Here is a 72,089-nt window from a genome sequence, read left to right as displayed (position 1 = left end):
TTATCATTTTTGTTATACATACAGGATTCTCTCTAAATTCTGGCATTATATATTTATAACTCCCAATGAAAATTCAGAGGAAGAAGGGTAAGTGTAAATGGTAATTTTGTTAATGATCTTTATCTCACAAAATTATGTAACTTAGATTACCAATACTACAGTCCTAAAAATGGGACACAACAGTATCTAAAGAAGAACAGTTCCTGGAAGATATCATAGAGACTTTTATGTCTAAGACCCTGACATTCTAGTTCCAATCCATGCCACCACCATAAGTCAAAGCAAAGTTGAGCAGTGCACTAGTAAAAAATAAATAAGTAAGGGGCCAGGTAGTGGTGCACTGTGTTAAGTGCACATAGTATAAAGCACAAGGACCTGTGCAGGCATCCCAGTTCGAGCCTTGGCTCCCCACCTGCAGGGGGGTGGCTTCACAGGCAGTGAAGCAGGTGTGCAGGTGTCTGTCTTTCTCTCCTCCTCTCTGTCTTCCCCTCCTCTATTATTGCTTTCTGTCTTATCCAATAAAAAAAATTGTTTTTAATGGCAATCAGAAGCAGTGGATTCGTGGAGAAGGCACTGAGCCCCAATGATGACCTGTATGCAATAAAATAAAATAAGTAAATAAATAAATACAATTCTTTGTAATATAAAAATAGTTTTCAAACATTAGGGGATATGATTCCTCAAAATTACTTATGAATGAGTTCTTTCTTCAAAGATTTTTAAAGCCTTTCTTAACTTTATTTTGATAGAGGAGAGAGAGAAACTGAGAGGGAAGGGGATAGAGTAGTAAATAAAGACAGAGACACCTACAGCACTGCTTAGTCAACCTTGAGGCTTTCTCCCTTCATGTGGGGACCAGGGACTTGAACCTTGCACATAGCAATACATTCCCTTAGCCAGGTCTAGCACTGGCCTGCCTTCTTTGAAGACTTTTAACATATTTTAGACAATTTATAAAATCAAGATTTTGCTGACCTGATTTACTACATGCATATTCACAAACCCAAGGGCAATGAAATCTATAGAAAGCAGTCCTTCATTAGCCAGGGAAGTAACCTAGCTAGTAGACTGAAGAATTTGCTTGCCTAAGGCTCCTGTTTCTATCCTTACTGCCATACATACAGCAGTGGTGTTTCATCTCCATTGTCAGATATAAGAATCAACCATCTAAACCGTCTGGCTGAAGAATCCAGATACAATCTCCTAATCAAAGGCATGTGGAGACTCCCCTAAGTCAAAATCTTAGATTCTCACTTTGGAAAGGTTTCCTTGGTTCCTTTTAAAATGTTAAAAGTATTTACTAGAGGGAAAACAAAAAATTCAGCAAATACGTTTTATATATTTACTGTTGACCTCTTGATAATAATATCAGTCATATACACAACTGTCTATCCTGAAAGTAAAAAGCTGCTTGACACAATGGAGAAGTTTAATGGATATATTACAATGAACTTCTTGTCTTGTATAACAGATCTGAGGAAACTTCTGAGGAAATAGTATTCTGAGTCAATAAAAACTACTTGGGATGGAAATGGGAAAAGAAATAAAAGTTGTTTCAGATTGTAGGAAATATGCAGGTAGGGCTCAGCAGCTATTAAAAGACAGTAAAGGTTTGTCTAAAGAGGGGAAGAAATGAATATGTGGGAAAGAACTGTAAATAAAGGAATAAGGAAGTCCTCAAAAAATATTAAACCCATCTACCTTTCTGTATTTCCTACAGCCAACTTGAGCATGGGTCTAGAGTATAGAATCAACTTGTTCAAGATCACTCAAACTCCTTGCTCTCTGTCTTGGGTAAACTGCAACAATGGGCACAAATCATCCATATATTCACATGGAAATTTATTAAAGTATTTGGCCAGTGTAGAGGGCAAAAAATTAGACTTTCTTACAGTCTATAGCAGATCAATTTGCCTAAAAAGAAAGGAAGCATGTTTTCTATACTACACATTGGTTTGAAACATGAAGTAACATGAAAGATTGCACACAATGGAATAGTAACTTGATTCATTATTTTATTGCTATTTTATTTTATGTTATTCTAAGAAATTAGGCATAAAGGACTTCATGTGTGCATAAATGTATCAACAGTCTAGATAAGTAGATAATAGAAAATATTAAAATGAATTATCATCATCAAAAAAGTTCATACTCCTAGTAGTCTACAATTCTTAGTAAAGTAAAAGTTTGTATTCTAGTCATGTTTTCACTCTGTTCTACTATTGCAGCATTAAAATACTGCATGTTCTATGGCTTTAGTCTTGAATATCATAGTCTTGTTGCTTATGCAAGCCTATTTACTACTTTCTGGAGCAGAAAATAAAGGAGTTCGATGTTTTCAGGAAGAAATAGCATACTCCACAAATGGGCAATTATCAGTGTCATCTTCATGTCTTCCAGGCAAATGAATGCATCTAACAGAGAAACCACCACCACTGTTACTCACTTTATTCTCCTGGGATTTCCCTCCAGTCCAGAAATGCAGCTCCTATACTTTGGGCTCTTCTCAACAACATACACCCTGACCCTGACAGGCAATGGGCTCATTGTCTTTTCTGTGTTGTTGGACAGGCACCTTCACACCCCCATGTACATCCTCCTGGGAAATTTCTCTCTCCTGGAAATGTGCTATGTCACCACAACTGTTCCAAACATGTTGGCCAACCTCCTGTCCACAAACAAGTCCATCTCCTTCCTAAGTTGTTTTGCACAGTTCTATTTCTTCTTCTCTTTTGGGTATGATGAAGGCTTCTTCCTTTGTGCCATGGCCTTTGACAGGTACTTGGCCATCTGCCGTCCTCTGCATTACCCATGCATCATGACTAAGCAGCTCTACATTAGTCTTGTCATTTTGGGATGGTTATTTGGATTCACGCTCTACCTAGCTCCAGTTGTCCTCATTTCAAGGTTGCCATTTTGTGGCCCAAATATGATCAACCACTTTGTGTGTGATCCTGTCCCTTTGATGATGCTGTCGTGTTCTGAAGACATAATCACTCAGCTCCTTTACTTGACTTTCAATGCTTTTTTCATAATTGGTACTTTGATCTTTATCCTTTGTACCTATTTTCTGGTGATTCGAGCTATACTACAGATGCCCTCCACAGCAAGTAAACACAAGGCTTTCTCCACTTGTGCTTCTCATTTGGCAGTTGTGACACTGTTTTATGGTCCTATAATCATGATGTATGTTAGTCCTAGGTCAGGACACCCAGAGAAAATGCAAAAAATCATTACTCTGTTTTATTCTGTGATAACACCTCTCTGCAATCCTCTAATATATAGCCTCCGAAACAAGGAGATGAAGGCTGCCCTGCGGAAAATCTTCAGGACTGAACAAAGTGTTCATAAAATGTAAATGAGAGTCAATCCCACCTCTCAAATTCAACTCAACTTAATGAGACACGAGTGTTATTTTTTTTCTCTTTTTCCCCTTTCTTTTTGTTTTTATTGCCACCAGCATTGTTGCTGGGGCTCAGTGCCTGCACAACAAATCCACCACTCTGGGTGTTTTTTTTTTTTTTTTAATATAGGACAGAGATAAATTGAGGAGGAGAGAGAAAGAAAAGTAGATACCTACAGACCTGCTTTACCACTTGTAAAACCTGCCCCTTGTAGTAGGGAACTGGTGCTCTAACCTGAGTCCTTGATGTTGGTAATGAGTATGCTTAGCCAGATATGCCACCACCCACTCCAAAGTTGTTTTGTTTTTATGTTTTTTCTTTTGTTTTGTTTTTCTGCCAAAGCCTATGGCAACCTCTAGCTTCTGGCAGGACTGCAGTTTGAACCTGGAACTCTTGGTGCCTCAGACATGAAGGTCTTTCTACTTAGACACTTTACTATGTAACTAATCTAATATCTTCTTCTATCAATTCTTTATCTCAGTAAGAAACTGCTATAACAAGGACTCTTAGCACTGTAAACATACTAATTGACAGAACATTAATTTTAACTTTGGAGAAGTCATTTGACCCACAAAGTTGGTGCACTGGTAATTGATTTCCCTTTAAAAATAAATAAATAAACTATCTGAGAATGTTGCCAAACTTGAAAGAAACAGCCTTCTGAGTTCTAAAAAGAAAATGGTTGCCTTTTTTACTTGACATTGTTTAGTATCTGAATAATTGACTGAAGACATCCTATACTGGAGAAATTTTGAATAGGTTAAAATGTTATACAAACCCAATTCAGTATAAGTTTAAAGTGCTGATGGTCTTAATACTGACTTTCATCTGTGAGTATAAGCACATTTATTTTATAATACCCATAGAAACAAGGTGCCGGGGAGTCAGGCGGTAGCACAGCGGGTTAAGCGCAGGTGAAGCAAAGCACAAGGACCCTGAGTAAGGACCCGGGTTCGAGGCCCTGGATCCCCACCTGCAGGGGTGTCGCTCCACAGGCGGTGAAGTAGGTCTGTAGGTGTCTTTCTCTCCCTCTCTGTCTTCCCCTCCTCTCTCCATTTCTCTCTGTCCTATACAACAACGACTACAACAATAAAACGACAAGGGCAAAAAAAGGGAATAAATAAAATATTTTAAAAAGAAACAAGGTGCTTTAGGGAACTGGGTGGTGGTGCACCCAGTTAAGAGCACATAGGCTCCACACAAGGATCAGAGCTCGAGCTCCCCTGGCTCCCGACCTGCAGGGGGGGTCTCTTCACAAGTGGTGAAGCAGGTCTGCAGGTGTGTATCTTTCTCTCTCCTCTATCCCCTGCTCCCCTCTCAATTTCTCTCTGTCCTATCCAATAAAATGGAAAAGTTGGCTGCCAGGAGCAATGGATTCATAGTGCCAGTATCAAACCCCAGCAATAACCCTGGAGGCACAAAAAATTGCTTTGCATTTTAAAGAACTGCAAAGCTATTAAGCCTGAAATTATAATAAAGAAAGATGAATATATATTCATTTGTATAAAAATTAAAAGATTTCTATCAGCACTTAAATGTTTAAAGAAACAACTCCTCATTGAGGAGAATACTAATTGGATGCCTAAACCTTAAGAAGATAGTTATTCAGGACTAGTGAAATAGCTCACTTGGATAGTATACTGCTTTGACATGTGTGTGAACCAAGTTAAAAATTCATATATTTGGGGTTGACAGCTGGTTCACTCAGGAGAGCACACATGTTATAGGCAGAAAGCATAAGTCCTAGCTTTCAGGCCCTTACCCCCACCTGCAGGGGGAGAGATCCACAAGTGGTGGGAGCAGCACTACAGGTGTCTCCCCTTCTCTCAGTTTCTCTCCCTCTTTCTCTCTCTCACACATTTAAGGGAGGGAAAGCATGTATTTATTCTTCATTCAGGTGAAGATTTTATTCTACAAAAAGTGAAAAATGCATGACATAATATGATACAATACTATATTATACTATAATATAGTATTATCATATTATATTATTGTTATATTATGTATTTGGGGTTGTTTTCTTTTGTTTTGTTTTCGTTTGGCTTTGTGCCAGAGCAAACATGCCAACAACGCCTGGCTTCTGGTAGGACTGGGTTGTGAACCTAGAACTTTTGGTACCGCAGACATGAAGGTCTTTCTGCTTAGCCATTTTATTGTGTAACCAGTCTAATATATTTTTCTATCAATTCTTTGTCTCACTAAGAAACTACTATAACGAAGACTCATAACTGTAAATATTACTCATTTCTATTAGTAAAATATGATGACTAAATATGACATTCTGAATTTAAAAACTTACAGGAGTCGGGAAGATAGCTCACCTGCAGAGGGCACACAGCTATGCATAGGGACCTGAGTTCAAGCCCTCAGGCCAACATGTAGGAACAGTATGCAAATAAGAAACTTCACAAGAGGTGAATCAGTTCAATCCTCTGTCTCTCACAGCTACCTTATTTTAAAAAAGGAGGGGTCGGGTGGTAGCGCAGTGGGTTAAGCGCATGTGGAGCAAAGCACAAGGACCAGCATAAGGATCCCGGTTCCCCACCTGCAGAGGAGTTGCTTTACAGGCGGTGAAGCAGGTCTGCAGATGTCTATCTTTCTCTCCCCCTCTCTGTCTTTCTTTTCCTCCTCTCTCCACTTCTCTCTGTCCTATCCAACAATGAACAACATCATCAACAACAATAATAACCATAACAAGGTTACAACAAAGGCAACAAAAGGGGGTCGGGGAATGGCCTCCAGGAGCAGTGGATTCATGGTGCCTGCACCAAGCCCCAGCAATAACCCTGGAGGCAAAAAAAAAAAAAAAAAAAACAGGAAGAAAGAAAGAAAAGAAAAAGAAAAGAACAACAACAAAAAAAAAAGTCTGCCAGATAAGGTGCAAAAAGCCCTGGGAAGCTCCGAGGGAAAAAAAATGTTTTACCAGGTTGGAGGTATGGATTGACCTGCCAACGCCCACAGCCAGCAGAGAAGCAATTACAGAAGCCAGAATTCCCACCTTCTGCTCCTCCAAAAACAACCTTGATCCATACTCCCATTGAGGGATAAGAGATAGGAAAAAGAAAATAAGAGGACTCTGAACTCCAGCTGCATCAGCTCCCAGAGAGAGAAGGAAAAGGAGAGGGACATGGAGGTAGTAATGTCATGGAGGGCTTGGCAGGGAAGAGAGTATTAGATCAGGAAGAAAAATGGGACAATTATGCATAAATGTAGACAGATAGTTGTAGAGATGATGGCTCGCCCATCTGGTGGCTTGCAGTGGAGCAACTAAAGATTGAGAACCCTGGTGGTGGAAATAGAGTGGATTTATACCCCTTTTGACATGTAATTTTTAAATCAATATTAAATCACTAATAAAATTTTAAAAAATATTTTACAATATCATGTTAAGATAAATACTATTTTGCCATTAAAATATGGAACTATATATTAATAACATAGAAATAATAACATAGAAAAGTTCATATCACTCTTACATTTAAAATCAAGATAAAAAGCTATCATGATTTATTTCATTTTGTGGAATATATGTTAATAATTAGAAAATCTAGTTATGCAAAATGGTGTAGGTTTTTAATCTGTAAATATTATCAATGATTATGCACAATAGAATTACTGATAAATGATATTTTATAACTTTCTGTGATGCATATTTTATAATAATCATTTGCTTTCATACATAATTATACCATAAATGTATAATAGTCTATATATAAATATTTTAATGAGTATTTTAAAATAAATAAATATTTTTATTTTCATTTCCCTAATAATAAATGATGATGTGCTTTTATTCATTTTATTTATTCAGAACTTTGGTGGTGGGAATGTTCACCATTTGTATTTCTGTTTTGGAGAAGTGTCTGCACAGATCTTCAGCCCAGACCTAATTCTTTTGTTGTTCCTGGGGTTTCACAGCTCCTGACAGACTTGAAGACTGGATAGATACATGATAGATGACAGATAGTAGATGGTAGATGATAGATAGATGATAAATAGATACATGATAGATAAGATAGGTAATAAATGGATGGAGTTGACAGGTAGCTAATAGATAGATTATAGATGATAGATAGATAGGTAGGTAGATAGATAGATAGATAGATAGATAGATAGATGATAGATAGATAGGAAAAAAGAAAGAGATACCAAGGCACTGAAGCTTTCTCCAGGTTCAAACCTCAGTCACCCACAAAACTATATAACACATTAGCCTGGTGAAACAATTGGCCAGGCCAGACCCAATTTATGAATGGTTTATAGTTGAAAGTAAATACAGTAGTTAGTAGTTGTGTGAAATTTCTCAGTTTTCTGAATAACACTTTAACCCCCTAGCCTAACTCCTGCTCCAGGTCATGAAATTCACCCACCCAGAGCCTTTAACTTTGGTGCAATACATCAATCCCAGTCCAAGTTCTTCTTTGTGTTTTCCTTTCTGTTCTTACTTCTCAAAAACTTTTTATGAGTGAGATCATCCCATATTCATCCTTCTCTTTCACCAGAGATAAACCATTTTCTCACTTAGCATGGTTCCTTCAAGCTCCATCCAAGATGAGGTGAAGAAGGTAAATTCACTATTTTTAATAGCTGAGTAGTATTCCGTTGTGTATATACCACAACTTACTCAGCCACTCATCTATTATTGGACACCTGGGTTGATGCTAAGTTTCAGCTATTATAAATTGGTCTGCTATGAACATAAGTATACACATATCTTTTTGGATGACTGTGTTTGATTCCTTAGGATATATATCCCCAGGAGGGTCACTTCTAGCCTTCTGAGAGTTCTCCTGATGTCTCTCCACAGAGGTTGAACTAATTTACATTCCTACCAGCAGTGCAGGAAGGTCCATTTGCCCACCCACAACCTCTTCACCATTTGTTATCCTTTCTAATGAATGACATTCTCACAGGGGTGAAATGCTATCTCATTGTTATATGTATTTGCATTTCCCTGACAACCATTGACTTGGAGCCTTTTTTTCCTGTGTTTGTTGGCCTTTTGGATCTCTTCTTGGATGAGTATTCTGTTCATATCCTCTCCCCATATTTGGATGGAGTCATTTTAATAAACAATTTTTTGAAGAGCATACGAATATTTAACACATGGCATTCATCCTTTGATACAATGTATTATCTAAGTTGCTGAACAATTCTCAGTATAGTGGAATTATAGATTCCATGATCTTAACTATATATTTGTATTAACAAGATAACAGAAGAGATGCAGGAATCATGAGACAGTTAACACATACTGAATTTCTAGTCAAATAAAATTCTCATATGTTTTTCAAATACACATTTAGCAAACCAGATTTACCCCACCCTATGTTTCTGGAAAATAGTGTCTTAATATAAACAGACAATATTATGTATTTCCCTTCCATACTAAAAATAAATACATATATGTTTTGCAATTTGAACATTCATCTGTTAATGCTCATACAACATTGTTCTTTTAGCCATTGCTTTTTCACTATCATGTTATTCACAAGTTTTCTTAGTATGCCTTATATTTTGTCATAATGTGATAGTTATTATTTAAATTAAATTATTTAAGATACTTGGAAAAGAAAATCTCACAATTCATCTTATTTCTTATGCAGTAGGAAAATAATAGCTATCTTAAAACTATTGATTATTAATCTTCTACATGACTTTGGTTACAATGTAAATTTTGTCACTTAACAAGGATTGCTTTCAAGGTCTGAAAATATTCAGAGTAATCAAAAATAGTACTACTGCAGAGTCTTTTGTCTATTTTCAATATTAAACACTTGTAATATATAAACAATGTGTATCTTTTTTTAATTTTTAAATTATCTTTATTTATTTATTGGACAGAGACAGCCAGAAATGGAGAGGATGGGGGATATAAAGAGACAGAGACCTGCAGCACTGTTTTACCACATGTGAAACTTCTTAAACTTGAGTCCTTGTGAATTGTAACACATGTGCTTAACCAGGCGTACCACCACCTGGCCCCCAATATGTATCTTTTAAAGTGTAAGCACACTATATTGTTTTCAAAATAAAGATTATTCTAAAATGTAATAGAATAAAGAAAATTAAGTCTAATATATTCAATGAGGACATATAAACAGCAAATTATTCAAACACAAATGTATGTTTACACTTTCTGTGTTTGTTTTTAGTATATTTATTTATTTATTTATAAAATGAAAATAGTGACAAGACCACGTTTGTTTCTTTACTTTGCTTCTTAAAGCCAGAGATAATTGAGGCTTGAATCAATATAAGATTTCTAATTTTGAGCTACATTTTATACATAATTATATAAAAATATACAATTTTTTCTTTGTTTGCCATAAATTCATATGCCAAAAAGTTGGGAACTCTTTAGTGATTCAATTCTATTTTTTACCTTTTTATTGTATTTTAATTCTTTTTTTATTAGAAAGAACAGAGATAATTGAGAGGAGAAGTGGAGCTACAGAGGGGGAAAGACAGACTCCTGCAGATCTGCTTTACCACTTGTGAAGCAACCCCCCTTCAGGGGGGTGCCGGGGGCTTGAACCAAGGTCTTTGAGCAGCGCTTTGTGTTTCATACTTCGTGTGCATAACCCAGTGTGCCACTTCCCAGCCCTGGTGACTCAATTCTAATAGCAAAGAAAGCAATAGCAAAAATAAGCAAGTGAGATTACATGAAACTAAAAAGTTTCCACACATCAAATAAAATCATTAATAAAATTATAAGAAAACCTACTGAATATGTGAAAAATATTCATGTACTTGATACCTGACAAGGTGCTAATAACCAAGATATACACAGGATTTGTAAAACTCAGGGAAAACAATCACATTTAAAAAATATGAGAATCTCTGAAATGATAATTCACCAAAGAATATATACAGGGACTAGCAGAACTATGAAAAAAAGTTCTCAACATTATTTATTATTAGGAACTCAATTCAAGACAACTATAATATACCACCTCAAAACTGGGAGAAAAGTCTACATCAGCAACTATAGGAAAAACAAAAGCCATATGAAGAAAAAGAAATCCTTTCAAACTGTTGGTGGGGAATGTATTGGATCAGACCTCAATCCAAATCTGGAGGCTCCTCATGACAGATGAGTGGCTAATAAAGCTTTGGTATATATATATATATACCATATATATATGACTCAGCTGTTAAAAATGATGAAGTCATCTCCTTGGAAGGAATAATGTTAAGAGAGATAAACCAAAAAGAGAAAGATGACTACCAAGTGATCTCACTCATAAACAGAGCTTAAGAAATAAGAACAATGGGGAAAAAACACAAAGTAAAACTCCGGCTGGGTTTGGTATATTGCACCCAAAACAAAGGACTCTGGGAAGAAGGGCAGAGAGAGGACTCATGAGAGGATGGGGATCTTGATGCATGAAGGTGGAAAGGATCTAAATTGGGTATGAGAATGTTTTGTAGATGCTGTTCCCTGTTCAGGTGCCAGATGCCGGGCAGGCTTCACAGGCAGGAGAGAGACGACCAGGGACTCATGGCTGAGCTGGGATGCAATGCAATGCAATGCTGGCTTTATTCATCTGCATTTATACTCTCCAGGAAGGAAGTGGTAGGGTGTAAAAACAGGGTGTGACTAGGAGAGGGGGCGGAGCAAAAAGAGAGTTTGAACCAGTGGGATTAAACCAGTGCTCTGTAGGCAGGGAAGTTCTCAGGTAAAGCAGTGATTATGTAAATAGACCACAGCATTAAGCAATGCAACAGAAAGGGTCTTAGAAGCAGACCAACATGTAGATATGTATCACAAGGAGATGAGTAATTGTACCCATGTGCTGCAACCATTGCTTCCCCCAATAAGATTATCTTAAAAAAAAATTCAACTAGCTGTATCTGTCTTAAGAACACAAAAATATATAGCACACATATGTTCTTTGCTGCACTACTGATGATAGCCATGGTATATGAACAACCCAAGCACAGAGAAACATGGGAGTCATGTAGGAAAGTATGCCATGTGTACACAATGAAACACTACTCAGTTAGGAAATATGAAATATAATTTCTTGCTGAAATATGGGTAAAACTGGTGTAAATCATGATCAACAACATAACTCAGAATGAGAAAAACAAATACCAAATGAACCCACTTATCTGAAGAATATAAAGAAAAAAAAAGTAAGGGAACATAGAAAATCAAGTGCAAACAAACCTTTAGATTCTGATCAAAGAACTTATGTCACCAAAATGTTGTGAGGGATTGATTTTTTTATTATAAAATGGAAACATTGACAAGACCAGAGGATAAGAGGGGTACATTTCCACACATTTCCCACCCTCAGAACTCCATATCCAATGCCCTCCCTTGATAGCTTCCCTATTCTTTATCCCTCTGGGAGTATGGACCCAGGATTATTGTAGAGTGCAGAAGGGGGAAGATCTGGCTTCTATAACTGCTTCTCTGCTGAACACAGGTATTGGCAGATTGGTCCATACTCTTAGCCTGTCTCTCTCTTTCCCTAGTGGGACAGGGATCTGGAAAGGCAGGGCTCCAGGACACATTGGTGGGGTCTTCTGCCCAGGGAAATCAGGTTGGCATAATGGTATCATCTGGAACCTGGTGGCTGAAAAAGAGTTAAGATATAATGCAGAACAAATTGTTGACTAATCATGAACCTAAAGGCATGAATATTGCAGATAAAGATTCTCCATTCTGGAAAAAGCTAGTAGGTCTGTTTTAGGTATATTCCAGAGGGCCCATGACTTTACTAGTTTCTGCCTGGACCTGACATATGCAATATGTAATATGCAGGTGGACCCAGGTTATTGTCTGGGTAGATGGTGTCATAGTTGGAAAAAGGACTAGAAGGACTTTTGGAGGTGGGGCAGCAGCAGCTGTGTTTCTCTCTTCTCCTTTCCTCTTCTCTCTTCTCCTCACCTCTGCCTAGTCAATTAGGAATATCAAAGGAGACCAACCACCTGGGACCACAACAAGACAGAACGACTTTAGGAACAACTTTGGGAACCCACCAAATCACCTATGAGTGCAAAACTATGTGGCTCATGGACAGAGAGGAGCCTAAGGAGAGATTCCTGGGGCTAAAGCCTGTATATACTCCCAAGAAGCTGGTAACAGTCTGGCAGTTTACTGGTTGAGGCACCACCTTCAGTCTGTTTTACCAACAAAAAGACTGCTGAAAGGAGGAACGGACTTCCCTAAGGCTCACCAGATGCAACTGTAAGTCTCAATTGCTACTGCCCCTCAGAAGCTAGAGCAGAAGCCAGGAGGCCCCATGCTGGCATTGGGGGACAGATAACTGATCGGGAAACTCAGTAGAAGATCTATACCATGGTGGGCTAGAGGTGGGGCTTATAGTGAGAATCTTTCCACGTTGTTCTCCTGATGAATTAGGAAAACATGGTGAATAACTACCACAGCAACAGAGTATAAACAAGACTTGTTTGGAAATTCACAGGGCTAAGTACTTCCAGCTTGACTCTGGCTGCTGGAAGAGCAGCTGAATTGAGCCCAGTGCTTTGTATCCTCAGACTGTGGAAGTTTCATAGCCACTGTGTTATCTCTTCCTCACCCTGATTTATCTCTTGATCAGAAGTGAGTGATTAAGTTAAGAAGCCTACTTATAATTAAAAATCCCTCAGGCTTCCATAGACTACAAGGAAGAAAAAGAACAAAAGTGGCTTTAATAGCCACTGTGCTTCAGTTCAGTGACTGAGATAATATTGAAACAATTATTAATTTCCACAGCTGTGATCTCTTTAAATACCTTACTTAGACACAAGTCAATCTAGGTAACAGTAATCAGTAATTTGAAAAGTACTGAGAGACAGATCTTATAACATGCTATACAGAATGGGTAAACCAGGAAGAAATATTGGATAAATTAATCAGGACAAAAGTCCAGCTAAAAGCCCCTAAAAGTTGAAACACAAAACAATGAGGTTAACATTCAAATGCTAGTTAAGGAATTAATAACAGGAGTGAGGAAAGAATTTTGAGGTCAACAAGGGCAACAAAAGGGAATAAATAAATAAATATTTAAAAAAAAGAATTTTGAGGTATATTTATCAGAAATGGGGAAACAACAAACGAGACTCTAGAAGAGAATACTAGTTATCTGAAGATAGAGAACTGAAAACTGAAATAGCTGAGCTAAGACCACAACTAACTGAACAAGCTAAAACATTATCAGAACAGGGTAACAAAATAGATGAACTACAGAAAAAAAAGCATGGGGGAAATAAAATACAATAAATGAGTCAGAAAACAAAATTAGCAAGACGGATAACAAATTACAGAAAACTACATAAGAAGTAAGAGATTTCTATCAGGAGAAGGGAGGGGATAAAGAGTTCTGGTGGTGGGAATTGTGTGAAGTTATACCCCTCTTATCCTATGGTTTAGTCAATGCTTCCTACTTAAAAATAAAAAATTAAATAAAAAAGAAGAGATCTCAAAAAGAGATTAAGAGATACTGAAAACAACAACAGAGACAGATGGGATGACTTCAAAAGAAACAATCTATACATTACAGGCCTACCAGAGGAAGAAAGAGAGGGAGGGGAAGAAAGCATTCTACAGGACAAAATAGATGAGAACTTCCCTAGTCTAGACAACATAAAAGACATAAAGGTTTAAGAAGGCCAGAAGCACAGCTATATACAAATAAGGTCAAAGGACATATATTATGGTGACATTGTGTATAATACAGCAAATCCTAACAAAGGGGTTTTCAAATGTAACCCAACTGCCAAATAATTTGATTACAACAATAACTATCTATTGCCTTCTTAAACCCTAAGACAGCAGGAACCTCCCACTTCCTCTATAGAGCCTATATTTCCCCCAGTCCTGGAACCTCTAGGGTGGGGCTCACTTTCCTGCATGTTTTTCTCAATTCATACCAAATGATATTGCATCCACTGATCCCAACCTAATCAATGCAACCAGTACTACCTTAGCATGCTTCACTTCAGACTGTCCAGAGACGTCAGGTGTGGAATGTCAGGATAAATTGTTTAATAAACAAGAAACAAAGTCCTAGTTTTAATCCCAAACACCACCATAGTAAGAGCTGAGCAGTGCTCTGGTTTAAATAATAGTAACAACATTAATATGGAGACTGTGTTCTTTCACAGAAGATCCTGATACTCAAATGGGGGCAGGGATGGTTAGGGATCTAGTGTCCTGTGGTGGAGAAAGATAAAGGATTGGTGGAGGGTGAGGTGCTGACATTCATCTTGGGGAGATGTGGAACTGTACCTCTCTGACAAAAGCAGCCCTATATAGTCAGTGTTTCATCAAAAATGATTTTTATTATCAGATAAAATGATCAAAAAGGAAATAGCTTTGGAAAATAAGTGATAACAAGAAAGGCCAGAAGAGATACTGATGTATTACATAGTGTTCTATTTCTTTAATTCAAGTTATAGTTAAATGGATATCCATATTTCATATCTTACTAAACTGGGTAGTTATAATATGTATACTTGTGTGTTCAACATTTGGAATTTTTTTTTATCCTTAAATCAGATTACTTTATTTCACCATTTTAAATACCTTCCCTTGAAGCTATTTTAGGATGAAAAATTAAAGTTTTTGAGAGACCCAGAATGATGTGCCTTCACATTATTTTTTTTATATATATAAAGGAAACATTGACAAAACCATAGGATAAGTGGGGTACAACTCCACACAATTCCCACCACCAGATCTCCGTATCCCATCCCCTCCCATGATATCTTTCCTATTCTTTATCCCTCTGGGAGTATGGACCCAGGGACATTATGGGTTGCAATGGAAGGTCTGGCTTCTGTAATTGCTTCCCCACTGAACATGGGCGTTGACTGGTTGATCCATACTCCCAGCCTATCTCTCTCTTTCCCTAGTGGGGCAGGGCTCTGGGAAAGTGGAGCTCCAGGACACATTGGTGGGGTCCTCTGTCCAGGGAAGTCTTGTCAGCATCAACAGGTTTGCAGTTGTCTGTCTTTCTCTCTTTCTGTCTGTCTATCTATGTATCTCTATCGCCTCTATCTCTGTTTCTATCTCCCCTCCCCTTTGAATTTCTGTCTGTCCTATCAGATAAAATAGAAAGAAAAAAAAAAAGGAAAAAATAGCTGCTGTGAGCAGTATATTCTTAGTAAAGACACCATGCCCCAGCAATAACCCTGGTGGCAATTAAAAAAAAAAAGCATAATCACCCATTTTTATGTAGGCTGCCCACTCCATACTTCCTTTCTCTAAGTTACTGTCTAATATACTGCATGATCATCTTTATGTTTTTATTTCACCTTCTATCAGTGGAATGTAGGTACTCTGAGGACAGGAAAATTCTTAGTTGTTTACTATAACATCATAAGAATCTGGAGTAGTGATTGCCATTTAGTAGAAATTCAATTAACATTTATGAAATAACAATGTCAATCAAACAAATTGATTTTTTGAGCTTCCAATTCTTTTCTCCAGAGTTACTGAGATATAATTGACATATAACACTGAACAAGATTATCATATCATGATTTTACACAGATATGCATAGTGAAATTATCAACACAGATTAGTTAACACCTTTATCATCTCACCTATTTGTTTTCTCTTCCTCCCCACTTTACTCTCAATTTTTCTCTATCTCTATCCAATAAATAAATATCTTAAAAAATAAAATCTACTGCTAGAGCTTCCCAGTATAGATACGACAACACGTTCTAATATCTAATTATTCCATTGCAACCTTCAATACTATATGAACACTAAGGAAAAAGAAAATACTAGAATTCACTTTTATGTCTTCACTATTACTTGAGGAATATGAAAACATAGGATCTAACTATAAGTAAATGCAATTTAAACATCATCTCTCTTTCTGAATAAGTATGATCAAATACTCTAGAGAGAAGGACCCATATCCCAAAAGGTTGTGATGTAAGACAATAAGCATATTTAATCTGGACATTTGACCAGAAAGCGTCTGCTTCAAGTTGGGAGAAAGTATCTTTTGTAACTCATTGCAATCAACGAGAGAGTAAAACTGGGTCATCCAGTATCTTGGAAGTGCAACACATGTCTTCAGCTCTATAGAAAAATAGTTTCTTTTCCACCTCTGATTTTCTCAGTATTCATCCAAGGAGTAAGTAGAAAGTGTATGACATATGTTCTCCTGTTTTTGCAAACAATAATTTTAAATGAAGCACATTCCTCTTATCTTTCAGAATAATTAAAATATTTTATTAAACACGGCAAAAATAAATAAATACGCCTGAAAATAAGGCCTAATTTCTTGTTTCCCAAAATTCTAGGGAATATTTTTTTTACTTAGTTTATGTATTCCTCTGAAAGATAAATAAGAGTTATGTACAAAGCATATTATGAATTCAAGTGGGAATGTATATTAACAGATAAATTTCTGAGGAAGTTATTTGGTTTGATGTGATTTGTTGCTCAGTAGCTAGACAAAAATGGCATATTTCACCTTCCAGATACATTTTCATGTATATTGTTTTTCAGTCCCACTAGCATAATGAGTACTATTTTAATGTGAATTGAATGTTTAGCAACAAAATGTTCATCATATGTCACTTTTGTTACTATGTTTTCTGTACATACAAGATTTGCTCTAAACACTGGCATTGTATGATTACTACTCTCAAGAAAAATTCAAAGTAAGAAGGGAAAGTCTCAGTAGTGATTTGAAACAGATTCTTTATTAATAGCCTTTCTCTAAGCAACAATTAATTGATTGTAATGACTGAGACCTAAGTCCTACATAAACGGGGCATAATAATATCTAAAGAACAAAAGACAATCTTTGTAATATAAAAATAGCTTCCAAAGAAGATATGATGTGATGAGATTCCTCAAAATCCTATGTAAATGAATTCTTTCTTCAGAGACTTGTAATGCAAAGGTTTAGAAAATCCACAAAGGGGAGCCAGGCAGGTGGCACAAACCGCAAAGACCGGAGTAAGGATCCAGGTTCGAGCCCCCTGCTCCCCACCTGCAGGGGGTCCCTTCACAGGCGGTGAAGCAGATCTGCAGGTGTCTACCTTTCTCTCCCCCTCTCTGTCTTCCCCTCCTCTCTCCATTTCTCTCTGTCCTACCCAAAAATAACAACAACAACAATAACAGCAATGATAAATAACAAGAGCAACAAAAGGGGGTAATTACATAATAAAAATAAATAAAAAAAATTTTTAAAAAAAGAAAATCCACAAAGGCCAGGGTTTAACTTGCCTGAGTTACTATATGCATATTTATACAAAAGTAGGGACAATGAAAATCTAGAAAGCAGTCCTTCAGTAGCCAATGAAATAGCCTAGCTAATAGAATGCAGAATTGCTTGCCTGAAGCTCCTGTTTCCATTCTCACAGTCATTTGTACAGGACTGGTGCTTCATTTCCATTGTCATAATAAGGAGCAGTCAGATAGAGACAGGCTGGGAATATGGATAGACCTGCCAACGCCCATATCCAGCAGAGAAGAAATTAAACGAGGCCTTCTACCTTCTGCACCCCAGAATGATCCTGGGTCCATACTCCCAGAGGGATAAAGAATAGGAAAACTTTCAAGAATTGGATGGGATACAGAACTCTGGTGGTGGGAATTGTGTGGAGTTGTACCCCTCATCCTGTGGTCTTGTCGATTATTATTAATCAATATAAATAAATAAATAAATAAATAAATAAGCCAGTTATCTACACTGTTCAGTCCAGAGATCCAGATAAAATCTCTTGTACCAGGGGCCTGGTGGTGGCACACCTGGTTGAGCTCATATATTACAGTGCTCAAGGACCTGGGTTTGAGCTCCCGGTCCCCACCTGCAGAGGGAAAGCTTTGCGAGTGGTGAAGCAGGGCTACAGGTGTCTCTCTGTCTCTCTCCCTCTCTATCATGTCCTTCCCTCTCAATTTCTGGCTGTCTCTATCCAATAAATAAATAAAGATAATAAAAACATTTTAAAAATCTCTTGTATCTAAGTATGTCAAGACCCTCTCTAACTCAAAAATCTTAGATACCCACCTTGAAAATATTTAATCAACTAATTATCTTTTGTACAGTGGAGTAATACTTCTAGGGGTGGAAAATGAAGATTCAGCAAAAAATTATTAAATATTATTATTCCCTTCCTAACAATAAGTTTCATGAACACAAATTGTCATAGCCACAACAATTTATACAGCACCTCAAAAAACAATAGACACAATGAAGAATTTTAATTGATTTTTCCAATGATTTTTTTGTCTAATATACAATGTCAGAGGAAATTTCAGAAGAAATGGCAGAGCTGAGTTTTAAGTCAATAACAAAAACTAAGAATGTAAATAGCAAGCAAAGTCAAAGTTCCTCAGTTCAGATTTGACCACATAGAAAATACTCAGATAGGGCTTAGTGAACTTATTAAAAGACATCAAAGGTTTGTCTAAAAGTCAGGGAAAGAATATATGGGAAAGGATTAGGGAAAGATAAAGATGGGCTAGGGCTATGGATAGACCTCTCAATGACCATACCCAGCAGAAAAGCAATTACAGAAGACAGAACTCCTATCTTCTGGGCCACAAAAAGAATTTTGGTCCATAGTCCCAGGGAGATAAACAATTGGGAAGTTTCCAATTGAGGGTGATGGGAACTGTATGGAATTAAAACCCTATTATAAGTATATCCCTTACAATCTTGTAAATCAATATTAAATCACTTATAAAAATATATTTTAAAAATAATATATGGGAAAGGAACATAAACAATGGAAAAGTAAAAATATTAAAAATATAATATGTGGGTGTCGGGCGGTAGCGCAGTGGGTTAAGCGCACGTGGAGCAAAGCGCAAGGACCGGATCCCGGCTCAACACACCCCCCCACCACCTGCAGGGGAGTCACTTCACAGGCTGTAAAGCAGGTCTGCGGGTGTCTATCTTTCTCTCCCCCTCTCTGTCTTCCCCTCCTCTCTTCATTTTTCTCTGTCCTATCCAACAATGAACAACATCAACAATGGTAATAATAATAACCACAACGAGGTTACAACAAAAAGGGCAACAAAAGGGGGGAAAATGGCCTCCAGAAGCTGTGGATTCATGTTGCAGGCACCGAGCCCAGCAATAACCCTGGAGGGAAATAAAATTAAATTAAATTTTAAAAAATACTATATATATATATATATATATATATATATATATATAATGTACTTTCCCATTTTTCTTATTCACTACTTGAGCATGACTAAAAGACACACCGAATTTAGTCAAGGACACTTAGACCAGCTACTGTCTCTTAGGTAAGTTGCCACAAATGAGCACAACTAGTTCATAAATATACATGAAAGTTCCACAAACTATTTAATAAAAATATAGAAGTCCAAGTATGGGACTTTTTCACCAAGTAGAAGAACCAGTTGTCCAAAAAAAGCATATTTTATTTTAAAAATATAAAATAAAACATTTATATGAAAACATGAAGTAGCAAAAAAATACTATAATAATAGAAGCATATTTTACTTTGTGATGGCATAGCCTAAAGTGAGAGTGAATATTAATGTCCTGACCTCATACTATATAGAAACACAGCTTATGATTCATAAAAATAAATTACATCTGTAAAAGCTTCAACTATTAGCAAAAAATAAATCACTGCAGAATTGTGATCTCTGTAACATAGTAGCTAACTATTATTGGACAGAAACATAAATTAGGGTATTTTGCATTTTTGCATACCCACCTATCAGGTGATAATTGATAATGAAAGAATTAAATTGTTCACTAAATACAGAATTCAGCATCTAAAAACCACAGAAAACAATTCTTGATAATTGAAATGTAATGCATTGACTGTTTAGCAATACAAAGTTATTCTTTTTTTTTTAACTAAAACAAATGTGGACAGCTGAATATGGCTAAGTGTTATATTTCTCTTTAGAATTATCAAAAAATTAGCACTTAACTATTAAAATTCTTTCCATCCATGCAGGTGAATTAAATATATTACTATAGATGTATTTATGTTCACATACGTACATGTATGACATTATATATAAGCATGTTTATGTAAATGGATGTGTTATGTGTCTACTGATAGCTGTATAAAATATATAGTGGCATGTTTTAAATTTTTTGGGATATCAAATCCATTTTCCCCCTCTCATATTGATTAAATAGTGATTTATAATACTTTAAGTTAATAGGTGTATATATTAACACCATTCCCAATACCCAGATCTGGTTCCTTACCCACACCCTCCTACAGTGGAGCTGAGAATCTACCCTTCCCCACCCCCACCTCCAGAGTTTTCTACTTTGGTGCAATACTCCAAACTAAGTCAAATTCTGCTTTGCATTTCCATTTCTGTTCTTCTTTCTCAGCTTCTGTTTATGAATACACTCATCCCATCCTCCTCTTTCTTTTACTGGCTTACCTCACTTAACATAATTCCTTCTAGCTCCATCCAAGCTAGGTCAAAGAAGGTAGATTCATTATTCTTCATAGCTGCACACATTTCCTTTAATTTATTAATGAGATCAGGTGAGAAAGAATGAACCAAAGCATCACTCTAGCAAATGTCATGCCAGAATCAAATTCACTATGCCACCTCCATGGCTATTAAAGCATATCTTAAGTTAACATATGTCACCATTATGTTAGTCCCTCTTATATTGAGGCCTCAGGTTCTCCTATGCCATTTTTAAAATCATAATATACTGATAGATATAGGTTCAAAAATTCATAGTGCAATTAAAAGATATTCGGGTGCACAAAATTATATGAAATGTGCATTTAACATATAGAAAAACAGATAGAGTGGCGCAAAGCGCAGGGACCGGCGTAAGGATCCCGGTTCAAGCCCCCGGCTCCCCACCTGCAGGGGAGTCGCTTCACGAGTGGTGAAGCAGGTCTGCAGGTGTCTATCTTTCTCTCCCCCTCTGTCTCTCTGTCTTCCCCTCCTCTCTCCATTTCTCTCTGTCCTATCCAACAACAAAGCAACTCAATAATGGCAATAATAACCACAATGAGACGGCAACAAAAAAGGTGGAAAAATGGCCTCCAGGAGCGTGGATTCATGGTGCAGACACCAAGCCCTGCAATAACCGTGGAGGAAAAAAAAAAAAAAAAAGAAAAACAGATAGAATTATTTCTCAGAATAACATTGTTTACACTCGGGATAGCTAGTATAGCATTCTTATAAAGTTGACATTAAAATAATATGTTTAGGGGAATAGTCATGAAAGTTATGGTCTTATTACTTATGCAATCTTGTTTACTAATTTCTGGAGCAGAAGATAAAGAAATGTAGTGTTTTCAAGAAGAAACAGCATTCTCCAATAAGGTGCAATAATCAGGGTCATCTCCAATCTTCCAGGTAAATGAATGCATATGGCAGAGAAAACACTACCACCGTTACTCATTTTATCCTCTTGGGCTTTCCCTCCAGTCCAAAAATGCAGCTCCTCTACTTTGGGTTTTTCTCAGTAGCATACATCCTGACTGTAACAGGCAATGTACTCATTGCCTGTGCTGTGCTGTTGGACAGGCGCCTTCACACCCCCATGTACATCCTCTTGGGTAATTTCTCTCTCCTGGAAATATGTTATGTCAGCACAACCGTTCCAAACATGTTGGCCAATCTCCTGTCCACAAGCAAGTCCATCTCCTTTCTAAGTTGTTTCGCACAGTTCTATTTCTTCTTCTCTTTTGGATATGATGAGTGCTTCTTCCTTTGCACTATGGCCTTTGACAGGTACTTGGCCATCTGCCGACCTCTGCATTACCCACGCATCATGACTAAACAGCTCTACACTGGTCTTGTCATCTCTGGATGGTCATTTGGATTCTTCCTCTATATAGCCCCAGTTTTACGCATTTCAAGGCTGCCATACTGTGGTCCAAATATCATCGACCACTTTGTGTGTGATCCAGTCCCTTTGATGATGCTGTCCTGTTCTGAAGACCCTGCCACTCAGCTCCTTTACTCAACTTTAAACATTATTTTCATCAATGGAACCTTCCTCTTTGTTCTTTGTTCCTACGCTCTGGTGATCCTAGCTGTGCTAAAGATGCCTTCAACAGCAAGTAAGCACAAGGCTTTCTCCACTTGTGCTTCTCATTTGACAGTTGTAATGCTGTTTTATGGTCCTGTTATTATGATGTATGTTAGTCCTGGGTCAGGACATCCAGAGAAAATGCAAAAACTAATTACCTTGTTTTATTCTGTGGTAACACCCCTCTTCAATCCTCTGATATATAGCCTCAGAAACAAGGAGATGAAAGCTGCCCTGAGGAAAATCTTCATTGCTGAACAAAGTGTTCATAAGATATAAACAAATGTCATACCCCACCCCTGAAATGTAGATTACCTGAATAAAGAGTGATATCTCTTAGTTTTGCTCTTCTTAAAAATTCAGTTTTAAAAAACTGCTTCATGAGAACTCTTGCCATACTAAACTCTACTCACAACAGTAATAATTTACAGAATTTTCATTTTAACCTTGTAGATGTCATTCAGCCCTCAAAAGTGGTGCAATGGTGACAGAGTTTGCTTCCATATAAGTACCGTGTGCTAATCGATTGCACCACTGGAGCTCTGGCTAGGGTTTCCTTCCATTAAAAAGCTTGGTTAAGAGTATTTTCTGAACTTGAAAGAAAGTACTTTCAAATTCTGAAAAAAAGTGATCGCCTTCATTGTATTTCACATAAGCAACAAATTAAGGTAGTCCAACAACTGCCTGAGAACTTTTTTATATTGGAAGAAATTTTAATAGGTTAAAACTTTACCCAATTAAGTTCAATGGTAAGTCTAAAGGGTTAATTTTTTTATTATTATCTTTATTGGCTAGAGACAGAGAAGGTAAGGGAGGGAGAAAAGGAAAGAGAAACACTGAAACACTGCTTCACCACTCATGAAGCTTTACCCCTGTAAGTGGGCACTGGGGACTCAAATCCTGGTCCTTTCACATTGTTACATGTGTGCTCAACTGGGTGTGCCCACCACCCAATCCCTAATAAATTTATAACTTTAACACTTATTTTTTTTTCATGTGTAGGACCCAGAAATCACCTACACTAGTTTGTTTTAGTTTTCTCATTAGCCCTGTAGCCAGTATTTGCTAATGTTATGGAGGGAAAGAGACGGTGAGTTGTAGTATGAAAAATGTCCGTGGGGAAAGTCGGACGGTAGCTCAAGGGGTTAAGTGCACGTGGTTCGAAGTGCAAGGACCGGCCTAAGGTTCCCGGTTGGAGCCACTGGCTCCCCCATCTGCAAGGGAGTCTCTTCACAGGTGGTGAAGCAGGTCTGCAGGTGTCTGTCTTTCTCTCCCTCTTTCTTTCTTCCCCTCCTCTCTCCATTTCTCTCTGTCCTATCCAAAAATGACATCAACAACAATAATAATTACAGCAATAAAATAACAAGGGCAACAAAAGAGAATAAATAAATAAGAAAATAAATAAGAAAATGTCCATGGCAACTCCATTTATTTTGTGATTTATATAAATAAGAAAATGGAATTGAGAATAGAGATGCGACTTACTTATTTCTAACAACTATGTAAGTATAGACACAATCATTTGAGGAGCACAGAGAACAATGCCATCTTCTAAATACAGTGCAGCTGAAAACGTTTCAGAGAGAGGAGCATATGCTTTGCTGTCTGACACCCAGGTTCTATCCTCATTTGTTTTTTCCTTCTCTGTAAACAATCTTGAAAAGAACATATATAGACAATCCAATGGCAGGACCTTCTATTGTCGCTATTATAACAATCATTAATAACTTTCCCTTAACATAGATACAAAATCCTCAACAAAATACTACCAGAAAAAATCTAGAATTATAAAATTAATATATAAAAATACATTACTATTGAGCTGAGGTGCCAGTATAACGGTGATACAAAAGGACTTTAATGCCTCAACTCTAAGGGCCCAGGTTCAATCCCAGCACCATCAGATGACTGACCTGAGCAGTGCTCTGGTTAAAATAGTAATAATAATAATAATGATAATAATAATCACCATCAAGTGGATTTATACCAAAAATCAAAGTTAATTCAAAACTCAGCTGATATGATTCACCATATCAAAAGCTGAAAAAGAAAAATAATTTTTATCTTCCAATACTTGCAGGGAAAATTATTGAAAAATCACAGTAGATTTCCATTATAAATAACTCCTGGAAAGCCAGATGCTTTAAATTTTAAAGATCTGGGGACTGGGTAATATGTGCCTGGTTAAGAACACACATCACAGTGCACAGGGACACAGTTTCAAACCCCAGTCTCCACCTGCAGGGGAAAGCAATGAAATGATGCTGCAGGTGTCTCTCTGCTTCTGTTCTTCTCTAACTTCCCCTTCCCTCTCAATTTCTCTCTGTCTCTAGCCAATAAATGAATGAATAAATAAATAAAATTTTTAAAGACTATACTTTTTTTATTTAAGAAAGGATTAATTAACAAAATCATAGGGTAGGAGGGGTACAACTCCACACAATTCCCACCACCCAATCTCCATATCCCACCCCCTCCCCTGATAGCTTTCCCATTCTCTATCCCTCTGGGAGCATGGACCCAGGGTCATTGTGGGTTGCAGAAGGTAGAAGGTCTGGCTTCTGTAATTGCTTCCCCGCTGAACATGGTCCATACTCCCAGTCTGCCTCTCTCTTTCCCTAGTAGGGTGGGACTCTGGGGAAGCGGAGCTCCAGGACACATTGGTGGGGTCTTCAGTCTAGAGAAGCCTGGCTGGCATCCTGATGACATCTGGAATCTGGTGACTGAAAAGAGAGTTAACATACGAAGCCAAACAAATTGTTGAGCAATCATGGACCCAAAGCTTGGAATAGTGGAGAGGAAGTGTTAGGGGGGTACTCACTGCAAACTCTAGTGTACTTCTGCTTTCAGGTATATATTTTGCAATAGTTTATCGATACGTGTGAACATATGCTCTCTCTCACAGAAACTGGTGTATATCTAGGTTTTGGGACTTTGTTAGAAAGTGAACCACCTGAGATGGAATTAGAGTATACTATGAAAGGAAAGGTCTCACCTGAGTAATGAAGCTGAAAGGTTGTCATTTGACACGTGAAGTCTCTGGACACAGTCTGAAGTGAAGCATGTTGAGGTGGCAATCGTTGTGTTGGTTAGGTTGTGATTGGCAGATGCAATATTATTTGATATGGATTGGGAGAGGCATATGGGAAAGTGGGCCCTATCCAATGGTTCCAGGACTGGGGGAAGTAGGGACTCTATAGTGGAGATGTGAGGTTCCTGCTGTCATAGGGTTCAAAAAGACAATCGATAGTTAATGTTATCATCACATTATTTGGTAATTGGGTTAACTTTGAAAAGTCCTTTTGTTAGGGTTTGCTGTACAGTACCCAGTATCTTGTATATAGCTGTGCTATTGGTTGCTTCTGGTCTACTTGGTCTAGGCTTTTGAGAGAGTCTGCATATCAATTACACAGCCTATATAAAGACTATACTTAAAAAAAAAAAAAAAAAAAGATCTGTACTGCCCTGTTTCTAACTTTTGTGAGAAATATAGTGATTGTCCTTGAAGGAGTAAGAAAGGATAGAACACTCCATCCCTATTTTCCTCACCTTCTCAATTTCTCTCTGCCACTATCCAATAAATAAATAAATAAATAAATAAATAAATAACATTTTACAGGGAAGCTGGACAGTAGCACAGTGAGATAAGCGCACATGGTGCAAAGTGCAAGGGCCAGAGTAAGGATCCTGGTTCGAGCTCCCAGCTTCCCACCTGCATGGGGGTCGCTTCACAAGCGGTGAAGCAGGTCTGCAGGTGTCTGTCTTTCTCTCCCCTCTCTGTCTTCCCCTCCTCTCTCAATTTCTCTCTAAAAAAATTAATAAAGTTAGTAGGGCACCTCCCTGTGTGGAGGGTGAGGGTGGATGTTCAGCTTCACGGGGTGGGGTAGGGAGGGGATGGGACACAGTCTTTTGGTGGTGGGAATGGTGTTTATGTACACTCCTATTAATTTGTAGTCATATAAATCACTAAGTAATATGAGAGGAAAACAACTGATTGAATGTCTCAAACTTTTTAAAGCACAGACTGAGTCTTTTTAATACATAGGCTGAGTCTTTGATATGTTGACTCTCTTAAAAACTTCGTCCAGTATGCAGCTATCAAAAACAATGAACCCACCTTCTCTGACCCATCTTGGACAGAGCTAGAAGGAATTATGTTAAGTGAACTAAGTCAGAAAGATAAAGATGAGTATGGGATGATCCCACTCATCAACAGAAGCTGACTAAGAAGATCTGAAAGGGAAACTAAAAGCAGGACCTGATCAAATTGTAGGTAGGGCACCAAAGTAAAAACCCAGTGGTGAGGGGTAGACATGCAGCTTCCTGGGCCAGTGGGGGGTGGGAGTGGGCGGGAGGGATGGGTCACAGTCCTTTGGTGGTGGGAATGGTGTTTATGTACACTCCTAGCAAAATGTAGACATATAAATCAGTAGTTAATTAATATGAGAGGGGGAAATCAATTGTATGTCTCAAAGTTTCTCAAAAGACAAACTGAATCTTTGTAATATATAGGCTATGTATTTGATATGTGGACTCTCTCAAAAGCCTAGACCAAGCAGATTAGAAGCATCCAATAGCACAGCTATATATAAGATACTGGATACTGTACAGCAAACCATAACAAAGGGACTTTTCAAAGTTAACCCAATTAACAAATAATGTGATGATAATATTAACTATCGATTGTCTTTTTGAACCCTAAGACAGCCGGAACCTCACATCTCCACTATAGAGCCCCTACTTCCCCCAGTCCTGGAACCCTTGGATAGGGCCCACTTTCCCATATGCATCTCCCAATCCATACCAAATAATATTGCATCCGCCGATCGCAACCTAACCAACGCAACGATTGCCACCTCAACAGGCTTCACCTCAGACTGTATCAGAGACTTCACGTGTGGAATGACAACCTTTCAGCTTCATTACCCGGGTGAGACCTTTCCTTTTATAGTACACTCTAATTTCATCTCAGGTAGTTCACTTTCTAACAAAGTCCCATAACCTAGATATACACCAGTTTCTGTGAGAGAGAGCTTATGTGCACACGTATCCATAAACTACTCCAAAATATATACCTGAAAGCAGAAGTACACTAGAGTTTGCAGTGAGTACCTCCCTAACACTTCCTCTCCACTATTCCAAGCTTGGGATCCATGATTGCTCAACAAATTGTTTGGCTTCATATGTTAACTCTCTTTTCAATCACCAGGTTCCAGATGCCACCAGGATGCTGGACAGGCTTCCCTGGATTGAAGACCCCACCAATGTGTCCTGGAGCTCAGCTTCCCCAGAGACACACCTTACTAGGGAAAGAGAGAGGCAGACTGGGAGTATGGACCGACCAGTCAACGCCCATGTTCAGCGGGGAAGCAATTACAGAAGCCAGACCTTCTACCTTCTGCAACCTTCAACGACCCTGGGTCCATGCTTCCAGAGGGCTAGAGAATGGGGAAGCTATCATGGGAGGGGGTGGGTTATGGGGATTGGGTGGTGGGAATTGTGTGGAGTTGTACCCCTCCTACCTTATGTTTTTGTTCATTAATCCTTTCTTAAATAAAAAATTAAAAAAAAAAAAACTTCGTCCAGGGAGAACAAAAGCAACCGGTGGCATAGCTATGTGCAAATAATGTCAAAGGACATAAAATATCGTGAAGGTGTGTATGATACAACAAATCCTAACACAGGGATTTTTCAAAGTTAACCCAGCGGCCAAGCAATATGATTATTGAAATAACTACCTATTGTCTTCTTAAACCCTAAGACAACAAGAATCTCCCACTTCCTCTATAGAGCCTATGTTTCTCCCAATTCTGGAACCTCTGGGGTGGGGCTCACTTCTCTGCATGCTTCTCTCAAGCCAGGCCAAATGATATTGCATTCACTGATTACAACCTAATCAATGCAACGAGTACCATCTCAGCATGCTTCACCTCAAACTGTGTCCAGAGACATCAGGCCTGGATTGCCAACCCTTCACCCTCATCAATCAGATGAGACCTTTCCTTTCATGGTAGTCTCTAATTCCGTTCCAGGTGGTTCACTTCCTAACAAAGTCCCAAAACCTAGATATAGACTAGGCCCCATAGGATAGAGGATATGTTCACAAGTGTCCATAAATTAGGGCAAAATATATACCTAAAAGCAAAAATACACAATAGTCTGCAGTGAGTCAGTATCAAGTTCATAATGAAATAATGTCCACTTAGACCTTGATACCCTCCTAACCTAGTGCCTATTACAGTTCTCTCACTCACTCCAAAGCTAACCTTATGAAAGCAAGGACTGCAAAAGCTGAATAAGGGCAAGAGACTGGCATACTTTAATGAGTCTTTAGTCACTATCAGGCCATTCCACCAGCTGGTTCTGAGATTCCCAAACAGACTTGATGGGCCTAGAACTCGAATAAATCCCTCTCTCCATTGTTACCTGTAATTTCTATCAGGAACAACAAGAGCCCTTTGTGGGTCCCCATAGCACCTTGCCCTCAACTTGGATCAACACTGGTAGAGAACATTCCATCCTCTATGCTCCACCTGAGGAAGATGGGGCGATACTGGGGCAGCATGGACTGTTCCTACTCATGACCACACAATGTGAGCTCAGATCTAGAGGCATGCAGAGGTCACACAGGCTCCTAAGCTAATTATGGGCCCCAGACCACATCAAATCGATGGGGTTTACAATAATATTTATACCCCTTTCTCATATTACGGAGCTACTCTCTTCCCTGATCAAGCATTCTGGTCCTTTTCCCAGGCATGATATCATCTCCCCAGACAATAATTAGGATCCACCTTTATATCAGATTTCAGGCTCAGGCAAAAAAAAAAAAAAACTAGTATAGCTACAGGCCCTTTGAAATATAACTAAAATATGCCTACTAGCTATCTACAAAATGGAGGACCCCCCTCAACACTTCATCTATACTGTTCCAGCCTTTAGGCCCATGATTGGTCAGCAATTTGTTTGGCTTTGTATGTTAACTCTCTTTTTAGCCACCAGGTTCCAGATGCTAGCAGGATGCCAACCTGACTTCCCTGGACAGACAACCCCACCAATGTACCTTGAAGCTCCACTTCCCCAGAGCCCTTCCCCACTAGGGAAAGAAAGAGACAGGATGGGAGTATGGGTCAACCTGTCAATGCCCATGTTCAGCGGAGAAGCAATTACAGAAGCCAGACCTTCCACCTTCTGCACCCCATAATGATCTTGGGTCCATACTCCCAGAGGGTTAAAGAATAGGAAAGATATCAGTGGAGGGGATGGTATACGAAGGTCTTTTGGTGGGAACTGTGCAAAGCTGTACCCCTCTTATCCTATGGTTTTCTCAATGTTTCCTTTTTATAAATTAAAAATTTTAAAAAGAGAAAGAAAGAAAAAAGAATTATAAATAAGCAACATTTTACAAAGTAATGCTAATCTTAAATATTAGGGGATAGCTTAAAAGCAAAAAAAAAAAAATCTTTCCTGCTTGAGAACCCATAGACCCCTGTATTCATTCCCCAGCAGTGTGCAAGTAAAAATAAAACTAAATTGATTAATTAATAATAACTAATACTTATTTGAAAGCATAATGTCACAAAACTCAACTTTTACATACTTAAGATGTAATTAGCAGCAAGGTATTCAAACACAATGATGTTTTTATACTTTCTCTGTGTTTCATTTTTTCCAATTTTAACTGTGGATGTGTTTCTAAATGCTCTATACTTTTGTTTAAATTAGGACTCTAGCTAACTTATGTAGACTAAGAAAAATGACACGGAAAAACTTATCTTTACATTTACCTTCTATATACTTATGCCTATACCAACCACTCCACCCACACTATTATGGAGGGATCAAAACAATCTTTAATCTTGATCTCTTAAAACTCCAAAGATTTTCTGCTAATATAAACAAATGACCCAAAAAATCAAAAGTTAATTAGTAGAATGAAAAACAGGACTAAAATACTAAATAAGGAAAACATGTCTCTCTCCTCTGGGGCTCAGAACAGATCCAAAGCAGCGTCTGGACAAATCTACACTAAAAACTGGCCTAAAACTCAAAGGAGAACACTACAGCAAAAGAAGCAGAGAATCTAGTAAGTGTTGCTTACAGGAGGCCTATTTAAAATGGCAGGACAAACATGGACTCAAAGTGAAAGGTTGACGAATAATAATGAACAGGTATGTACCTTGTTTGGTGTGTGTGTGTGTGTGTGTGTGTGATTTAATAATGATTAACAAGATTGTAAAATAAGAAGGGTATAATTCCATACAGTTCCCACCACCAGAGCACTGTGTCCTATTGCCTCAACTGGAAACATCCCTAATGGTTTAACCTCTGGGAGTATGAACCCAAGATCTTTATGAGTTGCAGAAGATGGAAGGTCTGGCTTCTGTACTTGTTTCTCCACTGGACATGGACTTTGGCAGGTCGATCCATACTCCCAGCCTGTTTCTAGCTTTCCCTAGTCGGGTAGGGCTCTGGAGAGGTGAGGATTCAGGACACATTGATGAGGACTTTTTCCTAGGGAAGTCGGAATAGAATCATAGTAGTGTTTGCAACTTGGTGGCTAAAAGGCAGTAAGATATAAAGCAGAACAAACTGTGTAATAAACTGGAACACAGAGGTAGGAAGGTAGCAGATAAAATTAGGGGTCTTCAGTGGGAAGAAGATTTTAGGTATGTTCCAAGGGCCCCATGACTTTAGTAATTTTTGCCTGAGCCCAATAGGTAACATGAGGTGGACTAAAAGTATTGTCTGGGAAGAGGATGCCAGAGTTCAGAATAGGGCTAGAAAGCTGGATAAGGGCAGAGAGAAGCTCACAAACTTGAAGAAAATACATACATAAAATTAACTTTTTACCACATCAATTTGACCCAGAGCCCATATAAGTTTTTATGTAGCACAGGAGCCTGTGTAACCTCTGAGTTCCTGTCAGTCTGAGCTCGCAGTCCATGGTCACAGATAGGAACATATGTGGGCTGCACTCATTTCAGGACCAGTGTTCCTCGAGTGGCAGGGTAGGCTGACCCAGCGTCCCTTTGGAGAGTGGGGCAGTCCCTACCACTGATGCTTTCTATATTGAGGGCAAAATCCTGAAGAGGCCCACAAGAGGGCTTATGCTGATGTTCTTGATGGAAGTGAGCAATGATGGTGGAGAGACGGATCTAGTAGAAGTCTAGGCCCATCCTATATATGTGGGAATCTAAGAATTAGGGGTTAGTATTAACTAAAAAGTCCATCATTAAAGTGAGCCAGTCTCTTGATATTATCCAGATTTTGTAGTCCTTACTTTATCTGCTGAGGTAAGGCTTTCTTCCAGTTGTTACATCATTGACTATCATTGGATGTATGCAAACTAGTAATAGGGCTTATAGGATCTGGCCTCAGGTTAAGGAGGGAATAGACCTAGGGTTTAAGTGGGAGCTAAGTTAACCTTATGTTTTACTGCATTTTGTTTGATGATTATAGTAAAGGTTGCCATAAGATACAATAATTATCCTTTATATATATATATGTGTGTATATATATATATATATATATATATATATATATATATATAGTAGTGTATCTCTTGGCCAACTGTATACACTATCTTATCAAGGGGGTAACATTAATGCTGTTGCTGTCAGGAGATATTAGGGAATATATCTTAATTTTTATTTATTTATTTATTTATTTATTTTTAAAAAGGAGACCTTAACAAAACTGTAGGATATTAGGGGTACAACTCCAAACAATTCCCACCACCAGATCTCTATATCCCATCCCCTCCCCTGATAGCTTTCCTGTTCTTTATCCCTCTGGACGTATGGACCCAGGTCATTGTGGGTTGCAGAAGGTAGAAGGTCTGGCTTCTGTAACTGCTTCCCCACTGAACATGGGCGTTGACTGGTCAGTTCATACTCCTAGTCTGCCTCTCTTTCCCTAGTAGGGTGGGTCTCTGGGGAAGTGGAGCTCCAGGACACATAGGTGGGGTTGTCTGTCCAAGGAAGTCTGGTCGGCATCATGCTGGCATCTGGAACCTGGTGGCTGAAAACAGAGTTAACATACAAAGCCAAACAAATTGTTGAACAATTATGGACCTAAAGGCTGGAATAGTGCAGATGAAGTGTTGGGGGGTACTCACTGCAGACTATTGTGGACTTTTGCTTTCAGGTATATATTTTGCCCTAGCTCATGGATACGTGTGAACATAGGCTCTATCTCAGGGGACTTGGTCTATATCTACATTTTGGGACATTGTTAGGAAGTGAACCACCTGGATTGGAATTAGAGAATACTATGAAAGGAAAGGTCTCACCCAAGTAATGAGGGTGAAGGGTTGTCATTCCACACCTGAAGTCTCTGGACACAATCTGAAATGAAGTATGCTGAGGTGGCACTCGTTGCCTTGATTAGGTTGTGATCGGCAGATGCAATATTAATATCTTAATTTTTTGTGTGCGTTTAATTGAGTGGATAAAGTGATTGAGGGAAGTGAAGTAAGGGGTAGAAGATGAGGGTGTATAGGCCTAAGTAGTAAATACTTGATTAGACACATTATGGTGTCTTCTTCAGGTCTTTCTACTTGCTTGCAGAGTTTATTAAGTCTAAATCTAATTACAGCACAGACTACTCAGAACTTTTACTTTGAGGTAGTTTCTCATAACTTATGGGTACATGTGTACATATACCTTGTCCCTGTAAAATATTTATCAATAATTTTCTTGAAACTCAAATATCTTTAACAAATAGTGTAGATATTGGTGGTTAATTAATAATTTTATCTTCAAAATACATATAAAAATCCACCGGTAGAGCTCCCAGTTGTAGAAATGACCACTGTTATTAATAATTATTCCCCTTGCAACCTTCAATAGTACATAGATAACACGGAAGAAAAAGACAATATAATTTACTTCTACATCTTAACTATTATTTGGGGAATATGAAAAACAGTATCTGATAATAAATGCAATTCAAAAGTTATCTCCTCTTTGAATAAATACTATTAAATTCTCTAGAGAGAAGACCCAATATCCCTAAAGGTTGTGATATAAGGAAACAGGCATATATAATAATTCCATCTGAACATTCTGCTTCAAATTGGGAAAAAGTAGCTGTTGGAATCACACCTTGCAGTTCATGAGAGTTTATGAACTGAATCGTACAATGTCTTAGAAGTGCCTCATGTTTTTCTCTCTGTGGAAAAATAGTTTATCTCCCATCATTGACCTCAGCATTCATCAAAGGAGTAAGGAAAAAATGTATAATATATGTGACCTGTATTTTGCAAACAGTAATTTTAAATGAAGTATATAACTCTTATCCTTGAGAATAATTAAAATTGTTTATTAAAATAAAATTCCAGCAAAAAAAAAGATTGTCTGAAAATAAGAATTGGCTTTTCATTTTCCTTATTTCTAGGGAATATTTTAACTTAGTCTATATATTCCACTAAAAGACAAATACAAGATATATAAAATGAAGATTATCAATTACTGAAGATATATATTAATTGATAAATTTATGGGGAAGTATTTATTTTGCTGTTCCTTGTTGCTTGGTGAGTAGAGAAAAAGTATGACAAATTTTGTTTTCCAAATATAGCATCATTCCTAACCATGCTTATTGTCTTTCAGTTCTGTTAGCTTTATGAGTACGGTCTTAATGTGACTTAAGTCTTTAACAACATATATCATCATATATCATTTTTGTTATATGTGCAGCACATACAGAATTTGATCTAAATTCTGGAATTGTATGATTACTACTCCCCAGAAAAATCCAAAACAAGAAAGGTAAGCTTCAATTCTGATTCAAAAAATTCCTTTTTTTATTATTTATAGTAGAGCTGAGTTCTGAGTTAATAACAACCATTAAAACTTGGGACAGAAGTGGCGAGAGAAGTGCAAGTTCTTTGTTTTAGATTTGACCTCATACAAAGATAGCGTTGAGTGGCCAGTTAAAAAATAGCAAAGATTTGTCTAAAGGGAAGGAAGAGTTGAAAGTGAACATGAACATTACAGCCTTGTCTTCACACTGTTTAGAGATACAGTCTCTCATGTATATTATTAATATATTAATACAGAATAGCAGCATAACTTATTTATTATTTTTTAACTTGATAGGACAAACAGAAATCAAGAGGGGTAAGGGAGAAAGAAAGGGAAAAAGAAAATAGAAATCTGTAGCACTGTTTCAGCATTTAAGAAGCTTCCCCCCCTGCACCACCAGGGACTTGAATCTAGGATGATCTTACACATGGAAGCATATATGCTCAACCATGCACCACTGTCCATTCCTGAAACACATTCTCTTAAATTCGCTTGATTCATTATATTATTATAAATCCAAAGACCAATACATAAAGAACATTATATGTGCAATAATGTATCAATAGTGCAGGCAAAGAGATAAAAGAAAATATTAAACTAAATTTATCAGAATCACAAAAGTGTACAATCCTAGTAACTAGTCTATGATTAGAAAAGTAAAAGCTTGTCTCCTAGCCATATTTTACTCTATTCTACTATTGTGTCATTCAAATAATATATATCCAGAGGAATAGTCAAGAAAGTCATAGTCTCAGTGATTATGCAAGCTTATTACTTTCAGAAAAAGCAGGAGCTAATAAATGAATTTAGTGTTTTGGGGAAGAAACAGCATAATCCACAAAAGTGCATTAACTAAGATCATTTCCATGTCTTACAGGCAAATGAATACATCCAACAGAGAAAACACTACCACCATCACTCACTTTATCCTCCTGGGCTTTCCTTCCAGTCCAGAAATGCAGCTCCTCTACTTTGGGCTCTTCTCAACAACATACATCCTGACCCTGACAGGCAATGCACTCATTGCCTGTGCTGTGCTGTTAGACAGGCGCCTTCACACCCCCATGTACATCCTCCTGGGAAATTTCTCTCTCCTGGAAATGTGTTATGTCAGTACAACCGTTCCAAACATGTTGGCCAACTTCCTGTCCACAAGCAAGTCCATCTCCTTTCTAAGTTGTTTTGCACAGTTCTACTTCTTCTTCTCTTTTGGATATGATGAGTGCTTCTTCCTTTGTGCCATGGCCTTTGACAGGTACTTGGCCATCTGCCGACCTCTGCATTACCCACACATTATGACTAAGCAGATGTACACTGGTCTTGTCATCTCTGGGTGGTCATTTGGGTTCATTGTCTATTTATCCCCAGTCATCCTCATTTCAAAACTACCATATTGTGGCCCAAATATCATAGACCACTTTTTGTGTGATCCTGTCCCTTTGATGATGCTGTCCTGCTCTGAAGACACCATCACTCAGTTCCTTTACTCAACTTTCAATGTTATTTTCATCACTGGTACCTTCCTCTTTGTTCTTTGTTCCTATGCTCTGGTGATCCTAGCTGTGCTAAAGATGCCTTCAACAGCAAGTAAACACAAGGCTTTCTCCACTTGTGCTTCTCATTTGACAGTTGTGACACTGTTTTATGGTCCTGTTAACATGATGTATGTTAGTCCTGGGTCAGGACACCCAGAGAAAATGCAAAAACTAATTACCTTGTTTTATTCTGTGGTAACACCCCTCTGCAATCCTCTAATATATAGCCTCAGAAACAAAGAAATGAAGGCTGCTCTGCGGAAAATCTTCAGTGTTGAACAAAGTCTTCATAAGATATAAATGAGAGTCAGACTCCATCTCTAAAGTGCAGCTCATGTTAATTAGTGTAGCATTTTGCTTTACAAATTTTTAGTTTTATTAATAAACTGCTACTCGAGAACTCTTGCCATACAAACCTCTACTCATAACATTAATAACTTGTACAATATTGGTTTTAACCGTGGAAACATCATTTAAACCACAGGGGTGGTGCAATGGCAACGGGGGCCCCTTCCATTAAAAAAAAAAAAAAAAAGCCTTGGTTGAGAGGATTTTCTGAACTGGAAAGAAAGTACTGGAAAGAAAGTACTTTTAAGTTCTGAAAAAATAATTGTCTTTACCAGACATCAAGTTGCAGTTGCTATCATGATTCCATCCTGACTTCAGTGGGCAGACAACCTCACCGATGTGTCTTAGAACCTCACCTCTCCAGAGCTGTACCCTCCTAGGGAAATATATAAACAGGTTGGAGGTATGGATCAACCTACCAAAGCCATGTCCAGCAGGGAAGTAATTACAGAAGCCAGAGCTCCTACCTTATGCATCCCAAAAACTATTCTGATCTATTCTCCCAGTGGGGAAAGTGATAGGAGGAAGAAAATAAGAGGGCTCTAAACTCCAGCTCCATCAGGAACTGGAGAGAGGAAAATGAGAGGAACATTTGGATGTAGTAATGGGGTTATGTGTGGCTTAGAGGGGAATAGAGGACTGGACCTGGAAGAAACGGGGGACAATTATGTACAAACGTAGACAGATAGTTGTAGAGATGACAGTTAACCCATGTCTGCAACCTTAGGAAAACTGCTGTGGCTTGCAATGGAGAGATTGGAGTTTTAGAACTCTGGTGTTGGAAATGGTGTAGAATTATACCCCTGTTGACATGTAATATTGTAAATCAATATTAAATCACTAATAAAGTTTAAAAAATAAATATATACATATATGTCACATAAACAAATTAAGTAGTTCAACAATTTCTGGGAAACTATATGGGACAAAAAGTTAGGTTAATCTAGTGCAATGGTAAATTTAAAGAGCTTATAACACTAACACTAATTTTCCTCTGGGGGGCTCAAAACTTATCCATGCTGTTATTTTTTTTCACTTGTCTGCCCCCCCCATATAGTTTGCTAATGTTATAGAGGGAGGAAGAGACTGGGTTGTAGCATGGAAAATGTCTTTGGCATTTCCACTTATTGTTGTGATTGATAATTTTTAAATAGGATAAAAATTTGAGATACAACTTAACTATCTCTAACAACTATGTAAATACATACAATTTGGTGGGAAAGTATAATAATACTATTTTCAAAATAGATATAAGGCAACTAGAGGTGGTTCAATAGGTAGAGTACATGCTTTGCAAACATGAAGTCCCCAATTCAATCCCCAGAACTGCTTTCTCCTCTCTTAGAACAGGTACAGAGAATCCAATGGTAGTGCCTTCCATTGTAGCAGTTATAATACTCCCTATTACCATTAATTTCCCCTCAAGAACATAGACATGAAATTATTACTAAGAGACCAGAGCAAATCTACAGGTATATACGGAATATATATATATATAAAAAAAAAAAAAACAGTATCAGGGCAAGGCAGTGGCACACCTGTAGAATGCACATGTTGCAGGTTACTAGGACCTGGGTTCAAGCACTGTGGTCTCCACCTGCAGTGTGGGAAACTTCACAAGTGGTGAAGCAGTTATGCAGGTGTCTCTCCCCCTCTCCCATGCCCTCCTTCTCAACTTCTGTCTTTATACAAAAAAAAAATGATCAAATAGATTTTATACCAGAAATCAAAGTTGGGTCAAAAATCAATTGACAAAAGTAGCATATCAAAAACTAAAAAAAGAAAAATATTTTTGAGCTACAACATATGAGAAAAAAATATACACAACTATTAGAAAATCTTGCTGCAATGCTCCCTTTTCCAAGTCTTTGTGAAGCCAGATTGTGTTTATGAAAAGCAAGTGATGAAAATGCATGACAAATAATTTGAATCCACAAGCAGATATGGGAATCCAACTGTATTCCATCAAGATATCAAAGAAATTTCCAAAACAATGTAGAACATAGCTCCTTTTATAAAATTTTGTTTTGGAGAATAAAAAAAAATCACTAGCAAAAAACAATCCATTTCCTTTAGGAAAATATCTTAGAAAGCAAGGTCCTTTACATTTTAAGGAGTTATTAAGCTTGAAATTTTAATAAATCAATCTAGGGAGGCTGAAGATATATTCACTGAAATAAAATTTAAAATATATGTGTGTGTGTGTCTACATATTTAAATAAAAATCTCCTTAACCAGATGTGCCACCACCTGACCACAGTGATTAACTCTATATACACAAAAGAGAAGCTAGTTAAAATTTTATTTACAAGGAGATAGTATAATGGCTATGCAAAAAGATTTTTATGTCTGAGGCTCTGAACTCCCAGGTTCAACACCCAATATGACCATAAGACAGAAATGAGCAGTGCTCTGGGGGAAAAAAAAAAAAAAAAAAAAAGCATGGAATTCATCCTTAGAAACAATAGTGATAGAACAGTTGTAAGTACGGCTTTCTTGGCCTGAATATACAATTGTATAACAAGATATTACATAAGAAGCTATGAATAGGAGGTGCTACGCAGCAGCATCAGCTGTGTTTCTCTCCTCTCCTCTCCTGGGTCAACTAGGAATACCAAAGGAAACCACCTGGGACGACTTCAGGAACCCACCAAATCACCAGTGAGTGCAAACACATGTGGCTCATGGACAGGAAGGAGCCTAAAGAGAGATTAAGTGGCTGGCAATAGTCTGGCAGTTTACTAGTTGAGAAACCACCTCCAGTCTGTTTCACTAACAAAAATACTGCTGAAGGTAGGAGGGGACTCCCCTAAGACTCACCAAATGTAACTGTGAATCTCCATTGCTGCTGCCCTCAGAAGCTGGAGCAGTGATAGGGAGGCCCAGTGCTGACACTGGGGGACAGAAAACTAAGCAGGAAACTCAGGAGAAGATCTATACCTCAATGGCCTATCAGTGGGGCTGTGAGAGTCTCTTGGCATAACCACTGGATTATCTCTGCCCCACCCAGCTTTATCTGTTGGTCAGCAATCATTGATTAAGCTAAGAAGCCTACTTATAGTTTAAAAGCCCTCAGGCTCCCATAGCCTACAGGGAAGAAAAAGCACAAAAGAGGTTTTTAAGCCACTGAGCTAAACTAAGGGATTAAAATAATATTGAAACAACTGTCAATTTCCACAGCTGTGAACCCTTTAATTACCTTACTTAGACACAAGTCAATGCAGGCAATAGTGATCAGTAATTTGAAAAGTACTGAGATAGGGAGCTCATAATATACTATATAAAATGGTTAAACCAACAAGAAGAAATACTGGAGAAATTAACCAGGACAAGGGTCCAGCTAAAAGCCCCCCAAAGGATGAAGCACAAAATAATGAGGTCAACACCAAAACACCAGTTAAGGAAATAATCACAGGAGTGAGTAAAGAGTTTGAAATAATTGTCATCAAAATGCAGAAACAACAAATGAGACCCTGGAAGAAAACACTAATTATATCAAGTTTATTAGAGAGCTGAAAGCTGAAATAGCTGAGCTAAGACCACAACTAGCTGAGCAAGATAAAACAGTATCAGAACAGGGTAACAAAATAGATGAACTCCAGAAAACATTAGAGGGCAGAGAGAATAGAATTAATGAGGCTGAAGACAGAATTAGCAAGATTGAGGATGAATTAGAGACAACTAAAAAAGAAGAGATCTCAAAAAGAGATTAAGAGATACTGAAAACAACAACAGAGATCTATGGGATGACTTAAAAAGAAATAATATATGTATTATTGGCTTACCAGAGGAAGAAAGAGAGGGAGGGAAAGAAAGCATTCTTCAGGGCATAATAGCTGAGAACTTTTCTAGTCTAGACAACATCAAAGACATAAAGGTTCAAGAAGCCTGAAGGATCCCAAACAGAATTAACCCAGACTTAAAGACACAAAAACATATCCTATTTAGAATGGAAAGGAATAAGGATAAAGAAAGGATCCTGAAGTCTGCAAGAGAAAAAAAAAGAATCACCTACAGAGGAAAACACATAAGATTAGCAGTAGACTTCTCTACACAAACACTACAGGCCAGAAGAGAATGGCAAGATATCTATCGCATGCTCAAGGAGAAAGGCTTTCAACCAAGATTACTGTATCCTGCTAGACTGTCATTCAGACTAGATAGAAACATAAAACCTTCTCAGACACACAACAGTTGAAAGAATCAACTATCACCAAGCCTGCCTTGAAAAAAGTTCTGAAAGTTCTCCTATAAACAGTCAGACACCATAAATATTCCATATATCAGAACACTCTAAAACTCTACAAGAATGGCGTTAAAATATATCTTCAGTCTTTCATATCAATAAATGTCAATGGCCCGAATTCACCTATTAAAAGACACAGAGTAGGAAGATGGATGAGAAAACACAACCCAACAATATGCTGTCTACATGAAACCCACCTAACTCAACAAGATAAACACAGACTCAAAGTGAAAGGATGGAAAACTGTAATACAAGCCAATGGCCCACAAAAAAGGGCAGGAACAGCTATTCTCATATCGGACATGATAGACTTTAAAATAAATAAAATTTTAAAAGATAGGGATGGACACTACTTAATGCTCAGTGGATCAGTTAATCAAGAGGACTTAGCAATTATTAACATCAATGCACCCAATGAGAAGCCATCTAAATACATCAAACGTCTACTAAAACAGCTACAGCAATATATTAACAGCAACACAATCATAGTAGGGGACTTCAACACCCCACTCTCTCAACTTGACAGATCATCCAGGCAGAAAATCAATAAAGACATGAGGGAGCTAAATGAGGAGATACATAAACTAGAACTACTGAACATTTTCAGGGTCATTCATCCCAAGAAACTGGAATACACATTTTACTCAAATCCACATGAGTCATTCTCAAGGATATGTTAGGCCACAAAGACAGCATCAGCTAATTCAGGAGCATTGAAATCATCCCAAGCATCTTCTCAGACTACAGTGGAATTAAACTAACACTTAACAACCAATAAAAGATTAGTAATAGTCCCAAAATTTGGAAGCTCAACAGTACACTACTTTTTTTTTTAAAGGTTTATCTAATTGGTATTTCTTTTTTTATTTTTTTAATTTATTTTATTTATTTATTCCCTTTTGTTGCCCTTGTTGTTTTATTGTTGTAGTTATTATTGTTGTTGTCATCATTGTTGGATAGGACAGAGAGAAATGGAGAGAGGAGGGGAAGACAGAGAGGAGGAGAGAAAGATAGACACCTGCAGACCTGCTTCACCGCCTGTTAAGCGACTCCTCTGCAGGTGGGGAGCCAGGGTTCGAACTGGGATCCTTATGCCAGTCCTTGTGCTTTGCGCCACCTGCGCTTAACCCGCTGCGCTACAGCCCGACTCCCAACAGTACACTACTTAACAACTACTGGGTCAAAGAGGAAATAAAGGAAGAAATCAAATTGTTTCAAGCTTTCAATGAAAATGAAGACACAAGCTATCAAAATATTTGGGACACAGCTAAGGCAGTACTGAGAGGGAAGTTCATACCCATACAAGCACACATTAGGAAACAAGAAAAAGTACAAATAGACAGCCTGATTGCACATCTTAAAGACCTAGAAGAAGAAGAACAAAGGAACCCTAAAGCAACCAGAAGAACAGAAATCACTGAAGTTAGGGCAGAAATCAATAACATTGAAAATAAGAATACCATACAAAAGATCAACGAAAGTAAATGTTTGTTCTTTTAAAGAGTGAACAAAGTCAACAAACCTTTAGCCAGACTCACAAAACAAAAAAGGGAAAAGACACTAAATAAGATCATAAAGGAAAGAGGGGATATCACAACAGACACTGCAGAAATTCAACATATCATGCAAGGCTTCTATGAATAACTATATTCCACCAGCTAGAGAACCTAGAAGAAAGGTACAATTTCCTAGATACCTACGAACTTCCAAAATTAAGTAAAGAGGAAGTAGATAACATGAACAGACTCATCACAGCTAATGAAATTGAAACAGTTATCAAAAACCTTCCCCAAAATAAAAGTCCTAGACCAGATGGTTTTACAAATGAATTCTACAAAACCTTCCAAGAAGAACAAATACCTCTACTTTTAAAAGTCTTCCAGAAGACTGAAGACACTGGAATACTACCTGCCAGCTTCTATGAAGCCAACATCACTCTGATACCAAAAGCAGACAGGGACACAACCAAAAAAGAAAACTACAGACCAGTATCTCTGATGAACATAGATGTGAAAATATTGAACAAAGTTCTAGCCAACCGGATACAGCAGTATATTCAAAAGATTATTCTTTATGACCAAGTGGGGTTTATCCCAGGCATGCAAGTTTGGTTTAATATATGTAAATCAATCAACGTGATCCACCACATCAACAAAAACCACATGGTTATATCAATAGATGCAGAGAAAGCCTTTGACAAAATACAACATCCCTTTATGATCAAAACACTACAAAAAATGGGAATAGATGGAAAATTCCTCAAGATAGTGGAGTTTATATATAGCAAAACTACAGCTAACATCATACTCAATGGTGAAAAATTGGAAGCATTTCCCCTCAGATCAGGTACTGGACAGGGCTGCCCACTATCACCATTACTATTCAACATAGTGTTGCAAGTTCTTGCCATAACAATGAGGCAGGAGCAAGGAATTCAAGGCATACAGATTGGAAGAGAAGAAGTCAAACTCTCCCTATTTGCAGGTGACATGATAGTATACATAGAAAAACCTAAGGAATCCAGTAAGAAGCTTTTGGAAATCATCAGGCAATACAGTAAGGTGTCAGGCTACAAAATTAACATTCAAAAGTCAGTGGCATTCCTCTATGCAAACACTAAGTTAGAAGAAACTGAAATCCAGAAATCAATTCCTTTTACTATAGCAACAAAAAAAAAATCAAATATCTAGGAATAAACCTAACTAAAGAAGTGAAAGACTTGTGTACTGAAAATTATGAGTCACTACTCAAGGAAATTGAAAAAGACACAAAGAAGTAGAAAGATATTCCACGTTCATGGGTTGGAATAATTAAAATCATCAAAATGAATATGCTACCCAGAGCCATTTACAAATTTAATGCTATCCCCATCAAGATCCCAACCACATTTTTTAGGAGAATAGGACAAATGCTACAGATTTTGTCTGGAAACAGAAAAGACCTATAATTGCCAAAACAATCTTGAAAAGAAAGAACAGAACTGGAGCCATCACATTCCTACATCTCAAATTGTCTTATAGATTCATTGTCATCAAAACTGCTTGGTATTGGAAAATCAATAGACACACTGCCAAGTGGAACAGAATTGAGAGTCCAGAAGTAAGCCCCCACACCTATGGGCATCTAATCTTTGACAAAAGTGCCCAGACTATTAAATGGGGAAAGCAGAGTCTCTTCAACAAATGGTGTTGGAAAAAATGGGTTCAAACATGCAGAAGAATGAAAGTGAACCACTATATTTCACCAAATACAAAAGTAAATTCCAAGTGGATCAAGAACTTGGATATTAGATCACAAACTGTCAGATACTTAGAGGAAAATATTGGCAGAACTCTTTTCCACATAAATTTTAAAGACATCTTCAGTGTAACCAATCCAATTACAAAGAAGACTAAGGCAAGCATAAACCTATGGGACTACATCAAATCAAAAAGTTTCTGCACAGCAAAAGAAACCAATACCCAGACCATGAGACCCCTTAGTCACACAGAATGGGAGAAGATCTTTATATGCCATACATCAGACAAGAGACTAATGACCAGAATATATAAAGAGCTTGCCAAACTCAACAACAAGGAAACAAATGACCCCATCCAAATATGGGTAGAGTCCATGGACAGAATAGTCACCACAGAAGAGTTCCAAAAGGCCGAGAAACACATGAAAAAAATGCTCCAAGTCTTTGATTGTCAGAGAAATGCAAATCAAGACAACAACAAGATACCACTTCACTCCTGTGAGAATGCCATACATCAGAAAAGGTAACAGCAGCAAATGCTGGAGAGGGTGTGGGGTCAAAGGAATCCTCCTACACTGCTGGTGGGAATGCAAATTGGTCTAACCTCTGTGGAGAACAGTCTGGAGAACTCTCAGAAGGCTAGAAATGGACCTACCCTATGATCCTGCAATTCCTCTCCTGGGGATATATCCTAAAGAAGCCAACACACCCATCCAAAAAGATCTGTGTACACATATGTTCTTGGCAGCACAATTTGTAATAGCCAAAACCTGGCCAAGACTTCTAACAGATCCCTCTCTCCACTGCCACTGGTCATCTCCATCAGGAACGACATAATATACACCTTTGTTGGCCCCTATAGGACTTTGACTTCAATGTGGATCAACAATGGTAGGACCAGCCCCAACCAAAGAAAGGTTGGGCAGCATACCCTACCACTCGAGCAAGATGAGTCCTGAAATTATATGGGTCCTAGAAGGTTCCTAGCCATGACCACAGAATATGAGCTCAGACCTACAGGGACGCAGAGGTAACAAAGGATCCTGTGATGAAAATGGGTCCCAGATCAAATCGATGTTCATGATTGATCAACAGTTTTTCAACTTTGTATGTTAACTCTCTTTTCAGCCACCAGGTTCCAGATGCTAGCAGGATGCTGACCAGACTTCCTTGGACAGACAACCCCACCAATGTGTGCTGGGGCTCCGCTTCCCCAGAGGCCCACACTACTAGAGAAAGAGAAAGACAGGCTGGGAGAATGGATCCACCTGTCAGCACCTATGTTCAGCAGGGAAACAATTACAGAAGGCAGACCTCCCACCTTCTGCATCCCACAATGACCTTGGGTCTATACTCCCAGAGGGATAAAGAATAAGAAAGCTATCAGGGGAGGGGATGGGATACAGAATTCTGGTGGTGGTAATTGTGAGTAGTTGTACCCCTCTTATCCTTTGGTTTTGTCAGTGTTTCCTTTTAAAGGCTGGAATAGTACAGATGAAGAGTTGGGGGGTACTCCATTTTTTAGACAGCTAGTAGGCATATTTTAGTTATATTCCAAAGGGCCTGTGGCTACACTAGTTTTTTTTTTTTTTCCCTGAGTCTAGGCCTGTTTATATCTTTCCCAGGTGGAACAGGGCTCAGGAGAGACAGGATTCCAGGACACACTGGTAAGGTTGTTTGTCCAGGGAATTCACATTGGCTAGTTGATAGCATCTGCAACTTGATGGCTGGAAAGCAATAAGATATAAAGCAGAAGAAATTGTTTTATAATCAGGATCCTAAAGGTAAGAATATAGTAGATGAAATTTGTGGTCTCCATTATGGAAAAAGCTAGGAAGTCTATTTTAGGTATATTCCAAGGTGCCCATAACTTTATTAATTTTTGCCTGAGCCCAACAGCTACCATGCAGGTGGACTAAGAGTGTTGCTTGGGGGGAGTGGGGCGGTAGTGCATCGGGTTAAGTGTACATGGTGTGAAGCACAAGGACTCGTTTAAGGATCCCGGTCTGAGCCCCCAGCTCCCCACCTGCAGGGGAGTCGCTTCACAAGCAGTGAAGCAGGTCTACAGGTGTCTTTCTCTCCCCTCTGCCTTCCCCTCCTCTCTCCATTTCTCTCTGTCCTATCCAACAACAACGACATCAATAATAACTACAACAATAAAAAAAAACAAGGGCAACAAAAGGGAATAAATAAATATTTTTTTTAAAAAAGAGTGTTTTTTGGAAAGATGATGTCAGAACTGAGAATAGAACCAGAAAGCTGGATCAGAACAGAGAGAAGCTCCCAAATATAAGAAAAGTATACAAATACTGTCAATCGTAAACCCCATTGATCTGATCTAGGGCCCATACTCAACACAGGAGCCTGTGTAAGCTCTACATCCCTGTAGGTCTGAGCTCACATTCTGTGGTCACAACTAGGAATAGTATAGACTAACACAGAGACAATGCGCATCCTCTCCTCTCTCCTTGACTGGTATCTAGGAGACACAACAGGATCCCAATGTCCCTTCATCCTGTCCTTTTCTCTCCTCCTCCAGAGTCCTTTGCACTGATGCAATAAGCCACACCCAGTTCATTGCACATTGTTTTCCCTCTGTTATACTTTGTTCTTAAATTCCACATATAAGATTTTCTGCCAATACAGGCAAAATACCTATAGGTGGTCAAAAAATAAATTAGTAAATTAGGACATGGATGGCGGAGGGGAAAACACCAAATAAGGAGGAATTGAGTTTTCCTCCTCTGGGACACAAGCCAGGACACAGAGGAATTTGGATAAATCTACAATAAAAAATGGCCTGAAATTTTCTCTACTCTGACACCATTCTTTCAGACAATATTCTCACCTAATCTCAGGCTACCAAACTCAAGCAAAGCTACAGCAGTTGTATGCCCCCAGGAACATGCCTAAAATGTTTCTCCTATCTTTCTTCTATCATAAAATCCTTAATCTAATCTGCTCTGACCCTAATTTCTGGTTCCTGTTCATTAACCATCTTGTCTCAACTTGGGTCATGCCACCTTCCAGACACCAAGTCACAGATGCTACCATGACTCTACCCCAAATTCTCTGGGCAAATGACCTCACCAATGTGTCCTGGACCCTCGCATCTCCAGAGCTCTGGTCCACTAGGGAAAGATAGAAACAGGCTGGGGGTATGGATTGACCTGTCAACACCCATGCTCAACAGAGAAGCAGCTATAGGAGCCAGAACTCCTACCTTCTGCTTCCCATAAACAATCTTGATCCATACTCCAGCAGGAGAGAAGTGATGGATGAAGATAAGAGGACTCTGCACTCCAGCTCCATCAGCACCCAGAGAGAGAAGGAAAAGGAGAGGGACATATGGAGGTAGCTATGATGTCATAAGTGGCTTAGAGGGAAAGAGAGGATTGAATCATAAAAAGAAGGGGCAACTATGTATAAATGTGGACAGTTGTAGAGAAGATGGTTGTCTACAACTTTAGGAGAACTGTGGTGGATTGCAGTGGGGAGAGTGAAGATTCAGAACTCTGGTGGTGGGAATGGTATGAATTCAAACCCCTGTCAACATGTAATTCTGTAATATAAAAATATAAAATTAAATTTAAAAAGGAATATATAGTGGTGTAGCCACTGAGGAAGACAAAAAAAAATGGCCTGAAACCCAGATGAGGAAAAGCCCCATAGCAAGAAAAGCCACCCAGGAGAAGGATGATAGAGCATTGTACCAACAGTGAGTCCCCTACGTGAGACAACAGGTTCTATCATGTGGAGGAAAGCTTTCTCGTGGAGAATAGAAAAGTTCTACCAAACCCAGGCCAATAAGTCATCTTCCAATATAACTCTCCCATAAAGTAAATATTCACTGCTAGGATTAACTGGGGTCCTGTGTATATGTAATACAGATTAACTGCCTTTCTGGTCCAACTTTTATCTTATATGCAATATCCATATATGTAGAGTTGTTCTTTTTTTCTTTTCTTTTTTTTAATATTTATTTTATTTATTTATTCCTTTTTGTTGCCCTTGTTGTTTTATTGTTGTAGTTATTATTGTTGTTGTCGTTGTTGCATAGGACAGAGAGAAATGGAGAGAGGAGGGGAAGACAGAGAGGAGGAGAGAAAGATAGACACCTGCAGACCTGCTTCACCGCCTGTAAAGTGACTCCCCTGCAGGTGGGGAGCCGGGGTTCAAACCGGGATCCTTATGCCGGTCCTTGTGCTTTGCGCCACCTGCGCTTAACCTGCTGCACTAGAGACCGACTCCCTTCTTTTTTTCTTGAGAGAGGCCAGTGCACTGCTCCACCATCCATAGAGTTTTACTTGTTTTTGTTCTGAGTACTGTCTTTGTTGCTCCCATGTTATACTGAGGATTGAATCCAGAACCTCGGGTGTGGACCGTATGTGCTATACTTTCTAATGTAACTGATATTCCTTGCCTAAGTGTCTAATTTCTACTTTCCCATCAACTAAAAAATTATTGCTGGGGCTCAGTGCCTGCGCTATGAATCCACTGCTCCTGGATGCTATTTTTCGCATTTTATTGCCCTTGTTGTTATTGCCATTGCTGATATTATTATTGGATAGGACAGAGAGAAATCAAGAGAAGAGGGGAGACAGAGAGGGGGAGAAAAAGATGACACATGCAGACCTGCTTCACCGCCTGTGAAGCGACACCCCTTATTTTGGGGAACCCAGGCTCAAACCAGGATCCTTAAACTGGTCCTTGCTTTTTGCGCCAGGTGAGCTTAACCCGCTATGCTACCGCCTGGCCCTAAGAATAACCTTTTATAGCATTAAAAAGTGCGTGAAAGTACATACAACTAGTGAACCTATTAATTCTATCACATTATGCACAACTGGGAGCTGTTGATCTGATAAAATACTACGAAAGTTTATTAGAGTTGCAACTGAGACACCAGCTTGAAGATGAAACCCTACTGAGTTCAAGTCCTTTCTTCAAAATAAACACTTGAAATGAGTGGTTTTAGATATTGTTAAACCTATAGATAAGATACATTTTCTGCAAGTCAAAGGGATGGAGAAAATGGTTGCACCAAATCACCAATTGGAATATCCATACACACCTGTACTCATCATGTGATATGTACAATGGCCAAGATTTGGAAACAACACAAGTGCCCACTGACAGATGAGTGGATAAAGTGTAGTATGTATACACACACTGGAATACTACTCAGTTTTAAGAAAAGATAAAATCTTGTCTTTTGCTACAACATGACAGAACTGGAGAGAAATATGCTAATTGAAACAAGTCGGGTAATGAAAAATTATGGATAATCTCACTCAAGTGAGATTTAGGAAACAAAGCAAGTGAACAGGTACAGTGAAACACATACACATCTTTGACCTATATCTTCATCTGGGGTGACTATAGTGGATGAAGGGGACAATGGAGAGAACAGAGGGGCCCAGTACTTTGCACTGGAGAGGATAAATAGGTCCATTATATTGGCCAGCTCATGTTTTAGAAAGATGTAAAATCATACCTCTGAGATAATAATCTTGTAAAACATAATTCTTCAATATAATCAATTAAAAAATAAAATAAATAAATTTATATCTGCAATATTGGGGGTTTTTTTCTTTCAAAAAGAAACTGGCAGCATCTTTTATCTTGGATCTCAGTGAATCACTTGTGCAGTTTCTTTTTTATGGTCCTAAAAAGCAGTGCACTATCCAAATAAGCTATTCTGGTAGCCCATCCAATTCTTTTAGCACTTTATAAAATACAATTCAAATATCTCTACCAAAATTACAGCACCACAGATATTTGGTTAGTCAAAAAATTATTTCTTCTTCAAAATAGTTGTAGAAAACTCCATGGTAGAACTTCCCATTCAAGATGTTATAACAACTTCTATTATTACTGAGCTTCTCCCCCACCCCTGAAACTTTTTTATTAGCTTTTTAAATAATGATCGACAAGATTGTGGGATAGTAGGGGTATAATTCTGTACAATTCCCACTACATAATGCCTGGATACTAGAGAAGAAAGAAGTGACAGAATTCACTTCTATATCTTCATTATTATTTGGGAAATACAAAAACTTGAAATCTGATTATAAATACAAGTTCAAAAACCTTTCTCCTCTTTTGGGAAAAAAAAAAAAAAAGGATAGTTTAGAATCATCAAGAGAGAGGGACGTCCCCAAGGTCCAAAAGGTTGTGATATAAGGAAATAGATATGTATATAATGCTTTCATCTGAATTTTTTTACCATACATATATGCTTTGAATGTGGGGGGAAAAAAAGTCTTATGGAATTCACTGTTTGCAGTTCATGAGAGATCACAAACTGGATCATCCAGTTTTTTGGAAGTGTGTTACATGTCTTTTGCTTTCTGGAAAAATAGCTTACCTCTGTCTCTGACCTTCTCACCATTCATGCAAAAAGTAAGTGGAAACTGTATAACATAAAAGATATGTACTCCTCTTTTAGAAAAAAATTTTTTTTCAAAACAAGCATTTTCCTCTTACCTTTGAGAACATTAAGATATTTCATTAAAATAAAATTCTGCCAAAAAAAAAAAACTTTAAAAAAGAAACTTATTTCCTTGAGTTCTGAAGATTTTTTTTACTTATGTATAAATCCCTCTAAACAACAAATAAGACACATGGACAAAGAGAATTATGATTTTAAGTAAAGAATGATATTAATTGATAAAATGCTGAAGGATTCAGTTTGATATGTTTAGATGCTTAGAGAACAGAGAAAGTATGACAAAATTTTCTTTCCAGATTTATCTTCCCAAGTCTGTATAGTACTTTTTCAACTTAATTACTTTAATAAGATGGTTTTTGCTTGTTTGTTTTAAATATTTATTTATTTATTTCCCCCCTTTTTTTGCCCTTGTTGTTTTATTGTTGTAGTAATAAGATGGTGTTTGTTTGTTTGTTTGTTTGTTTGTTTTACTACATGGTGCCGGCCTGCCTTTCCTGGGCAACCTCACCAATGTGTCCTGGAACTCCACCTCTCCAGAACCCTACCCCACTAGAGAAAGGTAGAGACAGGCTGGGGGTATGGATCGGCCTGTCAATGCCCTTGGCCAGCGGAGAAGCAATTACAGAAACCAGATTTCTGACCTTCTGTGCCCCTAAGTGATCTTTGGTCCATACACCTAAAGGGATAAACAATAGGAAAACTTATGGTCCAGGAGGTGGCACAGTGGATACAGTGTTGGATTCTCAAGCATGAGGTCCTGAGTTCAATCCCCAGCAGCACATATACCAGAGTGATGTCTGGGTCTTTCTCTCTCTCTTCTTCTATCTTCATGAATAAATAAAATCTTTTTAAAGAGAGAGAGAGAGAGAGAATAGGGAAAATTCCAATGAAGGGGATGGGATAATTCCTAAGGAAAAAGTAAAATTGAGTTTTGAGTTAACAGTAACTACTTGGGATAAAAGTAGCACGAGAAGAGAAAATTATTTGTTTTCGACTTGATGATGTAGGAAAGAACCAGACAGAGCTTAGTGAGACATTAAAAGACACCAAAGGTTGGGTATGGTGTAGAACTATACTTTGTAATTTGACATGTAAGTTGACATGTAATTTTGTAAATCACTAATAAAATTAAATAACTCTTAAGTCTTAATCTTAAAAGAAATAATACTAAAATGTCCCTAATGTTTAGTGAGTAGAAGGCAACTCTGTGATTATAACTGTGCTAAACTAAAAACCACAGATTTAAAGAAAAATGAATGAACTAGTTAGGGTCTATGAACCAATTGGAAGTTAACACAGGGGAGTCTGGCAGTAGCACTGCAGGTTAAGCACACATGGCGCAAAGCGGAAGGACTGGCATAAGGATCCCGGTTCAAGACCCCCTCCCCTACCCCCACCACCCCCCACCCCCGGCTCTCTCTGCAGGAGAGGAAGCAGGTCTGCATGTGTCTATCTTTCTCTCCCCCTCTCTGTCTTCCCCTCCTCTCTCCATTTCTCTCTGTCCTATCCAACAACAGTGACATCAATAACAACAAATAATAATTACAACAACAATAAAAAACAACAAGGGCAACAAAAGGGAAAATAAATAAATATTTTTAAAAATCTATACTTTGAAATCTTGCAATCTTGTAATCTACTATTTGTCACAATTTTTTAAGAATAAAGGTGATTATAAAAATCCAAAATTTAAAATTAAAAAAAGGACACAAAACGTTTGTCTACAAGGGAGAAAAAATATATGTGGAAAATAATTGTAGAGAAACAGAAATTCTCAAAAACATATATGACATACCCCACATTCCTTTTTTTAAATCTCTTTATTGGAGGATTAATGGTCACAGTCAACAGTGAAATACAATAGTCTGTATATGCATAACGTTTCCACATAACAGTTCAACCCCCACTAGGTCCTCCTCTGCCACCATGTTCCAGGACCTGAACCCTCCCCCCACTCCACATTTCTTACAGTCAGCTTGAGTACAGGTACCAAGTATAGAAGCACTGAAATCGGTAAATGTTACTCAAAGCAACTACTCTCTCTAAGGTAAAGTGCCATAATGGGTGAAACTAGTTCATATATTCACAAAGAAAGTTTATCAGAATATTTGTTCACAGCATTAAAGTTCTTGGCATGGTTTGTATAGAACATTATATTTGGATACCTAGGTCAGACAAGAGATGCTATATTATCATCATCACCATCATCAATATTAATATTTATTGTTTTTATCTTTTTTATTATTTCTTTATTCTTTTTTTTTCTTTTGTCTCCAGAGTTATTGCTGGGGCTTGGTGCCTGCACTATGAATCCACTGCTCCTGGAGACTATTTTTCCCACTTTGTTGCCCTTGTTTGTCACCCGTGTTATTGTTGTTATAGCTGTTGTTGTTGGATAGGACACAGAGAAATTGAGAGAGAAAGGGAAAACAGAGAGGGGAGACAAAGATAGGAACCTACAGACCTGCTTCACCGCCTGTGAAGTGACCCCTCTGCAGGTGGGGAACTGGGGGCTCCGACAGGGGTCCTTTAGCTTCGAGCCATGTGCATTTAACCCAGTGCACTAACACCCGACCCCCTTTATTATTATTTCTATTGCTTCCAGGATTATGACTTGGCATCTTGTTTACACAAATCTACTATTCCAATCTCCATCTTTTTCCCTTCCACCCTTTCTTTTCTCACAGATTCAAAAAAAAAAAAAAGATACACTTCTTATTAATATATCCTAAGGGATATAACCTAAGGAACCAAACATACCCATCCAAAAAAATCTGTGTATACCTAGAAGCACAATTTGTAATAGCCAAATCCTAGAAGCAACCCAATAGTCCAACAACAGATGAGTGGCTGAGCAAGTTGTGTTCTATATACACAATAGAATACTACCCAGCTATTAAAAATGGTGAATTCACCTTCTTTACCCCATCTTGAATGGAGCTTGAAGATATCATGTTAAGTGAGATAAGTCAGAAACAAAAGGATGAATATGGGATGATTTTACTCATAGGCAGAATTTGAAAAACAAGACCAGAAGGGAAAACATTAAGCAGAACTTGGATGGGAGTTGGTATATTGCACCAAAGTAAAGGCTCTGGGTTTTTTTGTTGTTGTTTTTTTTTTTTGGGGGGGGCAGGGTTCAGGTCCTGGAACATGATAGCAGAGGAGAATCTAGTTTTTATCAGAATTAAAAAGCTTATATTTCTAGTAACTTTATCAGAATTTAAAAGTTTATCAGAATTAAAAAGTTTATATTTCTAGTAACTAGTCTAGTATTCTTAGAAAGTTAAAAGCTTGTCTCCTAGTCCTATGTTCCAACTCTTCTATTCTAAAAGTCAAATAACATGTGTTCAATGCCTCAGTCATGCAAGCCATAGTCCTATTTATTATGCATGCTTGTATACTACTTTCTGAAAAAGCTGAAGCTAATAAAGAAATTTGGGGTTTTCAGGAAGAAACAACATACTCCACTAAAGTGCAATAATCAAGATCATCTCCAAGTTTTCCAGGCAAATGAATACATCCAACAGAGAAACTACCACTGTGACTCACTTTATCCTCCTGGGATTTTCCTCCAGTCCAGAAATGCAGCTCCTCTACTTTGGGCTCTTCTCAACAACATACACCCTGACCCTGACAGGCAATGCACTCATTGCCTGTGCTGTGCTGTTGGACAGGCGCCTTCACATCCCCATGTACATCCTCCTGGGAAATTTCTCTCTCCTGGAAATGTGTTATGTCACCACAACCATTCCAAACATGTTGGCCAACCTCCTATCCACAAGCAAGTCCATCTCCTTCCTAAGTTGTTTTGCACAGTTCTACTTCTTCTTCTCTTTTGGATATGATGAGGGCTTCTTCCTTTGTGCCATGGCCTTTGACAGGTACTTGGCCATCTGCCATCCTCTGCATTACCCACACATTATGACTAAGCAGCTCTATACTAGTCTTGTCATTTTGGGATGGTTATTTGGATTTACCCTCTACCTAGCTCCAGTTGTCCTCATTTCAAGGTTGCCGTATTGTGGCCCGAATATCATCAATCATTTTATGTGTGATCCTGTCCCTTTGATGATGCTGTCCTGCTCTGAAGACACCATCACTCAGTTTCTATATTCTACTCTGAACGTTATTTTCATGATTGGTACCTTGATTTTTATCCTTTGTTCCTATGCTCTGGTGATCCGAGCTGTGCTGAAGATGCCCTCCACAGCAAGTAAACATAAAGCTTTCTCCACTTGTGCTTCTCATTTGGCAGTTGTGACACTGTTTTATAGTCCTATTATCATGATGTATGTTAGTCCTGGGTCAGGACACCCAGAGAAAATGCAAAAAATCATTACTCTGTTTTATTCTGTGATAACACCTCTCTGCAATCCACTAATATATAGCCTTAGAAACAAGGAGATGAAGGCAGCTCTGAGGAAAATCTTCAGGACTGAGCAAGGTATTCAAAAAATATAAATGAGAGTCAAATTCCACCTTCAAATGCAACTTATATAATTATAAATCTCAAGTTACAAATTTTCAGATGAAGTCTGTATAATTTTTAATTGTTGTAATAACAACTTTTCCATCTTAAACATTACTTACAACAATATTAATTTACAGAATAATCTTAGAGTAATCACTTGCTCTACAAAGGTAGTGCAAGGGGAATTGTATTTCCTTTCATAAGAAATAAACCTTGGGTGGTCTGGGAGGTGACCCATGGATAAAGCACTGGATTCTCAAGAATGAATGTCTAAGTTCAAGACCCAGCAGCACATGTACCAGAGTGATGCTCTGGTTCTCTTTCTCTCTCTCTCTTCCTATGGTTCTCATTAATAAAAACAAAGAGCATTTGAAAAACAGGTAAATAAACCTTGGTTAGAGAATATTTTCTGAACTTCAAGGAAAGAACTCTTGAGTTCCAAATATATATATAAGTTGTTGTTTTAGCTACTACATATATGAGAAACAAATAGTTCAGTTACCAGAAATGTGCTTAATATTTGAAGAAACTTCAAAGTTACAACATTAATCCAAACTCATTTTAATGGAATGTTTAAAGTGGTGATAATTTTCTTTTACATTTTAAACTTTTATTAGTAATTTGATCATGGTTTACAATATTATAAGATTAAGGGGGTATAGTTTCATATTGCATGCATGCATCACCAAACTTCTATGCCCCGTAACTGTTTTAAAACACCATAGTTCTCACAAAGTCCTAAAGACAGCTTGGGTAATTTTTTTTTTTTTTGCAAGTTTATGCCTTTCAATATTCCACCTACAAGAAAAGCCATCTGGTTGTCTTTCACCTATTTACTATACTATACTATACTATACTATACTATACTATACTATACTTTACTTTACTTTACTTTACTATACTTTACTTTACTTTACTTTACTATACTATACTTTACTTTACTTTACTATACTATACTTTACTATACTATACTTTACTATACTATACTATACTATACTATACTATACTATACTATACTATACTATACTGCTAATTGTAACATTTACTATCATCTGTTGAACCTAAGGAATAGCCTACCATTTGCTTTATTTCCTTTCAACCCTTCCCCTATTGTTTGCTAATGTTATAGAAGCAGAAGATAAAAACTAGAGATACAACTTAACTGTTTCTTTTTTAAATTTTTTTAATTATCTTTATTTATTGGATAAAGACAGTCAGAAATCAAGAGGGCAGAGGGGGATAGAGAGGTAGAGAGACAGAGAGACACCTGCAGCACTGCTTCACCACTCCTGAAGCTTTCGCCCTGCAGGTGGGGGCGACTTGAACCTGGGTCCTTGTGAATTGTAACATGTGTGCTCAACTAGGTGTGCCACCACCCAGCCCACAACTTAACTATTTCTAACAACTATGTAGGTTCAGACATTTGATGGAAAATGAAAATAATACCATCTTTAAAATAGATATAGAGCAGCTAGGAAAGTTGCACAATAGGGGGGAGCTGGGCGGTAGTGCAGCGGGTTAAGCACAAGTGGTATGAAGCGCAAGGACCAGTGTAAGGATCCCAGATCCAGCCAGCAGCTCCCCACCTGCAGGGGAGTCGCTTCACAGGTAGTGAAGCAGGTCTGAGGTGTCTGTGTTCATCTCTATCTTCCCCTCCTCTCTCCATTTCTCTCTGTCCTAACAACGATGAAATCAATAACAACAACAATAATAACTACAACAACAATAAAAAAACAAGGGCAACAAAAGGGAAAGTAAATAAATAAATAAAACTTAAAAAAAACAAGTGGCACAAGGTAAAGCACATCCTCTGCAAACCTGAACCCCAGGCTCATTCACCAGCACACCCTTCTCCCTCTCTCTAAATAAATCTTTAAAAGAATAGGTACACAAGATCCACTGGTAACACCTCCTATTATAATTATTATAACGAGAACATATGTCCCTAAAGAACATAGATATAAAATTCCTTTTTTACTTTTTTATATGGTGTGGACCAATGTTTTACAGTAAACAATAAATACAGTTGTTGGTACATTTGTAAGCTTTTTCAGTTTTCTCCAAAGTATTTTAACACCCCACTAGGTCCTCCTCCACCATCGTGTAATAGGACTTAAACACCCCACTCCCAGCCAGAGTCCATTACTGAGGTGCACTACACCAAGCCCATTCCAAGTTCTGCTTTGTGCTTCTCCTTCTGTTCTTATAAAATGATACCAGAGCAAATCTAGAAATACACTGAGTACATAAAAATAAACCATGAAAAAATACATCATTATCAAGTGGATTTTTCTCTTTTTTTATTTCTTTATTGGCCTGAAGCCCAGCCAGTCTATCTTGGCGTTACTCTCGATCGCACCCTGTCATTTCACGAACATCTCATAAAAACTGCAGCAAAGGTGGGCGCGAGGAATCACATCATTGCAAGACTGGCCAGCTCCTCATGGGGCGCGAGCGCTGCCACACTACGATCATCATCTCTGGCATTATGCTATTCCACTGCAGAATACTGTGCCCCAGTATGGTTCCGTAGCCCCCATGTCCACTTGGCTGATTCCAAATTATATTCCTCCATGAGGATAATTTCTGGAACCATCCATTCCACCCCAGTTCCATGGCTGCCAGTTCTTAGCAACATCGCCCCGCCAGATATTCGTCGGGATGCGGCATCATCTAAGTTCATTTCCCATGTCTACCCTGGACTGCACCTGCCAATATACGCGGATATCTTCGCCCACCCTGTCCAACGCTTGACCTCTCCTCACCCAATCTGGTCCCCTACGCCTACACTGAACTTCTCTGTTCCAGACTGTTGGAAACAGAGTTGGCAGTCAGCTGAGGTAAAGAACAAACACCTCATCACAGACCCCTGCAAGCGTCAACCCGGCTTTGACCTAGCACGTTATGATTGGGCCCTCCTCAATCGCTATCGAACAGGCCATGGCCGGTGCGCCACTATGTTCCATCGCTGGGGAGCCAGAGACGACCCGAACTGCCCCTGCGGCTCCAGACAGACTATGACCCACATAGTCAACGACTGCCACCTCTCCAGATTCAAAGGAGGTCTCGAAACTTTACATCAGGCTCAACCTGACGCTGTTGACTGGCTACGGAAGAAGGGCAAATGCTAGAAGAAGAAGAAGAATTGGGGGACTATTTTACAGTTGACAGTAAATAAAGTAGTTTGTACATGCATAACATTTCTCAGTTTTCCACATAACAATACAATCCCCCCATGTCCTCTGTCATCCTTTTCCAGGGCCTGTACTGTCCCCCCACCCACCCACCCCAGAGTCTTTTACTTTGGTGCAATACACCAACTCCAGTTCAGGTTCTACATCAAGTAGATTTTTCTACCAAAAATCACATTTGGCTCAAAAGTCAGCTGATACAATTCACCATATCAAAAACAAACCAAAGAAATCATTTTTATTTCCAATACTTGTAATAATCAGTGAAAACCCACAGTATATGTCCTTTAAGAAAACCTAGGAAGTCAAGTGCCTTAAATTTCACAAAGCTAGAAAACTATTGAGTTTGAAATTTTTTTTCTTTTTTATTTAAGAAAGGGTTAATTAACAAAACCATAGAGTAGGAGGGGTACAACTCCACACAATTCCCACCACCCAATCTCCATATCCCACCCTCTCCCCTGATAGCTTTCCCATTCTCTATCCCTCTGGGAGCATGGACCCAGGGTCATTGTGGGTTGCAGAAGGTAGAAGGTCTGGCTTCTGTAATTGCTTCCCCGCTGAACATGGGCGTTGACTGGTCGGTCCATACTCCCAGTCTGCCTCTCTCTTTCCCTAGTAGGTGGGTCTCTGGGGAAGCAGAGCTCCAGAACACATTGGTGGGGTCTTCAGTCCAGGGAAGCCTGGCTGGCATCCTGATGACATCTGGAACCTGGTGATTGAAAAGAGAGTTAACATACAAAGCCAAACAAATTGTTGAGCAATCATGGACCCAAAGCTTGGAATAGTGGAGAGGAAGTGTTAGGGGGGTACTCACTGCAAACTCTAGTGTACTTCTGCTTTCAGATATATATTTTGCAGTAGTTTATGGATACGTGTGAACATATGCTCTCTCTCTCACAGAAACTGGTGTATATCTAGGTTTTGGGACTTTGTTAGAAAGTGAACCACCTGAGATGGAATTAGAGTATACTATGAAAGGAAAGGTCTCACCTGAGTAATGAAGCTAAAGGGTTGTCATTCCACACGTGAAGTCTCTGGACACAGTCTGAAGTGAAGCATGTTGAGGTGGCAATCGTTGTGTTGGTTAGGTTGTGATTGGCAGATGCAATATTATTAGATATGGATTGGGTTGAGTTTGAAATTTAATGAATGATACAAGAAAACTTGGATATACGTTCATTTAAATAAAGATTAAAATATTTATATAAGTGTCTAAATATTTTTAAAAATCCTCATTGAGGAGAAAAATAGGTAAAAGAACTCCTAAGTATTAAAAGTATGCTTATTCTTTTCCCAGTAATTTTTTTCTATTTCTAAAAATCAGAAAAACATACAATGAATTATTGTAGCAAGGTTTCTATTAGCAATATCTGATAAATGTATGTATGTATGTACGTATGTATGTATGTATGTATGTGTTGGAAATATATCTGTATATTTACAGGGGGACAGAGATGACTCATCTAGAAGACCACACACATTGCCATGTGCAAAGACCTGGGTTCAAGCTTCTGGCCATCACATGGGAACACCATGCAAAGGGAAGTCTTCACTAGCAGTGAAGCAGTGTTGTACTCCTCTCTCTCTCTCTCTCTCTGTTTCTTACTCTCTAACTAAAAAAATAATAATAATAAGGTAGAAGTCTGCCAAGAATGGTATTATCATTCAGGAATAAAGCTTCAGGAAACCCAGGTGGCAACAACAACAAAAAAGAATAAAAGAAAAAAATAGATTACCACTATAAAATAAATGTGATTAAATATTTAATAACATGGAAGATCCATCTCACATTGTTTCATTTTTTATCAATTTATTGGGGGGATTAATAGTTTACAGTACAACTGTTGACTCACGGATACAATTTCTTCTCTATCTGTGATACGTATCTGCAAAACAATCTCACCCCTAACTTGGGTCCTTTTTCACAATCATACACCAGGTCCTCAAAGCCCTTACTCCCCATGCCACCCTTCTCAACCCTTTATTCCAAGAATCTTTTGCTTTGGTGCAATATACCAAATCCAGTGCAAATTTTACTTCATGTTTTCCCTTTCTGTTTTTTTTTTTTTTCTTTAAGTTCACCTATCAGTGAGATCATCCCATATTCATCCTCCTCTTTTTGGCTTAGCTCACTTAGCATGACTCCTCCAAACTCTATCGAAGATGAAGTAAAGGAGACACACTGCTAGATTTTAAAGTCGAGATTCAAAATTATAATGTATTTTATTTTGTAAAATGTATGTATATAGTGAGAAAAATAGCTTCTTATATAAAACTGTAACTTCTTTTTTTAATCTTTTTGTTTGTTTGTTTTGAGAAAGGAGACATTAACAAAACCATAGAATAAGAGGGGTACAATTCAGCACAATTCCCATAACCCGATCTCTATATCTCATCCCCTCCCCTGATAGCCTTCCCATTCTCTTATCTCTCTGGGAGTATGGATCCAGGGTCATTGTAGGTTGCAGAGGGTGGAAGGTCTGGCTTCTGTAATTGCTTCCCCGCTGAACATAGGCATTGACTGGTCGATCCATACTCCCAGTCTGCTTCTCCCTTTCCCTAATAGGGTGGAGCTCTGAGGAAGTGGAGCTCCAGTACACATCGATGGGGTCATCTGTCCAGGGAAGTCTGGTCAGCATCTTGCTGGCATAGGGAACCTGGTGGCTGAAAAGAGAATTAACATACAAAGCCAAACAAATTGTTGAACAATCATGGACCTAAAGACTGGAATAGTGCAGATGAAGTGTTGGGGAGTATTCCCTGCATGCTCTTGTGTACTTCTGCTTTCAGGTATATATTTTTCCCCTAGTTTATGGACACGTGTGAATATATGCTCTATCTCAGGGGACCTGGACTACAACTAGGTTTGGGGACTTTATTGGGGACTGGAACACCTGGAATGGAATTAGAGAATACTATTGAAAGGAAAGGTCTCACCCGAGTGATGAAGCTGAAGGGTTGTCATTCCACACCTGAAGTCTCTGGTCACAGTCTGAAGTGAAGCATGCTGGGTGGCACTCGTTGAGTTGATTAGGTTGCGGCGATCCGTGGATGCAATATTATTTGATTTGAATTGAGAGCAGCATGCAGAAAAGTGGGTCCCACCCTAAGGTTCCAAGACTGGGGGAAATATAGGCTCTATAGTGGAAATGTGAGGTTCCTATTGTCTTAGGGTTCAAGAAGACAAGGGATAGTTATTGTTATCGTCACATTATTTGGTGATAGGGTTAACTTTGGAAAGTCCCTTTGTTAGGGTTTGGGGTATAATACCCAGCATCTTGTATATAGCTGTGCTACTGGTTGGATCTGTTCTCCCTGGTCTAGGCTTTTGGGAGAGACAACATATCAAAGACAGCCTATGTATATTAAAAAGACTCAGTCTGTGTTTTAAGAAGTTCTAGACATATGATCAATTTTTTGCCTCTCATATTAATTAAATAGTGGTTTATATGTTTACACTTTAATAGGATTGTACATACACACCACTCCCACCACCAAAAGACTGTGTCCCATCCCCACCATCCACCCCTGTCCCCCCAGCCCCCGCCATGCCGGGAAGCCCAATGGTCACCCTCCCCTTCACCACAGTGTTTTTACATTGGTGCCCTGCTCTCGATTTAATCAGATCCTGCTTTTAGTTTCCCTTTCTGTTCTTCTTTCTCAACTTCTGTTGATGAGTGGGGACATCCCATAATAATCTTTATCTTTCTGGCTTAGCTGACTTAACATAATTCCTTCTAGCTCTGTCCAAGATGGGTCAGATAAGGTGGGCTCATTATTCTTAATAGCTGCATAGTATTCCATTGTGTATATGTACCACAGCTTTCTCAGCCACTCATCTGCTGTTGGACACCTGGGTTCCTTCTAGGTTTTAGTTATTATGAATTGTGCTGCTATGAACATAGATGTACACAAATCTTTTTGGTTGGGCATTATGGAATCCTTGGGGTATATCCCCAGGAGAGGAATTACTGGGTCATATGGAAGGTCCATGTCTAGCCTTGTGAGAGTTCTCCAGACTGCTCTTTTTATTTATTTATTATTTATTTATAAATAAATTAATTAAGTTTTTATTTATTATTATTATTAAAAACTTAATAAATAAATTATTTATTTATTTATTATTGGATAGAGTCAGAGAGAAATTGAGAGGGGAGTGGAGGATAGAGATAGGAAAACAGACAGAGAGACATCTGCAGCCCTGCTTCACCACTCATGCTTTGCACCTGCACGTGAGGACCAGAGGCTTGAACCTGGGTTCTTGTGCATTGTAATGTGTGTACTTAACCAGGTGAGCCAACAACTAGTCCCCAACTGTGTAGCTTCTTAATCAGGAAATTTGAGCAATGGTTGCTCATGAATTACTGGTAAATGAGTTTTTGTTTGCTTGTTTGTTTGTCTTGTTTTTGTTTTTTGCCACTATGATTATTACTGGGACTCAGTGCCTGCACTACTAATTCATCATTCCCTGGGGCCATTTTTTCCTTTTTTTTTTTCCTATTTTATTCTCTAGAACAGAAAGAAATTAAAGGGGGGAGACAGAGAGTGAGAGATGAAGAAAGACACCTGTAGCCCTGCTTCACTGTTCATGAAGCGTTCCTCCTGCAGGTTGAGTGGAGGCTCCAGCAGGGTCCTTGCATGATGTTATGTATGCTTAACCAGGTGCACCACGGCCTGGAACCCTTAAATGTTATTTTATAACTTGAATGCATATTTTTATAATGATCAACTGTTTTCATACATGAAGATATAAAGAAATTTATAATATACATGGTTTGTATGTAAATAGTTGATATTAATATTTAAGATAAATAAATGTTGTGATTATGACTATTTCCCTAAATACTTCTGGTTACTACTTAATATATGGTATTTGGTCATCTATATATATTTCTTTTCTATTTTTTGCCTATTTCTTTTTTGTATTTTTATTAGTGTTTTAATATTGATTTATGAAATTATGAGATAGCAGTGGTACAATTCCACACTGTTCCTACCACCAGGAGTTCTATGTCCCCATTCACTCCATTGGAAATTGCTGTGGTTCTCCCAGGTTCATAGATATGGTTGACTATCTGTATGTCTTTTATGGATAAGTGTTTTTTAGATCTTTAACTCAGATTTTATTTAGTTGTTTTTGTTTTTGTTGTAGAGTTGCATATGTCCTTTATACATAATGAATATTAAAATCTTGAATAATATCTGCTTTGCAAATTTCTTCTCCCAATCAATAGGTTGCCTTTTCATTTTTGTGATAATTTCTTTCACTGCACAGATGTTTAGTTTTATAATCTCATGTTCCCTTTCTTTTGTGTCCATTGCCATTGGAGAAAAAACACAAATCAGGACCCTGTCACCAATGTTTAATTTCTAAACATTTTATAGCTTCAAACTATAAATTCAAGTCTTTAATCCATTTCCAGTGAAGTTTTGTGTATGGCATAAGGTTGTGGTCTGGTTTTATTTTTTTTATATATTTATTTATTTTCCCTTTTGTTGCCCTTGCTTTTTTTTTACTGCTGTTGTAGTTATTATTGTTGTTGTTGATGATGTCATCATTGTTAGATAGGATGGAGAGAAATGGAGAGAGGAGGGGAAGACAGAGAGGGGGAGAGAAAGATAGACATCTGCAGACCTGCTTCACCACCTGTGAAGCGACTCCTCTGCAGGTGGGGAGTTGCGGGCTCTAACCGGAATCCTTACACTGGTCCTTGTGCTTTGCTCCACGTGTGCTTAACCCGCTGCACTCCTGCCAGACTCCCAGTTTCATTTTTTTTTAACAAAATACTTCTCAGCTCTGGTTTATGGTGTTGTAAGGGATTGAACTGTGTCCAGAGACATCAGAAGTGGAATGTCAACACTTCAGCCTCATTACTCAGGTGAGACCTTTCTGCTGGGAAATTATGCAGATGAGGTCACATCCACCATGCTGTCCCCTCAGGGCACTGTCAATTCCCTTCCATAGTTGATAATATAATCCCAGAGTGCCTTGTTTACTCCTCCCCCTTCCCATTCCCACGAGAGCTGTTATCCTATCACAGAGTGCCTTGTTTACTCCTCCCCCTCCCGCAAGAGCTGTGATCCTATCCCCAAGGGCCTTGTTTCCTAGCCAATCACGTCCTGACTTTCTCCCATAAAAGCCCTACTTCTTCTGGCCCTCACTCTCTTAGCCCCTTCACCTGCATACTTGGAAGAGGGTTGCTTCGCATAGTGGGGAGGCAGCCATTTTGCTAGCTCCACGTGGCCCAAACCACTGCGCTCTCACCCAACTCTGAGGTGCCGGTGAATAAAGATTTGTGTTCCCTCTTTGCCCCGGATCTCCTCTATCTCTCCTCTGTGGCGTAGCCTGACACCTTTCCTTTCTCATAGGACTCCTTAATTCCATTTTGGGTGATTCACTTCCTAGCAGAGCCCCAAAACCAGATATAAACCAGGTTCCATGAGAGAGAGCGTACATACATATGTACATAAATTAGGGCAAAATATATACCTGAAAGCAAAAGTACACAATAGTTTGCAGTGAGTCAATAAATGAAGCAAATAGGAGACCAGGTGGTCTCCTTTGGTATTCCTAGTTGATCCGGGAGAAGAGAGGAGAGAAATAGATCTGCTGCTGCTCGTAGCCCTGCCTCCGGAAGTCTCAAGACATAATCATTTTTATTATGAAAGTTTGTTTATGACTGTCTGGAACATGAGGTAATGTAATTTGATGTATTTAGAAAGAAACTGCATACTTTGGTAGCAAAAGAAAAAAAGTGCAATTATGTGCAATAACCAATGTCATTTCCATCTTTTCCAGACAAATGAATACATCCAACAGAGACAACATCATTAGTCATTTTATTCTCCTGGGCTTTCCCTCCAGCCCAGAAATGCAGCTCCTCTACTTTGGGCTCTTCTCAACAACATACACCCTGACCCTGACAGGCAATGCACTCATTGCCTGTGCTGTGCTGTTAGACAGACGCCTTCACACCCCCATGTATATCCTCCTGGGAAATTTCTCTCTCCTGGAAATGTTTTGTCAGCACAACCATTCCAAACATGTCGGCCAACTTCCTGTCCACAAGCAAGTCCATCTCCTTCCTAAGCTGTTTTGCAGAGTTCTATTTCTTCTTCTCTTTTGGATATGATGAGTGCTTCCTCCTTTGTGCCATGGCTTTGACAGGTACTTGGCTATCTGCCGACCTCTGCATTACCCATGCATCATGACTAAACAGCTCTATGCTAGTCTTGTCATTGCTGGATAGTCATTTGGGTTCATTGTCTATTTATCCCCAGTCATCCTCATTTCAAAACTACCATATTGTGGCCCAAATATCATAGACCACCTTGTGTGTGGTACTATCCCTTTGATGATGCTGTCCTGCTCTGAAGACACCATCACTCAGTTCCTTTACTCAACTTTCAATGTTATTTTCATCACTGGTACCTTCCTCTTTGTTTTTTGTTCCTATGCTCTGGTGATCCTAGCTGTGCTAAAGATGCCTTCAACAGCAAGTAAACACAAGGCTTTCTCCACTTGTGCTTCTCATATGACAGTTGTGACACTGTTTTATGGTCCTGTTAACATAATGTATGTTAGTCCTGAATCAGCACACCCAATGAAAATGCAAAAACTAATTACTTTGTTTTATTCTGTGGTAACACCGTTCTGCAATCCTCTAATATATAGCCTCAGAAACAAGGAAATGAAGACTGCTCTGCGGAAAATCTTTAGTGCTGAACAAAGTGTTCATAAGATATAAATGAGAGTCAGATTCCATCTCTAATATGCAGCTCACGTTAATTAGAGTAGCATTTTGTTTTACAAATTATTTTTATTGAGAAACTGCTACTCGACAACTCTTACCGTACAAACCTCTACTCATAACATTAATAACCTGTACAATATTGGTTTTAACCATGGAAATCTCATTTAAACCACAAAGTTGGTGCAGTGGTAATTGGATTTCCTCTCATAACAACAACAAAAAGCCTCGGTTGAAAGTATTTCTAAACTTTAAAAGAGCACTTTCAATTCTAAAAAATTGACTGTCTTGGGGAGTCGGGCGGTAGCCCAGCGGGTTAAGCGCATGTGGCTAGAAGAGCAAGAACCAGCATAAGGACCCTGGTTCGAGCCCCCGGCTTCCCACCTGCAGTGGAGTCACTTCACAGGCGGTGAAGCAGGTCTGCAGGTGTCTGTCTTTCTCTCCCCCCTCTCTGTTTTTCCCTCCTCTCTCCATTTCTCTCTGTCCTATCTAATAACAATGACATCAATAACAATGATAATAACTACAACAACAATAAAAAAACAAGGGCAACAAAAGGGAAACTAAATAAATATAAAAAATAATTTTAAAAAAATTTTTTTAATTGACTGTCTTTAATAACTCACACAAATTAAGTAGTCCAACAATTGCCTGAAAACTACTTTGTATTGGAAGAAAATTTAAACAGGTTAAGATTTACCCAATAAAGTTCAATTGTAAACAGCCTAGTGGACTGACAGTTATAATGCTGATTTCCACCTGTGAAGCCCCAATTGCCTGAACTAATTTTTATTCATGCACCATACCTATTGCTTGCCACTGTTATGGAGAGATATACAGGATGTATTGTATCATGGAAAATGCTTTTAACAATTCCATTCATTATTGTGATTTACATAAGAGGAAGGATGAAAATAAGAGATGCAACTTACATATCTCTAACAACCATATAAGTACATACATTGGATTAGTAAGTAGAATAAACTTATCTTCAAAATAGATACTGTGCAGCTGGGAAATTCTACTCCCAGAGTAGAGTATATACTTTGCAAGCCCAAGACCCCATGTTCAATCCCAACCTGCTTTCTCCTCTCTAAATAAATCTTGAAAAAAATAGATATAGAGAGTTCAATGGTAGTGGCTTTCATGCAACTATAATAACAATCCCTAATATTATTAATTTTCCTTCAAAAACATAAAAATCCTTTATAAAGCCTAGACCAAGTAGGTCAGAAGCAACCAGTGGCACAACTATACAAGATACTGGGTACTATACAGCAAACCCTAACAAAAAGGACTTTTCAAAGTTAACCCAATTACCAAATAATGTGATGATAACATTAACTATCCATTGTCTTTTTGAACCCTAAGACAGCAGGAACCTCACATCTCCACTATAGAGCCTATATTTCCCCCAGTCCTGGAACCTTAGGATAGGGCCCACTTTCCAGCATGCCTCTCCCAATTCATATCATATAATATTGCATCTGCCAATCGCAACCTAATCAACGCAACGATTGCCACCTCAACATGCTTCAGCTCAGACTGTGTCCAGAGACTTCACGTGTGGAATGACAACCCTTCAGCTTCATTACTCAGGTGAGACCTTTCCTTTCATAGTATTCTCTAATTCCATCCCAGGTGGATCACTTTCTAACAAAGTCCCAAAACCTAGATATACACCAGGTTCTGTGAGAGAGAGCATATGTGTTGTTTTCGACGGGCTGGCTTCACGGGCGGGTAACAGACGACCAGGGATTCATGGTTGAGCTGTACACAGTATCTCTTTATTCATGCAGGATGCAGCGCAATCTAAGCTGAGCTAGACTAAAACTAACACAACTACCAACTAACTAAAATGAACAATGTTGTCCTTACATACTTTCCATGTAGTGTGTAAACAAGATGTGACATACAGAGGGTGGAGAGAAAAGTGACTGGTGAAAATCAGGGTGTGACAAGGAGAGGGGGAGGAGCAGGAAAGAATTCTACCACTGAACGACCAATGCCCTGGAGGGAGGGTGGTGCTTTATGTAAATGTAAAAGTGATTTATGTAAATAGACCGCAGCAGTGATTATGTAAATAGAATAGTGTTAAACAGGGGTGATTGAACCAAATGAAACAGAAGAGGTTTTTAGAAGTAGAATTAGAAGCATACCAACACATATGTTCACACGTATCCATAAACTAGTACAAAATATATACCGGAAAGCGGAAGTACACTAGAGTTTGCAGTGAGTACCCCCCCAACACTTCCGCTCCAGTATTCCAACCTTTGTGTCCATGATTGCTCAACAACTTGTTTGGCTTTGTATGTTAATTCTCTTTTCAGCCACCAGGTTCCCGATGCCATCAGGATGCCAGCCAGACTTCCCTGGACTGAAGACCCCACCAATGTGTCCTGGAGCTCTACTTCCCTAGAGACCCACCCTACTAGGGAAAGAGAGAGGCAGACTGGGAGTATGGACCGACCAGTCAACATCCATGTTCAGTGGAGAAGCAATTACAGAAGCCAGACCTTCCACCTTCTGCAACCCACAACAACCCTGGGTCCATGCTCCCAGAGGGATAGAGAATGGGAAAGCTATCAGGAGAGGGGATGAGATATGGAGATTGGGTGGTGGGAATTGTGTGAAGTTGTACCCCTCCTACCCTACAGTTTTGTTAATTTATCCTTTCTTAAATAAAAAATGAATTTTTTAAGAATCCTTTATAAAATACTAGAGCAAATCTAGAAGTATATAGAGTATATAAAAACACAACATGCTCAAGTGGATTTTATATCAAAACTCAATAGGTACAAATCACCATATCAAAAACTAAAACAGAAAAATCACTTATGTCTTCCAACACTTGCAAAAAAATGATTGATAAAACACAGCACATTTCCTTTATTAAAAAAAACTTAGAAAACCAGATGCTTTGAATTTTAAAAAGCTAGAAAGCTATTAAGACTGAATCTTTAATAAATAAATCAAGGAAAGTTGAATATATACTCATTTGAATAATTTTTTAATTTTCACTGTTGATTTAATAAATGCTTACCAGATCATAAGATTACAGGGAATAATTCCACTCACCATTACCATTTTGTGCCCTCCCTCCTCCTGCTGGCCCTCCACCCACTCCCCAAGGATAATCATTATAGCTTTCAGAAAGTCCTAGCAATGGTTTGATTAGCTTTTTGTTTTCTTTTTAACAAGTTCATGTGTTATCAGTTCTTTTTTTTGTACCTTTTTTTATTTTATTTATTTTCCTTTTTGTTGCCCTTGTTGTTTTTATTGTTGTAGTTATTATTGTTGTCGCCATTGTTAAATAGGACAGAGAGAAATGGAGAGAGGAGGGTAAGACAGAGAGGGGGAGAGAAAGATAGACACCTGCAGACTTGCTTCACCACCTGTGAAGTGACTCCCCTGCAGGTGGGGAGCTGGGGGCCCAAACTGGAATCCTTACACCTGTCCTTGCACTTCACACCACGTGCGCTTAGCCTGCTGAACGACCACCCAACTCTCCAGTTCTTTTTTTAAAACATATTTATTTTTTAATTGACTCTATTTATTGGGTAGAGATAGTCAGAAATTGAGAGAAAGGCAGAGACACCTGCAGCCCTGCTTCACCGCTCACAAAGTTTTCCCCCTGCAGATGGGGACCAGGGGATAGAACCAGGTCCTTGCACACTGTAACATGTGCACTCAACCATGTGCACCACCGCCCAGCCCCTGTGTATCAGATCTTCATATTGTACATATGAGCAAAATTGTCTGGTAGTTGTCCTTCAGAGAAAAACAAGTTATTTAGTTCAGATGTAAACAATAACAACAAGAACCCAAATTAAAGAACCTCAAGACATGATATATAAGGATGAGAAAAAACAAAAACATTTATAAGGAAGATTAAGAAGGGGGGCAGGGTAGTGGCACACCTAGTTAAACCACATAGTATGAAGGGCAAGGAAATGCTCAAGGATCCAGGTTCAAGCCCCAGCTACCCACCTGCAGGGAGTCAGCTTCATGAATGGTGAAGCAGATCTGCAGGTGTCTATCTTTCTCTATGCCTCTCTACCTCCCCCTCCTCTCTCAATTTCTCTCTGTCTTATCCAATAAATGGGAAGGGGAAAAAATGGCCACCAGGAGCATTGGATTTGTAGTGCTGGCACCAAGCCCTAGTGACAACTCTGGAGAAAAAAAAAAAAGATTAAAAAGTACTAGAGAAAAAAAATGACATCACTTAAGACTTAAAAGAGCAAAAGAGATTGCATAATGGTTATGAAAATTCTCATGCCTGAGGCTCTGAGACTTCCTAGATTCAATCCTTTGTATCACCATAAACCAAAGCTGAAGAGTGCTCTGGTTAAAAAAAAATTCATAGAAAATAGTTTCAATTTAAGTGTGTTATATATAAAAGTATATGTACAATTTATACACGCCACATGCTGGCAACATGCAAATCGATAGATTCAAAGAAATAGAGAAGTACTATGCCTCTCAGAAATAGAGAAGTGCCAGGAGCCATTTCTCTGCTTTATAGATGATAAGCTTTGAGACAACGGAACCCCTCAAGACAAATGTTAATTCCCCCCTGGGCAGGCCATTTCCCCTTAGGTAAACCATTTATCAGTAATCAAGTGAGTCAACACACAGTTTGGTTCCTGCCATTTGTTGCAAGGAACATTCCTCTTTGAAGTTTGCTCCCCCTTCCCCTCCTCCAGCACTTCCCCCTCCTTCCCCAAAGCCTTATAATGCCTGTGTTCACAATAAAATTTAGAGCTTGATCAGAAACTTGACTTGCTCTCGTTCTTCGTGTCTCTTGTCCCTATCATTTCAGGTTTCATTGGGTTCCTAGCCCCTGTTCACCGCCCTGCTGGCCGGGGCATTCTGGCGCCCGAGCGTGGGGCAAAGAAGCCTTCTGGACCTAGAAACTCCGCTGATCGAGAGGGTAGGCCTACCCGAATTCACAGAGTCACCGCGGCCGAGGGGGTAACGCAAAGACTCGCAGAGATCGCCACGGAAATACCCGCCTGTGAGTCGCATCTGGGGAAGAGTGTCACAGCGGCTGAGGTAAGCAAAACCATGGGACATGAATTTAGCAAACAAGATTTATTCATTAAAGGACTCAAGGAGTCACTCAAGACACAAGGAACTAGGGTTAAAAAGAAAGAATTAAAGAAGTTTTTAGATTATATTGGAAATATTTGCCCCTGGTTCCCCCAGGAAGGCACTATAGATGAGAAGCGTTGGAGGAGAATTGGTGACTGTCTTAATGATCACTATCAGTCTTTTGGTCCTGAACGTGTACCTGTTTCTGCCTTTTGTTACTGGAATTTAATTAATGATATCTTAAAAATCTATAATAATCACCCTGATATTAAAAACCTTATTACAGAGGGTGAAAAGGTCCTCCGGCAACTTTCTCGTCCGCCGTCCAGGACAAAGACCCCATCTCCATGCCCTTCTGTGGTTATTGATCTTGATCCCCCGGTACCCAGTCAAAATAAAAGCCTCCCAGCACCTGATGAAAGTAAAAGCCCTGTTTCCCTCCCTACAGGTCCCTCCTCACTTACTAAAGTTCCCTCCATTGACTCTCCTATTGCTAATTCACATGAAAGTGAAACCCAGCATTCTTTCCCCCGCCTCTATCCAGTTTTACAAAACCTCCCACAAAACCCCCCCTCTCCTGAAGCACTCCCCGCGGAGGATGAGGCTTTGCTAGAAAAAGAGGCTGCCAAATATCACAATCCTGATTGGTATCCTCCTCCCTTTAATCCCCCTCCCTATATCCATGCTCCCACTCTCCAGCCTGACCCTCTCCTTGACAACCCCTCCGTCAGGAGGGCACGCTCAGGAGCCCTTACAGGAATTTCCACCCTCCGCAAGGTCCTTGCTGACCGGAGAGAGCAGCTTCAATTAATGAAAGAAATAGCTGCAGTTACAGAAGAGCTTACATTTTTAGCCTCACCAAAAAACCTAAGCCGAATCCCTAAAACTAAAACTAAACCATCCAAATCAAACCCGGTTTTGGCTTTCCCTGTTACTCAGAGCCAGGCTCAAACTGGTTAACCCTAACCCCTAGGCTCTTCCTTGTCCAGACTGCCTCCCTACACCACCGCCCTTCCGTTTTGTGCTCCGGTCCTTGACTTGGCCAATAATACTGATTAGACCACTTTCTTTAAAACTGTAAAATGTACCTTAGCCCAGAAAAAAAAAAAAAAATTTCAAAAATTTTTCTCTGCGCGGCGGCTGTAAACTAAGCCCGCCTGTTCCGCCCTCGCAGCCAATCACGGCACAGAGCCCCTGCTCCACAGATTGGCAAATTCAGTCAGTCAATCATTCCCCTAAGCCACAAAGTCCCCTCCTTGGGGGGGGGGGGTAGCGAGTCTGTGAGTTAGGAATCCAAAAACCAAAAGCGGTTTTTCAAAGGGAAAATTTTCCTTTCACCAAGAATGTATGTTTTAAGTCTGTGCTAACCTTGTTTTCATTAATGTGTGTTAACCCCTAAGTAAAGTTTGTTTTAAGTTTTAAATAAGATTTAGTTAAGCTAAATGTGGTTTTAAAGATCCCGACTCATAGAGTTGGCACACCTTTACCAGAGTAAAATATAGGACAGTTTCGTCCTTCTGATAGCTAATATCAGCATCAA

General features: G+C 38.7%; 4 protein-coding genes and 1 pseudogene across 4 annotated transcripts; all 5 read left to right on the top strand.

The window, feature by feature from the left end:
• The first annotated feature begins 2,389 nt into the window (after positions 1-2,389).
• On the top strand, positions 2,390-3,904 carry LOC103112300 (olfactory receptor 11H6-like). The gene has a single exon (XM_007521704.2). The coding sequence runs from the start codon at positions 2,390-2,392 to the stop codon at positions 3,356-3,358; it is 969 nt and encodes a 322-aa protein (XP_007521766.2). The 3' UTR covers positions 3,359-3,904.
• A 17,886-nt stretch (positions 3,905-21,790) lies between these two features.
• Positions 21,791-22,684, top strand: LOC103112301 (olfactory receptor 11H6-like). Its single transcript, XM_007521705.2, has one exon. It carries the CDS (start codon positions 21,806-21,808, stop codon positions 22,682-22,684), a length of 879 nt encoding a protein of 292 aa, XP_007521767.2. The 5' UTR covers positions 21,791-21,805.
• A 12,397-nt stretch (positions 22,685-35,081) lies between these two features.
• LOC103112302 (olfactory receptor 11G2-like) lies at positions 35,082-36,446 on the top strand. The gene has a single exon (XM_007521706.2). The coding sequence runs from the start codon at positions 35,082-35,084 to the stop codon at positions 36,048-36,050; it is 969 nt and encodes a 322-aa protein (XP_007521768.1). The 3' UTR covers positions 36,051-36,446.
• Positions 36,447-53,543: 17,097 nt separating this feature from the next.
• LOC103112303 (olfactory receptor 11H2-like) lies at positions 53,544-54,497 on the top strand. Its single transcript, XM_007521707.2, has one exon. The coding sequence runs from the start codon at positions 53,547-53,549 to the stop codon at positions 54,495-54,497; it is 951 nt and encodes a 316-aa protein (XP_007521769.1). The 5' UTR covers positions 53,544-53,546.
• A 7,550-nt stretch (positions 54,498-62,047) lies between these two features.
• LOC103112304 (olfactory receptor 11H6-like) lies at positions 62,048-65,449 on the top strand (annotated as a pseudogene).
• Positions 65,450-72,089: the final 6,640 nt, after the last annotated feature.

Source organism: Erinaceus europaeus, chromosome 16, assembly GCF_950295315.1.
Source record: "Erinaceus europaeus chromosome 16, mEriEur2.1, whole genome shotgun sequence".
NCBI classification, from domain to species: domain Eukaryota; kingdom Metazoa; phylum Chordata; class Mammalia; order Eulipotyphla; family Erinaceidae; genus Erinaceus; species Erinaceus europaeus.
This window is presented reverse-complemented; position numbering and strand designations above follow the sequence as displayed.

What these genes read in the sequence shown, in the direction of transcription:
- LOC103112300 (XM_007521704.2), top strand. Translation starts at nt 2,390, where the DNA reads ATGTCTTCCAGGCAAATGAATGCATCTAACAGAGAAACCACCACCACT.
- LOC103112301 (XM_007521705.2), top strand. Translation starts at nt 21,806, where the DNA reads ATGCAGCTCCTCTACTTTGGGTTTTTCTCAGTAGCATACATCCTGACT.
- LOC103112302 (XM_007521706.2), top strand. Translation starts at nt 35,082, where the DNA reads ATGTCTTACAGGCAAATGAATACATCCAACAGAGAAAACACTACCACC.
- LOC103112303 (XM_007521707.2), top strand. Translation starts at nt 53,547, where the DNA reads ATGAATACATCCAACAGAGAAACTACCACTGTGACTCACTTTATCCTC.